This window comes from Chenopodium quinoa, unplaced genomic scaffold, assembly GCF_001683475.1.
Source record: "Chenopodium quinoa cultivar QQ74 unplaced genomic scaffold, ASM168347v1, whole genome shotgun sequence".
NCBI classification, from domain to species: domain Eukaryota; kingdom Viridiplantae; phylum Streptophyta; class Magnoliopsida; order Caryophyllales; family Amaranthaceae; genus Chenopodium; species Chenopodium quinoa.
Genome location: NW_018742309.1, coordinates 3511135 through 3583223, shown reverse-complemented (window position 1 = coordinate 3583223; position 72089 = coordinate 3511135). Strand labels below are relative to the sequence as shown.

The window sequence follows — 72089 nt, the reverse complement described above, 5'->3', positions numbered from 1 at the left end:
GAGAGATCCCCATTTATTGCACATTCAGAGAAATTCTCACAAACCAAAGCAATATTAATTGCAGATACTCTTTCTCTCGGAATCCGAGAGAAACTCTTTACATTCTGCACTTTTAACTCCATTCGCACTCATACTAACTTGGTCGTCAAAGGCGGAACTCCACCCAACCGGAGTTTCCGTGGTTTTGTAGGTGCAGATGGTCGGCATTCATTCTTGGAATTGTAACTCTCGCGAGGGACTCCAAAAACCCCGAAACATATGGCGTCTTCTGTGGGGAGAGTACTTCTAAGATGGCTTCACAGCAGTCTGTACCGCCTGCTAATGAGAACTGGCCTTTGGCCGGAGTAGAGGTTTACACGGACCAAGACAGTGGTGACGACTTCGATGTCGACACCTATATGGCCCCAGACGGGTCACTCATAACAAGGCGCACCCATTCCAAGGAAACAAGGGAGCGGGGCGAAGACAAAGCTGGTCCTAGCAGCCCAACCGTAAAGCCATCTGGGAAACCCCAGGAGGTGGAGGGTGCTACCCCCGTAAGAGACAAACTCATGAAATTCATGACGAGTTTCAAAGGGGAAATCAAGGACCTGATAAACAAGAAAACGACTGGCACCAACAAGGGTCGGTCGGCAAAGAAGCCTTCTCCCTCAGGGAAGAAGCATGTGAAGGATCGTGTGCCTGCTTCTCACCCTAAACCAAAGGGGACGGATGGGCCCATGATTGATTTATCAAAACTCTGTTTCCCTGAAGCAGGGAAAAGGAAAGCCATCCGGCAAGTTCAGCCGGATGGATCAAAGAAAACTTGGATGCTCGGATGTTAATCCAGCAGAAGAGAAGTCAACAATTATCTGATCAGTTGGCTTCAAGTCGACCTACCCAGACAGTTTCCCAAATACTTCAATGAGGTATTCAGAAACAAACTGAGAGAGTCAGTCACGCGGCATGTCTGCACGAACTGACCCTCAGATTATCCGGCCGGCTCCGTATGTGCCCCAACAGCCATACATGCCCTATGGATCACCATGCATGCAGCCGACCCTCCTTTGGGGGTCTGGCAGCACTGAATTTCCAACCAATGGACTGGCAGCTCCGGCTGCTAAACCTTGGGGAATAGCCGTCGGCGTTCTCTAGGGAGATAACTGAGGCGGCTCAGCCGGCCAAGGTTAAGAATGTATTGGTTGGTACCTATGACGGTACCACCAACTCGGAAGACCATCTAATGGCATACACCAACCTCATGTATCTATAGGGGCTGGATGACGCCGCCTGGTGCCGATGCTTTCTAGAGACATTGAAGGGTATAGCCCAACGATGGTTTGGCAATCTGCCAGCCGAATGCATCAACAATTTCAAGACACTTGCATACTTGTTCGCATCCAACTTCTCTATGAATATCCCCGCCAAAAAGACCAGTCTCGACTTAGGAGCTATTCAGCAGGGAGATAGAGAGGGGCTAAGGTCCTATGTTAGGCGGTTCCATCTAATGAGAATTCAGATTCAAGGGCTGTCTGACGAAGTTGCCTACAAAGACTTCTTCAAGGGTCTGAAGGACGGGTCAACCTTTAAGTTCGACCTGGTCAGAAAGAGGGTTGCTACCCTTTAAGAAGCTTTGATGGAAGCCGAAGCCTATATACAGGTGACGGAGCTCTGTTCCATTAAGCAGCCGTCGGATCCTATAATGTCTGACAGAAAAAGAAAGCCCGTCAGGTCAGCCGGCTAAAAAATAAGAGAGGAAGAAAAGGAAAGAGGTCTGGGTGGCGTACAATTCTGGTCAGCCATCCCAGAAGAAGAAGAAAGAGTTGAAATAGTACGTCCCCAAGTACGAGTTTAACAAGGATTGTTACTCCATCCTCATGGAGATCAAAGACCAAGTGACTATTGAGAAACCGGCTGCAATGAAAAGTCCTGTCAAGAGTCGAGACAAGGACAAATATTGTCACTTCCATGAGGATATAGGCCATGACACCAACGATAGCTATAGCCTCAGGCGGTCGTTGGACCGTTTGGCTGACAAAGGGGTACTAAAGTCCTACATTCTGAAGTCCAAGGTGACCCTCAAAACAAACAATGGACAACCGTCCAAGAAATCAGACCAGCTTGCTATTGGCTCTGACACTGATGAAGATCAGATCTATACTATAGCAGGCGGTTTTGCAAGAGGGGGTCCTACCATCCGGGGCACCAAGGACTACATCAGAAGGCTGGAGGTCAACTTATTGGATAAGGGCCAGGCGTCGAAAGACACCTTCCTTGAGGTCATCATCTCTGAGAAGGACCGTGGCAAGGTCAGGCGGCCACATGATGACCCCATAGTCATCGAGTGCAAGGTCGCCAATCAACGGGTGGGTCGGATCCTTATTAATACCGAGAGCTTGTTTGATCTTATCAGCTGCAGGTGCTTGGCAAAGCTCAAGTACAAGACTAGCAGCATGCACAACGTCTCTCACCCCTTAGTCGGTTTTGGGGGTGAAGTAGTGCATCCGGCGGGGAGGATTGACCTCCCCATCCGGCTAGGAGAAAAGGGGGAAGGACGCCACATGGTCGTAAAATTCTTAGTGGTTAAGGAATTGATCGTCTACAATCTGATTTTGGGCTGTCCAACCCTCAATGAGTCCAAGGCAGTCATCATCCCATCCCTCATGCTCGTGAAATTTGAGAGGGATGATAGGTCAGTGGGTTCCCTTAATGGGGATCAGAAGACGGCAAGGGAGTGTTATCTCTCAAACGTCAAGCATACTGTGGCCACAGCCGACCAAGGCGAAGAACCCATTGACCTTGATAACTTCAAGGAAGCCACGCCTGCCCGTAAAGCAGCCGGTAAAAAGAGGAAGGCGGACCAGTTGGTGGCCGTCAAGAAAGAAAAGCAATAGCAATCACTGATCTGGGAACGATCAGATGATCTCCGTCCCCATCCGGCGGGTGAGCATATAGACATCCCTCTGGACAATGCACGTCCGGAGTGAACTGTTAAGATGGGGACGACTGCTTTTGCAAAGTTAGGTGCCGACTTGCACCAACTGCTGAAAGACTTCAAAGACATCTTTGCCTTTGAAGTGGAGGAGATGCTGGGCATAAGCCCGGATCTTGATATCCACAAACTCGCCGTGGATCCAAAAACGAAGCCGGTTAGGCAAAAGAAGAGAAATCACGACGAGGAGATATCTCAAGCGGCTGCCGCCAAGGTCAAGAAGTTGATGGATGGCGGGTTCATTCGGCAATGTTACTACCCGGATTGGGTAGCAAACGTTGTTCTTGTTAAAAAGCCAAATGGTACCTGGCGTATGTGTGTTGATTACACAGATCTCAACAAGGCATGCCTAAAGGATATCTATCCACTCCCAAAGATTGATAGTCTGGTCGACTCTACAACCGGTCATGCCTTGATGAGTTTCATGGACGCCTACTCAGGCTTTCATCAGATACCCTTGTGGAAAAAAGATCAAGAGAAGACGGCATTCGTCACTGATCAAGGGTTATTCTGTTACACGGTGGTGCCGTTTGGGCTGAAGAATGCGCCTGCTACCTTCCAACAAATTATTAATACAATCTTCATTAATCAAATTGGGAGGAATGTAGAGGCGTACATTGATGACATGATAGTCAAATCTAAGCTACAGCCGGATCACCTTGCTGACCTCCGAGAAACATTCACCACCCTTAGATGGCATAAGGTCATGCTTAATCTCAAGAAGTGTGTCTTTAGTGTTGAGTCTGGGAAGTTCCTCGGAAATTTGATTGATCAAAGGGGGATAGAGGCCAATCCAGAAAAGGTGCAGCGCGGTAATTGAAATGAAGTCACCCCGCACTATCAAGGAGGTTAAAAAATTAACCGGTTGCTTGGCGGCATTGGGGAGATTCCTCAGCCGGTCAGGTGACAAGTGCTTCTATTTCTTCCAAGCAATTAAGAAGAAGACTAGATTCGAAGGGGGGGGGGGGGAAATGCTGAGGCAGCATTTCAGAAGTTGAAAGAGCACTTGCACTCGTTGCCAAGGCTGGTTAGCCCCTTAGCCGGGGAGGTCCTGTACATGTACTTGGTAGTCTCAGACCATGCCCTCAGTGCCGTTCTCCTAGCTGAGAGAGACGGCATTCAGCTCCCGGTCTATTTCATTAGCCATGTTCTTTGAAATGCTGAACTGCGGTACCCCTTGGTTGAAAATTTTGGCCTTGCCCTTTGGCAATCAAGAAGTTGAAACCCTACTTCTGGGCTCATCCGGTGGTGGTCTACACAGATCAACCCCTCAAGCGGCTAATGACAAATTTGGAGTCATCCGGTAGAATGCTCAAGTGGGCTATTGAAATGCAAAGCCTTGAAATCACCTTCGAACCTCAAAAGGTAGTGAAGGGTCAGGCTTTTCCCGACTTCATTGTCGAAATGACAAGGCCGACCCAGCCAGAAAATCCTGATCAGGTTTGGAAAGTGTATGTAGACGGGAGCTCTACTATGAACGGCTGTGGTGCAGGAATAATATGCCAGTCTCCAAAAGGGGACAAATATGAATACGCACTACGGTTTAAGTTCCAAACCTCAAATAATGAGGCAGAATATGAGGCCCTGCTAGCCGATATTCGCATGTGAAGGCGGCAGGGGCAAGAAAGTTGACGCCTGCTCTGATTTTCAGTTGATTGTTAGCCAATACCATGGTGACTTCGAGGCCACCCATCCGGCTATGATCAAATATCTGTAGGCGGTCAAAGATGAGGCCGGGACACTTGACGAATTTCATCTAAGTCAAGTGCCTAGGTTAGAAAACAATCAGGTGGATGCGCTCTCTAAACTGACATCATCCGCCTCCTGTGATACGCCTAGGTTAGTCTTTTGGGATGGCATCCGGGCCTATCTGGCATACGACACTTTGCCGGATGCCTATTCGGAAGCGGCTGCATTAAAGAAGTGGGCTGCAAGTTTTGAGATCCATAATGGGGAACTCTTCAAGAAGGGTTACCTCCAGCCACTGCTGAAATGTGTCACCCCGGGAAGGGGGAAAGAAGTTCTACAAGATCTGCACTCGGGCTTTTGTGTATCACATATAGACGGCAGAACTCTAGCAAAAAGGGTCAGGCAGCAGGGCTACTTTTGGTCCACTCTTGAGGCAGATGCCATGGAAATGGTGAAGAAGTGCGATAAATGTCAAAAATTTGGCAAACTCATCCACCGTCGGATACTGATTTAACGGCTATCTACAGCCCAATGCCATTCGCCAAGTGGGCATGGACATTCTGGGTCCATATACACCTGCTATAGGTGGAAGAAGGTACATTCTAGTTTCCGTTGATTACTTCACCAAATGGGTGGAGGTAGAGGCGGTCAAGGGCATAAAGACAAAGGATGTCATCTCCTTCATTTGGAGGAACATTATCACCCGGTTTGGGGTACCTATGTCTATGGTCTTTGACATGGCCCTCAGTTTGAGATGCCTAACCTCAGAGTTGGTTGGGAGATTAAGGCCAGGGATCTCACATTGTTTTTCATCAGTTGGTCGTCCCCAAGCAAACGGCCAAGTTGAAGCCTTTAACAAGCTTATCTTAGACGACATTAAAAAAAATATTGAAAGAGCCGGTGGTCTATGTGCAGATGAGTTTCCTCATGTCCTATAGGCCATCAGAACAACTGAAAATGGGGCAATCGGTGAAACCCCGTTTCTCATGACATACGACACTGAAGCCGTCCTGCCTATTGAACATTACGAGCCAACACTTTGAATCATGCTCAATGACGAAGAGGCTAATTGGGAGGCCATGCGTCTAGTATTTGATTCACTCCCGGAGCACAAGGGCAATGTCGCCTTGCGTCACAAGATTTACCGTCCGAGTATGACGAGAACCTACAACAGAAGTGTGCACAAACGACCCTTAAAAGTGAGGCAACCGGTAGGGCTAATGAGCAAGGAAAGCTGACTCCTAATTGGGAAGGCCCCTACCGGATTTTTGAAGAAGTTAGAGGCGGCACCTACCGCCTGGAAACTCCAAACGGTAGGCAGCTAGCCAGAACTTTGAATGTAGACAACTTGAAAAAGTACTACTTCTAAAGACTTGTAAATCTTTGTAAATAGAGTATGTTAATGAAAAGATGCTTTATTTATGGCTTCTTGTACAAAGTCCCATCTATGCAATGTACAACCGGGCATACGTCTACTCTAACTTGAGCAGATATAGGCTAAGTCCCAAACTTAGCAGCTATTTACGAGGCCAACGACCGGATAGCCATCAAATCGCTTGCTCCAACATGAGCAGGCAACCGGCGACGCCCATTTAGGTGAATTCGTCGAAGAGAGCATCTCCCATTTGGGTGGTATATTATTCTATAAATCATAACTCAAGCGGCTTTAACCGACTATCTAGGTTAAAGATAACTCACAGCCGTTTGAATAACTCAACACCTAAATACAACCGGTCGTTTCTTCAAAGCAGCACAAACGGTAACTGATATCTTGGTCAAATATAACCGGTCTTTGCCAAAAGGTACTACAACCGGTTACAAATTAATATTAAGAAAGGCCAAAGCCTTAGTAGCTAAAACATAACATGGTCATGACACCTACATCCGGCCAATGGCCGCTTGCTATTATGCAACTAGAAAAGACTGATTACCCTAAGGGCTAAATCACAGCCGGTCTATAGAAGTAATCTAGGTTGGTCCCAAGGCAAAACCATCTGCTATTTTAACTTATAAAATTATGAGAAATTACTCTATAGGCGGCAAATGAGCGTCTGCTATTTGTCCGGATGCATCTTTGGACGGTTGCCTGCTTAAGGTGGGGCATATACCAAGCAAACAACCGTCCAGGGGCAGATAAAGCCATTGCACCCGGTAAACCGCATGCGTTAGGTTACTTGCAAAAATATTCGTGCATACCAGAGATTGGGAAAATTGCAAAAATTGAAGCAAAATATATTCAAGGAAAATATGGGAAAAACCGACTCAGTCGGAAAGTTCTATTAAAAAATAATAATTGTCAGCCGAAACTACGTCCGGGGAGGAAAGAGAATACATATTAAATACTCGGCACGTAGGCCGGAAATGAAAAACAAGGTTCACTACTGCTGTGGAGGTTGAGACGTATGGCCTTGGCCGAATGGAGGAGCATCTTGAGTTTGCTGGGCTGATTAGTATCAGCCGACGCTCGTTCTTCCACCTGCTCCTCCTCCTGATCTTCAATGCCCGCCCATTCCTTGAAGGGAGCCGGCTTCTCAAGGCCAAGAGCCCGAGCCTCGGTGGCATACTTGTACCTTAGCTCAAAGGACTCCCATTCGCAGTCTGGGAGGATGAGGGACCAGGCCATCTTCATATGAGCCTCGCAGTCATGCACGTTTTTAGCGACCAGCTTGTCTTGCTCGGTCGCCAGCTCAGCCTTGTGATCAGCCTGTGTCTGGGCCAACTCGTTCTTTAACCAGGAGATGTCTGCCCTTAAATGGGTGTTCTCCTTGTCAGCATCCCCGAGCGCCTTGACATCGGCCTGGAGGTTTTTCACTTGCACCTCAAAGTCAGCCGCCTTCTTGTTGGCCGTGTCCGCAGCCGCAGTGAGCTGCTTGATAAGCTCCTCCTATTTCATCTCCTGGCTTTTAGTTTTAATTTCATACATTAATGTGTTGTGCTGAGTAACATTAATGAGATCAGCCGGCCGCCTATTGGCGTCCCTTACCTCCTCCTGCTTCTTCCTCAAGGGAACCTTGAGGCCGTCTACCCTCAGCATAACCTGCAACATCAGCCGGAAAAGGGTTAGTCTCTCAATTATGGTACATCCGACAAAAAGGGAAAATTATACAAAAGTACCCCAACCGACAAATTACCTCGGCAAGTAACAAGTTGATGCGGTCGATGTTGACCTGGTGCACACCCGGCACCGCCTCCTTTTCGAACCGTGTGAGGGTCCTCAGCATCCTCTTTGCATATTGTTGGAGGTTAGGCCAACTGGAAGAGGCATCTGCACCAATAGAATCATGTGTTAAGTAACGAGCATAGGCGGCACCTATATTCTGCCGGCTGCAGGAGGAATCCCCTAATTGGGTAGCTTGGGACTTGACTCGCATAGGCCTAAGCGGCCAGGGGGGATCAAAGGTGAAAGCCATACCTTCATTTTCAGGCTGAGGGGTCACCTTACCCCCAGCGGCATTGGAGCCGGTTGCTGTAGCTGGCTACCGGCTCGAGGGCGTTTCAGGCTCCCTCGTCTCAACCTCAGCCGGACTAGTGTTTAGACCGAGGTCCTTTAGGCTCTTGCCTTCTGAGGTAGGCCTGTCAGATACAGGCGACCTTCTAGAAGAGGGAGGGGCAGCCGGAACCTTCCTTGTCTTGGAAGGAGGCTGGGAGGGCTCCTCCGAAGGTCTTTTTAACATCTTTGCAATGGAGCGAGGAACATTCTTGCTCCGCCTGAAAAAGAAACATAACACAACCAATTAATATCAAAATTGACATTAAACTACACAGATAGTAAAAAGGACTCAGCCGGAGCTTACCCCATCGTCCTTGGCCGCCATTTGGGCCCTTCTCTTTTCTAATTGATCCTTTCAGATCTGGGCAGCAGACTTAGTCGGTGTCTTCTTAGGCGACACCATCTCTAGTCCTTTTTCTGCAAAAAGAAAATCAATGTCAAATGCAACTCAGAATACTATAGAGGGCAGAAAAGAGCAGGTTACCTTCTCTACATATGTCTGCTGAAAAAGGTGCTAAGGCCGCAGGCGGAGAGGAAAGCCTCATCCTTAAGCCAGTCCGGATGGGGTACCCAATTCTTGGGTACAATAATCTCGGACCCATCATCTAGGGGCATGGTTGTTTTCTCAAACAACCCTGCCTCAATTATTAGTGTATACGCCTCCTCCGGGACGCGGAGCAGGGCACACTTCTCCCCTAGAAGAGCTGGATCCCTATTATAGTGCCGGAACTGGTGGTTCAAGCGACGGGAGGGAGAGGAGACTAAGTAAAATTTGCTCTTCGAACTACTCCATTTTGACGGCTTGTCAAGCGTCATCATATATTCCGGGTGAGTGGTCAAAGTATACCACGCCCGCCAGCCGCCTGGGGCACGACTAAGGTAGTGCATGTGTGCAGACGCCTCCCAGCTAAACGTCACATTCTGCATCTCGCAGGCGACAATATACCCTAAAATGTTCACCCAGGAATTGGGTGTTAACTGCCAGACGCCCAAATCATAGCCTCTTAAGATAGCTCTGATGGCGTTGTGAAGAGGGAACCGGAGGCCGGCTTTAAACGCCGCCTCATAACAGCCAAAATAGTTGTCGGCGTGATCAATGTCGTCCTCCCAGACGACGGTTGCCTCTGCAAGCGGCACTAATACTTCCCACCTATCCCCAACCGGGCACTTCTTAATAAAGGCGGGGAAGGTGGCATTCAGAGTAGTGATGTCCCTGGCGGACATGCTTGCTTCAGTAGGGTTATTAATGGAGGGCAATTTGTACGCCTCCTCATCCTCCCGGAAGGCATCCGATTCCAAAGATGTAGACTCTTCAGAATCTGATTGTTGGACGGTCTCATCACCACCTATGTCCTCAGACTCCTCCAAAATATCATCACTGGGTGTGCTGGGTGCACCCGGAGGGTCAAAATATCCTATATCAGCCGGCGCTTCTGCTCAGTGACAGGCTTAAGTCTTATCACCTAATCAAAAGTAATTCCTAAGTCCTATAACTAAAGTAGATAGGGAAGTAGGGTCGAATCCACAGGGAAACAAGGTTCTTCTATTCTTAATTAACAATTATAGTCTAAATTACCAAGTAACCAAATTTGTGTTTATGGGAATTAAACTAATAATGAAGCTAAACAAATAAATCTAAGGAGATAATCAATAATAAAAAGCTCTAGGGTATAGGTTCACCAATAAATAATACTCCAGGGTAAAACATACGATCAAATATCAATGCATAAATTAACCAGATTATAAAGGGTTGTCGCTACGTATTATAATCACATAATTAATCTACTGGTATTAAATCTCATCTCTCGAATCTCGACCTAACCATTAATAGATTAACATGCCTAAGCCTAAACATCAATTCGCATCTGTCGAATCTCGAATCAATATTGCTAGACTCATACAATTAAACCAGGCCTAATCTAATTGCATAGCATTAAATTAATCAATAGGAAATTAATCAATCATCAATAATAAACAATAATAATTTACCCATTCGTATTATTCACGGATCCCCACAACCCTAGAATAGAAATCTACTCTGACATAATTGAATCTAAACTAGACATGATAATCAAAGAATGCATGAAAATAACAAATTAATTAAATTGCGGAAAATAAAGTAAGTAAGAAATCGTACCAAGAATTAACGGAAAAAATGGAATTTATTGATCAAAAGGTTTAGAGAGAGAAAGTACTCAAGAACAATAAAAAGCTAAAAATCTAATCTTCGAGAAAATAATACTAGGCTAATACTAATGAAAACGTAAAAGCGTACTTAATTGCTCACTAAAAATCGTATTTATACTCCTACTAAAATAATCCAAAGATAAAAAATTACAAAAAGAATAAATAAAAAAATTCCCTTCAGAAACACGCGCCCGATCGGGCAAAGGGCCGCCCGGCCGGGCGCGCCTTTTGTGTGTCCTGAAGCTTCCTCGCGCCCGATCGGGCGCGTATCCGGGCGAAACGTGCCCGGGCCTTCTCCTCTTGCCCGGCCGGGCGCGCCTCAGGGCGAGGGCACTGTCCGGTTGGGCGGATGCTTGGGCTTACTCTTCTTCGTCCTTTGGGCCTTGTTACCTTAGCCCAATTCGTCATCCTTCTTGGATCGAATTGTCCAAGCTCCAAATCTCCTCATTGCGCCCTTAATCACCGGATTGAATCATCAATTACGGTCTTGGGCTTTGAAACACGATCATATAAATACGTTTCAACTCCAATGCTCGCGATGGCTCCACTAAATGCCGGGAAATGCACCAAATCTGCAATTTCCTGTAAAATAATGCCACAACTACGAAAACACTAGAAAACGCGTATTAGTAATAAAATTGGCTCTAAAGAGCCAAAAATACTCCTAACTATGATCACGGGATGGGGATAAAATACTATATATAATGAATACATCAAACTCCCCCAAGTCAAACTCTTGCTTGTCCCTAAGCAAAGAGCTCATCAATGAACAAATAAAACATTCTTCACCCCAAAATTCAATCAAAACCAAGCATAACCGATTCAGGGCAAATCCAACAAATATGCATCAAAATTAACCAATCAAATCCATCTTACTACTCATCCTTCCTAATAATTGTCAAATAGAGCAAACCACAAGAGCATATAGAATTCAAGACTAGTGCTCACACACTCAACTCTCATTTATGTGGCGAGTAAAAGATGTACTCGATCGCTCTCCATCCAACCCCTTTAATGTGAACAATGCCCTCCCAAACTCACAACACTCGTGTGTTTAAGAAAACAAACACTCAACCTAGTAGCCGACTCGGAATATGTCAAATCATTCTTTGCATTGATAAACAACTAATTTCACATCCATACAACTCTATGCACAAAGGTCGGAAGGTCTTCAAAGCTTGTAATGTAAGGCTAGGGTAAAAGGTAGGAAATTTTTAGGAAAATGTGAGAGTAAAGCCATGCTTAAGGGAGCCAAATCCTAATAAATAAAACCAAGGTCAAAATTAAATAATGACCAAATCATCTCCAACACAACTCAACTCTACCAAAAATTCACCAAACATCCAATTACATTAAAAATTCCCAACACTTACAATTTCACTCATAAAATATCACAATAAGGAAATAGAGTGAATAAACAATCTTTGAACTCTTTTTTTTTTCTTTCTCATTTTTTTTTTCTTCTTAGTAACCTTCCTTAGAACACTTGAAAATTGAAACAATTTTTTTCCTTTTGCTCTTTTTTTTTCTCTTTTTTATCTCATATTGGAATTTTTTCAACTTTTGAACACTTTTTCGCAATTTTTTCCAATCCACAAAAATAAGAACAAATAAACAACTTCTCAAATCCACCCAAAATTGCGCAAATTATGTGCACACTACAACTCCCTCACCTCACTCACTATTAGCTCCCCCAAGCCAAGCTTGGGACTATTAACCAATGAGGCAAAATAGGTTTGTAATGTGGCTAAATAAACAATAAAAGGGCACAAGCAACAACATGGGTAGAAAGAAGGGAACAAATGTTTCTAAAATCATCTGAAGGCCACCTAAAATAACAAATGCCTTCGTCCTCCTCAATGTGCATAATAATGAGTCATACAAACATTACTCAAAGTTATAAACCAATACTCAACTTCATTGACATACCAGGAACTAACACACATTCCTAACCAAATCAACTAGTCAAGCACTATATTCACAAGCAGTTGGACAAAATTGACTCATGTTAAGACACCAAAGCAATCAAACATCAAATCATGGCTAACCTATCCACAATACTCATCATCAAATACCAAGAATCAAAACCATTTTCATGTATGGGGCACAAGGAAGCATGATTTATCATTCATTGGTTCGTATTTTTGTATTTTTTTTTTCAAACCAGTAAATCTACCCTAGAAAGCAATAAAAACTATACTAAAGCACACACAAAAAGAAAATAAAGAAAAGAAAATATACCTACATCCAAAATCTCCCCCAAGCCAGAATCAGACAATGTCCTCATTAACTCGGGAATTAGCCCAGCGCGACTAATCATCACCATCCTCATCCATCTCGCCAGACTCACCGCCACTGCCACCTGTACCACCAGAAGAACTACCACCAAAATAGTTAGGGTGAACATCCCCCCCTAACCCCCAAAGGGAAAGTCTCAACCATAACCGGCAAATGCGGAATAATCAGTGTAAATACCATGGGAGGCGGGATCCACATATCCCTGGGGTGGTGGGCGGTACCAGTTAGGGTAAACAACATCATCGGGAATAGCACCCCGATGAGCATAATCATCGTACATAGGAAAAAGGGCTCTACCTTGGTTCCTCTCAACATACCCTAACCGTTGGTCAATAGAGACAACCATCCGCCTAAGGTCACCCTGGGACTGCTCAACCCTACCTATGGCCTGACCTATACTCTGTAAATCCCAAATAGTCTCAGAGTCTGGTGTGGGTCGGGGTCGAGGTACCTGAGGTGGAGGTGGTGGTGCCTCATAGTGAGGCTGTGGAGGTGATGGTGGACGAGGTGAGGCACGTGGTGGATGTTGGGACAAACCCTGTGCATGAGCAATTAGAATGTCGTAGGTATACGACTCTTGCCCACGGGGAAAGGCTGTCAACTCAGAGTTAGGGAGGGGGAAAACAGGGATGTACTCCCTGTCGACTCTGACTAACCATTCTGAAACTTGGTTACGACTGGTTTTAATCCAGTTTAAAAATAGCATGTATGACAGGTTTATCTGAGATTCCCCTCCACAGTTAGTAATCCCTGCATACTTACTCACTGAACCCGACTTTTTTAAGAGTTATCCTAGTGATAAGGCCGCCAATGTGAATAGGGGGTTTTAGCATTGTTGCTACAGGAATTGGCGTGCTTACTCAGGTGACGAATAATATAACGAGCGATGTTCAATCGTTCATAACCAAAAACATAATGCCCTAGGATAGCTAATTCGTTAGTTTGAGCATTGTGGTGTTCGTGACGTCCCATAAAACAGGTCCCTGAAAATCTGTGAAAAATTTTAAGGACAGGGTGATGGAATGGAAGAGTACTGGCATGCTGCGAATTAGGGCAATTTTCGCCAGTTAGAGAAAAATAAATATCATTTGCCTTATACTCTTCACTCCATTCAGTAGGGGGAGAGGAATCCAGTTCAAACAGTTCGGCAAATTCTACATAATTTAAACTAATGTTTCTGTTGTTTAATCGAAAATGTAGAATTGGACCATTCCTAGATTGTACTACATTAAGGGATGAAAGAAATTCACATGTCAACTCCCTATATGCCGGGTAGTACATATCAACAAATTTTCGCATACCTATATTTTCTTAAGAGTGTCCCGGTGTAACCACCGGGAAGAAATTACCTCACGTCCGGCGAGATTTATCAAACGGTCATGCTGATCGGATGTAGTAATCCGAATGGTTGGCCACAAATCCGGAAGTTGGAGCTCCGGATCGTACTGAACTCCTTGGCCCGAACCCGAACCCGACCTCGAACCGCGAACACTTCTTTGTCTCTTGAACATGGCGAAATTATGATTGTTGAACCCTTCAAAAGTAATAATATCAGTATAGGAATGTAGGGGATGAAGAGGGGAGTATAATGATGGGAAAAACTTGAGATTTGGATGGGGGATGAAGTAAAAAACGTAGAGAGAAGTTAGAGAAAAATGGAGTTTTAGAGAGAGAAAGCAATGGAGGAAGGAGTAAGAAGGAAGAAAGAAAGGAGGAAACAAAGTGAATCCGGAGAAAAAGAGGCGCTCCCGGTCGCGCGACCTGACAATTTTGAAATTTCTAGGTTCGCGCCCGGTCGGGCGGGATGTCGCCCGGTCGAGCGATCTTGATTCTTCATGGGAATACATTCTTGCGCCCGGTCGGGCGGATGTTTGTATCAATAAAAATTCTTTCTCTCGCGCCTGGTTGGGCGACTTTTTGCCAAAATTACATCGTACTCTCGCGCCCGGTCGGGCGAATTTTTGACGTATACGTAATTCTCCCGCGCCCAGTCGGGCGAGGTTTCGCCCGGTCGGGCCCGAGGCTGAAATTTCCGTATGTCAACTTTTCTTATTTTCTCAAATTTTTGGCTAACTATTTTTTCTCCAACCTACGTAAAAAAGACTCTAAATTACGTTAGTTCCCTTTCTCGTCCTCTCCAAAAAAAAGTAAAAAAATAAAATAAAAGATTAAAGGAAAAAAAATGGAGAAAAATACAGGTTGCCTCCCGCAAAGCGCTGGTTTATCAAGGTCTCGCACGACCGTCTTACCATATGTTAATTAAGATGAGGGATCGATTAGGTGTAGTAATTCAACTGCACCTATCGTAGCCCCGTCGTGATACAATTTCAATCGTTGACCATTTACCTTAAAGAAACCACCGCGATCATCACATTATTCAACAGAACCGAATTTATTTGTCCTTTTAACAGTGAAAGGACCTGACCACCTTGACTTTAACTTTCCTGGGAACAGTTTAAGTCTAGAATTGAATAACAAAACCTTATCACCCTCTTTGAATTCTCTCGGAAGGATCATCTTGTCATGTCATTTCTTGGTTTTCTCCTTATAGACACGTGCACTATCATAGGCCTGCAACCTAAACTCATCTAACTGGTTAAGTTGAAGTAACCTTTTCTCTCCTGCTAACTTAGAATCTAAATTAAGATCTTTGATTGCCCAATAAGCCTTGTACTCTAATTCCACTGGGAGGTGACATGCTTTCCCGTACACTAGTTTATAGGGAGAAGTACCAATAGGGGTCTTAAATGCAGTTCTATATGCCCAAAGGGTGTCATCTAACTTATCACTCCAATCTGTCCTAGACTTTGCTACCACTTTTTGTAGAATGGCTTTAATTTCACGGTTAGAAACCTCTACTTGCCCACTAGTTTGGGGATGGTAGGCTAAACCTGTCCTATGGTAGACTCCGTACTTTTTGAGAAGGGTATCTAACTTCTTTTCATGAAAGTGAGATCCTCCATCACTAATAACGGCTCTAGGGACCCCGAATCTAGGAAAGATAATTTTCTTAAATAATTTGTGAACCACTTTGGAATCATTGGTAGGAGTGGCAATGGCTTCTACCCACTTAGAAACATAATCAACGACGACAAGAATATAACGATTTCCTTTTGAAGAGGGAAAAGGACCCATATAATCAACACCCCAAACATCAAAAATTTCAACTTCTAAGATACCTGTTTGGGGCATCTCATGCCGCCGCGAGATGTTGCCAGTCCTCTGGCAGGAATCACAAGCTATGCCAAAGGCTTGAGCATCCTTGAACATGGTAGGCCAATAAAATCCTGACTCGTTTATCTTGGCGACTGTCTTAGCAGGGCCATGATGTCCACCATAGGGGGAGTTGTGGCAGCTAGCGAGTACTCCGTGGACTTCCCATTCGGGAACACACCTGCGAAACAAACCATCTGCACACTCTCTAAACAAAAAAGGATCATCCCAAAAATAATGTTTAATATCATAAAGGAATTTCTTTTTCTGTTGATAAGACAAGTCAGGAGGTAGAGTACCACCCACTAAAAAAAATTAGCATAATCTGCATACCAAGGGTGTTGCTCTACAACTGAGAACAAGTGATCATCAGGGAAGGAATCATCTATAGGGAGAGAATCTTTACCATCATCATACCTGATCCTAGACAAGTGATCTGCTACAACATTCTCTGCTCCCTTTTTATCTTTTATTTCCACATCAAAATCTTGGAGCAAGAGAACCCAACGGAGAAGCCTAGGCTTTGTTTCCGCCTTGGCAATCAGATATTTCAGAGCTGGATGATCAGTAAAAACAATTATCTTAGAACCAACTAGATATGATCTAAATTTTTCTAAAGCATATATGACAACAAGAAACTCCTTCTCTGTGGTAGCATAATTGACTTGGGCTTCATCCAAAGTTTTACTAGCATAATAAATAGCATGTAGAACTTTGTTCTTTCTCTGTCCTAGCACGACTATAACTGCAAAATCACTGGCATCACACATAATCTCAAAAGGTAAATTCCAATAGGGAGCACATGTGATAGGCGCCGATATTAGAGCCTGCTTAATCCTGTTAAAAGCCTCAAGACACTCATTAGTAAAATCAAAAGAGGCATCCTTCAACAAAATCTGAGTTAGTGGTTTAGCAATTTTAGAAAAATCTTTGATGAAACGGTGATAAAATCCCGCATGACCTAAGAAACTTCTAACCCCTTTAACATTAACTGGTGGAGGCAATTGCTCAATCACAGAAATCTTATCTTTATCAAATTGTATACCCTTATCAGATACGAAATGACCAATAACTACTCCCTCTGTCACCATAAAGTGACACTTTTCCCAATTCAAAACCAAATTGCATTCTTCACATCTTTTCAATATTTTAGTGAGATTAATTAAGCATACATCAAATGAAGAACCATACACACTAAAATCATCCATAAAAACTTCCATGATAGACTCTATGAATTCAGAAAAGATGCTCATCATACAACGTTGAAAAGTAGCTGGGGCATTACATAGGCTAAATGGCATTCTACGATAAGCAAAAGTACCATAGGGACAAGTAAATGCAGTCTTTTCCTGATCATCACGGTGAATTGGAATTTGGAAAAATCCAGAGTACCCATCTAAATAGCAAAAGAACTTATGATTGGCTAACCTTTCAAGCATTTGGTCAATGAAGGGTAAGGGAAAATGATCCTTCTTAGTGGCTATATTTAATCTACGATAATCAATACACATACGCCACCCTGTCACAGTTCTAGTGGGAATTAATTCATTCTTATCATTTTTTATTACTGTCATCCCACCCTTCTTAGGTATTACCTGCACAGGACTAACCCACTTTGAATCAAAAATAGGATAAATAATACCTGCATCAAGTAATTTCATCACCTCTTTCTTGACTACTTCTTGCATATTAGGATTCAACCTTCTCTGGGGTTGAATACATGGCTTGTGGTTCTCCTCTAAGTGTATCTTGTGCATACAAAAGTCAGGGCTAATACCCTTCAGATCATCAATACTGTACCCGATTGCCCTTTTGTGAGTTCTAAGAACCGTTAAGAGTTGAGAAATCTGTGGGTCATCAAGTGCAGTACTAATGATCACTGGGTGTAATTCCTGCTCATCAAGAAAAACATATTTTAAATGAGAAGGAAGAGGTTTTAATTCAGGTTTCTTTACCTCTGCAGGTTTTGATTCCTGAACCAATTTTTCTACCTTCAAATTTTCTTTAGGGCCAAGCTCTTCAAGGGAGAGAGCTGCCTCTATAGCATCCATCTCTTTGCTCCATATGCCAGCATCACCTGTAGTAAAATCACCACAAAGTACTTCCTCCAAGGGATCTCTTGCAAGAACATGTGGTAAGCTATCTTCACAAATAATGTCAATCACATCAATAACTTCAATACTACAGCAATCTTCCTTAATCATAGGACCTTTTAAAACCTTCCCTAAATTAAAAGTAATATTATCATCTCCTACAGAAAGGGTTAGTTTTCCATTTTTCACATCAATAATGGCTCCTACAGTGTGGAGAAAAGGTCTCCCTAAAATTATAGGAATTTGTGTATCCTCAGCCATGTCCAAAACTACAAAATCAACAGGGATATAAAATTTTCCCACTCTAACAGGAACATCCTCTCAAATACCTAAGGGATATTTAACAGAACAATCTGCCATTTGTAGGGTAATGTTAGTCACTTTCAAATCACCCATATTAAGTTTTGCACAAATAGACGATGGCATGACACTAACACCACCCAAATCACATAAAGCTTTATCTATGAAGACATTACCAATATGACAAGGTATAGAAAAACTTCCAGGGTCCTTTAATTTTGGTGGAGATTTATTTTGTAGTAAAGCACTACATTCTTCTGTGAAAGCTACAGTCTCTACCTCATTAAAAGCCCTTTTCCTAGTCCAAATATCTTTCATAAATTTAGCATATGTAGGAACTTGTGTAATTAATTCTGTGAAAGGGACAGTTACCTGCAAATTTTTCACTACCTCCAAAAACTTACCAAACTGCTTGTCCAACTTTGTCTTTAAATGTCTATTGGGGAATGGTAGTTTGATAACATGTTTCCCTTCATCTCTAGCTTTGAGTTTAGTATTATCTTGCAATGCATTATCAAGAGAAGGGTTAGTTTTTCCCTGCAAGGTATTATCAGTTGAAGTACTAGATTTACCTTGCAACCCTGCAGGGCTAGTAACAAAGTTATTTAACCCTGCAGAATCAAAGCTAACATTATTAGATATGACAATTTCATCATCAGGGGGCATAGGAGGCCCATCATAATGTGCACCACTCCTCAGAGTAATTGTATTAGCATGATATGTGGGTTTTACTGGCTGTGATGGCAGGGTTCCTTGTTGGCGATTTTGTAGAGTAGTAGAAAGTTGCGCAATTTGATTGTCAATGATTTTATTATGGGCTACAAGGAATCAATTTGTGCATCTCTACTCTGCATGTGCTTTTGCATACTAGCCAACATGGTTTTAATTTCTGATAATGCAGGATCAGAAGATAGAGGAGGCGTTTGAGGTGAGGCTCTTTGGTTAGGTGGTTGGTAGTATTTTTGTTGTGGTTGCTGTGATGGTTGGGGTTGTGGTTGTGGTTGTGGTTGTTGTGGAGGTGGAGGGTTTTGGACATTTGTACTTCGGTAGGAAAGATATGGATGATTCCTGAAGCCAGGATTGTAGGTGTTGGAGTATGGGTTATTTTGCCTATAGGTCTGAAAGGCATTAACTTGCTCCATGGAACTCCTGCAATCTTGTGCCCAATGACCTACAATACCACAATTATCACAAAAAGTTTCATTAGAATTATTCACAGCAGAAACATTAGCTATGGGAGCAGGAATAATAGTACTAAGATTATCAAGTTTCTGACAAATAGAGGTTAATTGAGCCTGAACAATGGATACTGAATCAACAGTATGCTTCCCTTTGTTGGCAAAACCTCTAGGATTCCCATATTGGGAGTTGTGTATTGCCATCTCTTCAATAACCGTTCCTGCTATATCTTCATTCAGATTCATAAATCTCCCATTAGCTGCCGAATCAAGGATTGATCTGGAAGAATTTCCAAGCCCGTTGTAGAAGGCTTGAATAAGCTGCCATTGTTGCATCCCATGGTGTGGGCACTCTCTCTGCAGATCCTTGAATCTTTCCCAAGCCTCATATAAACTTTCATCAACCTCTTGGGAAAAATTTGTGATTGAACTCCGTAGTAGAGCTGTTCTCTCTACAGGGTAATATTTATTATAGAAATTCAAAGCAAGAGTATCCCAGTTAGTAATACCAAGAGCAACTCTATTCAATCCATTATACCACAATTTTGCTTTACCACACAAAGAAAAGGGAAAAAGAATCTCCCTGATTTGGTCCTGCGTGACCCCATTTTGCCTAATAGTATTGCAATACTGGCAATAATCTAAAATATGAAGATTTGGATCTTCACCCTTAGCTCCGCTAAATTGCTTCCTTTCAATCATAGTAATAAACTGGGGCTTGATTTCAAATTGTACTCCTTCGAGGGCAGGTGGAGGAGTAAGATGTGGGAAATCTGCTAGGGACGACTGCGAATAATTGCTGAGCTTGCAAGGTGGTTGGTGCGTCATCTCTACTTCTAATTCTGAATAAACTTCTGTATCACCAGAAACAGATGGTGGTTCCAAAGGTATAGTACCCTCGGAAGTAGCTCGTACCTGTCTAAAAAGGTTCTTCTGTCTATGAAAGGAACGTTCAATCTCAAGGTCAAACGGAATGTAACCTAATCTAGAACTCCTGGGCATAAACACAGAACTAAACAAACAAGTATGAGAAACTGTCCCAAAGAACTTGCGTTCTCTGAGACAAAAGAAAATAATTTAGACTACAAAAATAATCAGAAATAAAAATAAAACCGTTTCCCCGGCAACGGCGCCAAATTTTGACAGGCTTAAGTCGTATCACCTAATCAAAAGTAATTCCTAAGTCCTCTAACTAAAGTAGATAGGGAAATAGGGTCGAATCTACAGGGAAACAAGGTTCTTATATTCCTAATTAACAATTATAGTCTAAATTACCAAGTAACCAAATTTGTGTTTATGGAAATTAAACTAATAATGAAGCTAAACAAATAAATCTAAGGAGATAATCAATAATAAAAAGCTCTAGGGTATAGGTTCACCAATAAATAATACTACAGGGTAAAACATATGATCAAATATCAATGCATAAATTAACCAGATTATAAGGGGCTGTCGATGCGTATTATAATCACATAATTAATCTACTGGTATTAAATCTCATCTCTCGAATCTCGACCTAACCATTAATAGATTAACATGCCTGATTAGGGGATTTTTATCCACCAATCACCGTCTGACAAGTGGACCAACCAGGTTCCGCCACGTGTCCTTCACGAAGGCCAACAGGAGCCTGCCACGTGTCGGTCACAGATACGTCCTCCACGGACCACTTAAGACACGCCACGTGTCCACCCATGCCAAATGGGACAACCGGCCATCAAGGCCCATTTCAGTCTAGAGGCCCGATCAGCCCTAGGTTTACCTTAAACCTAGAGAGTTGCACGCTTCCCAAGGCTATAAATACTTGATTAATCCTCATTAATCACACAACAAAAAAAGGACCGAATAATTAAGAGATCAAGCAGAGAAGAACAGACTTATTAACACCCGGCTAATCTCGCTAACAAGGCAGATTACCAACACTAAGCACTCTCACCTAGAGAGATCGGATTACTTTAATTTCTGTATTGATTACTCCTTAATCAGGTACTAACTTGACCGTTGGAGGCGGAGCTCTCAGGAGTCTCCGTTATTTTGCAGGTACAGGCGTCCGGTTCCAGTCTCGGAATTGTAACTCTCCCGCAGGACATCAGAAAACCCCGAAACATTTGGCGCCGTCTGTGGGGAGAGTACTTCAGAGATGGCATCCAAGTCTGTACCGACTCCAGAAGAGAGGCGTCCCCTAGACGACCCTCAAGTTCAGTCGGACCATGATACCGAAAGTAAATTTGAAGTTGAAACTCATACAGCTCCAGACGGGACCCTAAGGGCCCGACGTACCCGTCATACCGAAATGAGGGAACGGGAGTATCTTCGAACAGGAAGCGAGCCAGCAGGCGCACCGCTTGCTCGGCAACAGCCGACTGATGGGTCTGCTCCCATCACAAGGAACGAACTCATGACCTTCATGAGGGATTTCAAGGGAGAGATCCAAGAGTTGATCAACAAAAAACCGCCTGCTTCAGTCAAAGAGCAGTCGGCCAAGAAACCTTCCACTTCACTGAAGAGGAAGTCAGTTCAAGGGCGAGAGGCGACTCCCCATCCCAAATACAAGAAGCGGGGGCCGTCTGCTCTTGATTTCACAAAACTCTGTTATCCTACTGGAAATAGAAAACCGGTTCGTCATATTCAGGCGGACGGGTCAAAGCAAACGTTCACAGATGCTCGGCACCTGCTAGAGCAGAAGAAGAGTGACCGATTATCAGAGTCGGCTTCTACTTCAAATTTTCAGGACAGTTTGCGAAATGCCTCGATGAGGCCAACTCAGTCGTACCATGAGAGTCAGTCAGGCGGCACCTCCCGTCAGTCCGGCTTTCATAGTGCCCAGGCGGTACCAAACTTACCATTTGTGCCGCAACAACAGTATTTTATGCAGCCACCTCCATTTGGTGGACCTGCAGCAAAAAACGTCCAACCTATGGACTGGCAGCTACGGCTGCTTAGACTTGGTGAACAGCCGACGGCCTTCTCCAAGGAAATTACTGAAGCCGCTCAGCCGGCCAAAGTAAAAAATATTCTAGTAGGCGCCTATGACGGCACTACTAACCCAGAAGACCATCTGATGGCATTCACCAACCTGATGTACCTTCAAGGGTTGGATGATCCCACTTGGTGCAAGTGTTTCCCAGCGACTCTCAAGGGAATTGCACAGCAATGGTTCGGCAACCTGCCGACTGGTTGTGTAAACAGCTTCAGGACACTTGCTTACTTATTTGCCTCCAATTTCGCTATGAACATCCCTGCGAAGAAAACGACCCTTGATTTGGGAACAATTCAGCAGGGTGAGAAAGAGGGGCTTCGTTCCTACATCAGGCGGTTCAACCTGATGAGAATACAGATTCAAGGGTTACCGGATGAGGTAGCTTATACTGACTTTTTTAGAGGTCTCAAAGACGGGTCTACCTTCAAATTTGATTTAGTTCGAAAAAGGGTGGCGACTCTTCAAGAGGCCTTGATTGAAGCAGAAGCCTATATACAGGCGACTGATCTGTGTACGATGAAACAGTCGGACGGAAAGAGGTTCGACAATAGAGAGGGACGACAGAAACAGTCGTCCAACAAAGATGAAAAAAGAAAAGAGGTCTGGGCGGCTGATTCCTCTAAACAGCCGGCCCAGAAAAAGAAAAAAGAATTCAAACCATACTCCCCAAAGTATGTGTTTAACAAGGATAACCAGTTTATCCTAAAAGAAATAAAGGGACGGCTCACAATTGAGAAGCCGCTCCCCATGAAGGGTTCTGCGAGCAACCGGAACCAAGACAAAATCTGTGCTTATCATGATGACATTGGTCATCACACCAATGACTGCATCAGTCTCATGCGGTACCTAGACCGCTTGGCTGATCAAGGTGATCTTGACACTTATGTCAAGAAATCTACGGGGAATACTTCCTCAAAAAAGCAGTCGGCCAAAAAGAATCAACAGGCCGACAGTTCCGATACAGATGATGCAGTCGTCTACACCATTGCAGGCGGCTTCTCAGGAGATGGCCCCACTATTAGGGGCAACAAAGATAATATAAGGCGGTTAGATGTAAATTCCGTTCACCAAGAACGGCCGTCTAAATATACATTTCCTGAGATTGCCATCACTGAAGAGGATCTAGGAGGAATAAGGGGGCCGCATGACGACCCTCTCGTTATTGAATGTAAAGTGGCCAACCAGAGAGTTGGTCGAATCCTCATAGATACCGGGAGCTCTTCAGATCTCATCAGCAGCAAATGTCTGTCAAAACTGAAATATCAGACGGACTGCATACATCCAGCCTCCCACCCTTTAATAGGTTTTGGAGGAGGAGTCGTCCACCCACTGGGACGAGTAGATCTACCCGTCCGCCTGGGCGAAAAAGGGGAAGGACGACACATGGTAGTCCGGTTCCTAGTGGTAGAGGAACTCTCGGCCTACAACATGATTTTGGGTCGACCAACCCTGAATAATTCCAAGGCTGTTATAATCCCGTCACTTATGCTGCTTAAGTTTGAAAGGGACAATGGAACAGTCGGCTCCCTAAGGGGAGATCAGAGGATGGCCCGAGAGTGCTATCTCTCGGATGTCAAACCCACTGTTATGGCCACTGGGTCAAGTGGAGAAAAAACAGACCTTGACAATGTCAAGGAAAGTGCGCCTGTTCAAGAAACAGGCGACAAGAAGAGAAAGGCACCCCAGACTGAGTCCGCAAAAAAAGCAAGAAAATAGCAATCATTGACAGAGGACCGGCCGGATGAGTTTCGCCCTCAGCCAGCTGGTGAGCATGCGGACCTGATATTAGACGACTCCCATCCTGACCGAACAGTCAAAGTAGGGACGGCTGCTCTAAGAAACCTTGGTGCCGACTTTCACAACTTGTTGAAAGAATACAAGGACATCTTTGCATTTGAAGTCCATGAAATGCCAGGCATTAGTCCTGATCTGGCAGTACACAAACTCGCTGTGGATCCGAAAAAGAAGCCGGTACGACAAAAGAAGCGGAACCATGGTGAAGAAAGAGGTCAGGCGGCAGCCGCCGAAGTCAAAAAATTACTTGATGCAGGGTTCATTCGGCAATGTTACTTCCCAGATTGGGTTGCAAATGTGGTACTTGTTAAAAAGCCGAATGGCACCTGGCGAATGTGTGTAGACTACACAGACTTGAACAAGGCGTGCCCCAAAGACAGTTACCCTCTGCCTAAAATTGATAACCTGGTCGACTCAACAGCCGGCCATGCCTTGATGAGCTTTATGGACGCCTATTCTGGTTTTCATCAAATTCCTTTATGGAAGAAAGATCAGGAGAAGACGGCCTTCGTCACTGATCAGGGTTTATACTGTTACACGGTCATGCCGTTTGGTCTTAAGAATGCCCCGGCTACCTTCCAACGAATGATAAACACAGTGTTCTTTGATCAGATTGGGAGAAACGTCGAGGCATACATTGATGATATGATTGTCAAGACTAAACTTCAGGAAGATCATCTGACGGACCTCCGAGAAACTTTCGCCACACTCAGGCGGCACCATGTCATGCTCAATCCCAAGAAATGTGTATTTGGAGTTGAGTCTGGGAAATTTCTCGGATTTCTTATCAACCAGAGAGGAATAGAGGCGAACCCTGAGAAGGTACAGGCGGTCATTGACATGCAGTCGCCCCGTACCGTCCGAGAGGTTCAGAAGTTAACAGGTTGTCTGGCGGCCTTGGGAAGATTCCTAAGCCGATCAGGCGACAAATGCCTATACTTTTTCCAGGCAATTAAGAAGAAGGCAAGGTTTGAATGGGGGCCGGATGCTGAGGCCGCCTTCCAGAAATTAAAGGTTCACTTGCATTCCTTGCCGAGGCTGGTCAGCCCTTTGCCCAAAGAAAATCTCTACATGTACCTGGCCGTCTCTGATCATGCGTTAAGCGCGGTGCTCCTTGCTGAAAGGGACGGCTGTCAACTCCCGGTCTACTTTGTCAGTCACGTACTGAAAAATGCCGAGTTGAGGTATCCCCTAGTGGAGAAATTTGGTCTTGCACTCTTCATGGCTGTTAAAAAATTGAAGCCCTACTTTCTGGCACATGCAGTCGTCGTGTATACCGACCAACCGATCAAGCGGCCCCTTACCACCATGGAGTCCTCCGGACGAATGATCAAATGGGCCATAGAAATGCAGAGTCTCGAAGTTGCTTTCGAGCCTAGAAAAGCAGTGAAGGGGCAAGCCTTTGCTGACTTTATTGTAGAGATGACTCGTCCTCCAGACTCTCAAGTTCCAGACCAAGTCTGGAAGGTATATGTGGACGGAAGCTCTACTTCAAACGGTTGTGGAGCAGGCGTCGTATGTCAATCTCCAGAGGGCGACAGGTTCGAGTATGCTCTACGCTTCAGTTTCCAGGCTTCAAACAATGAGGCAGAATATGAAGCTTTACTAGCCGGGATCCGCATGTGTAAGGCGGCCGGAGCAAGGAAAATAGACGCCTGTTCTGATTCACAACTGATAGTGAGTCAGTACAATGGCGAATACGAAGCAACACATCCGGCCATGATCAAGTATTTACAGGCGGTCCGACAAGCAGTCGGCTCCCTTGAGGATTTCCATCTGATCCAAGTGCCGAGATCCGAAAACAACCAGGCAGATGCACTTTCGAAATTAGCATCGTCCGCCTCCTCCGATACTCCTCGAACTGTGTTTTGGGAAGTAATGGAGAAGAGAAGCATCGAGGAAAATCCTATTGGAATTCTAGACAGAAGCTCAACCTGGATGGATTCAATCAGGGCATATCTAACAAACGGTACACTGCCGGATGATCCTCAACAGGCGGCAGCATTGAAAAAACGAGCCTCCTGTTTTGAAATGATACAAGGAGAACTTCACAAGAGGGGGCACCTTCAACCCTTCTTAAAGTGTGTTACTCCTGAAAAGGGACGAGAGATACTAGATGATCTTCACTCTGGTTTCTGTGCTTCCCATATAGGTGGAAGGATGCTTGCTCAAAGGGCAAGACGGCAGGGCTACTTTTGGCCTACTCTGGAAGCAGATGCAATGGAGATGGTGAAAAAATGTGACAAGTGCCAAAGGTTTGGCAAATTAATTCACCGTCCGGCTACTGACCTCACTACCATTCACAGCCCCCTACCGTTTGCTAAGTGGGGCATGGACATTCTGGGTCCATATACGCCTGCTACAGGCGGCAGAAGGTATATACTTGTTGCCGTTGACTACTTCACTAAATGGGTAGAGGCGGAGGCTGTAAAGGGAATCAAGACGAAAGATGTAATTTCATTCATTTGGAAAAACGTCATCACTCGGTTCGGGGTTCCCATGTCTATGGTTTTTGATAATGGTCCCCAATTTGAGACGCCTGTTCTCAAAAGCTGGTTGGGAGACCAAGGAATTGCACATTACTTTGCATCTGTCGGCCGTCCACAAGCAAACGGCCAGGTAGAAGCCTTTAATAAAATCATCTCAGACGGTCTCAAGAAAAAAATTGAACGAGCAGGCGGCCTATGGGCAGATGAACTACCACATGTTCTTTGGGCCATTAGGACGACTGAAAAAGGGGCGACTGGAGAAACTCCATTCCTCCTAACTTATGGTGCAGAAGCTGTTCTTCCAATAGAACACTACGAGCCGACTCTTCGAGTAATGCTATATGACGAAGAAGCAAACTGGGAAGCTATGCGCCTGGCATTAGACTCACTTCCTGAAAAGAGGGGCAATGCTGTTTTGCGCCATGAGATCTACCGCCTGAGAATGACTAGATCATACAACAAAAAAGTACACAGGCGTCCACTCAAAGTAGGGGACTTTGTACTTAGAAAAATGGAAGCAGTTGGTAGGGCTAATGAGTCTGGCAAACTAACTCCCAACTGGGAAGGACCCTACCGAATCTATGCGGAAGTCAGGGACGGTACCTACCGTCTGGAAACACCAGACGGCCAACCGTTGCCTCGAACTTGGAATGTAGATAACCTTAAAAAATATTTTTTCTGAATGATGTAAAGTAAAGAGCTACTTAATAAAGTTTGCACTTACTATTCAATTTTGTATTACGAGGGGCATGCCGTCTGTACCTTTACAGTCGGCTACTCTCCATTGAGTTTTCACTCTTTATCTTTAGAGGGGCATGCCGTCTGTTCCTCTACAGTCGGCTACTCTCCATCGAGTATTTTACTCACAATACTTAGCTAAAAAGATTAGGGCCTGGCCGATCCTGTAACTAACAGGCGGCTACCCTTCTTTTACTTAGCACCTATGTTCACCAAGAACTTACCAAGGCCACTGGCCGAATGATCAGACCAGGCGCCTAGTCAACTAATCCAACTTTTAAAAACTAATCCGACCTGTCCCAACATTATAGCAGGCGTCCGGCGGCATCCATTAGGATGAAATTCGTCGCAGAGAGCAGCTCCCTTTTGGGTGGAACATTGTTCTATAAACTAATTACACGGCACCTATACGACTGTCCCAAAGGGCAACCACGTAGCCGTTTTTGAGACAAGGATAACTCTATCACTAACCAAACCAGTGGTAGCAGTTGACATCTGAGTCAGATGACCGCCTGTATTACTTGGGATAAATGCAGGGGGTACCTATTGAGTTAATAGCCAACAAACATTGGCGAATCAAGGGGTCCAGCCGGCCTACGCCGCCTGGTACCTCTACTTCTCAAACAAAAGTGACGGCGACTGAGTAACTCCAAAGTTAACTCATAGTCACTCCTTCAAATTTGGTATGGAACCTAAAAGGTTTGAGTCGTCCGCCTGTTTTAAACAAACAAGGGCACTCGAACCCCTATTCCTACTGGATAACTGATAGGCTTATCGCGTACCTAACAAAAATAACCTAACTATTCCTTCTAACTGTGTAGTAGGGCAAGTAAGGATCGAATCCCAAGAGACTATGGTTCATTCAATTAATCAGACTCAATTAATCACTAAGCACGTCACCAATCAATAATGGATGATAATAATCAACTAATATATTAAATAACACAATTAACTAGAGGAAATATTAATCAATAAACTAAAGCATCCAAGATCAAGCATTACCACGATTATGATTGATAAACTAATAAATCTACCCCCAATATATAAATCAATTGACAAGAAGAAAAGCAATCCCTAATAATAATACCAAAGGTCTCTTCCAAGTTATCAATGGCTTCCCAAATTAACTATCAAGCCTACTTCCGTGGAATCAAGCGAATAAGGGACATTAAACACCATGCCTAGATTCCTAATTATTCAATCATCTACTTCCGTGATGATCTTCAAACCCTTAATTGGAATAACCTAATCCCGTTAATACCCAACTTCCGTTGCAATAAGAACAAAGGGATGATAACAATACTAATTATTCCTAATCTAGTATTGGCATAAACACAATCAATTAAGCATGTCAATTGGGATTATTATTGGGGAATTTAAAGATCTACTTTATACATCAATCATAATCGAGCTTAGCAAGATCCCGGATTAAGGAAACTACTCACACATCATAATAAAATCAAAATCAAGTTCAAAAACAAGAAACAGTAAAGAAAACATATTTAGAGAACAGTGAATATCAGAAAAGAGTGAAGTAAGATAAATACCAATTACTCCAATTGAAAGAACTCAAATTGTTGATGAACAATTGATTAATCTGGGATTAAAAGATTGAAATTGCTTAAAGGAAATAAAACTAGGGTTCTTGAGAGTTTTCTAGGGCTTAAGGAGAAAAACTAATGAAAAACTCCCCTTAAAAGTTAATTACAAAAGGGTATTTATACCCTCAAAAGATAGAAATTCGGAAATAGCTGAAATCGCGCAATCTTGAACATCGCCCGGTCAGACCGGGCAAACCTCGCCCGATCGGGCGGAGGAAAGCTGCGTAAAATACGACAGTTTTCCTTCTTTGCCCGGTCAGACCGGGCGAGCCTCGCCCGGTCGGGCGCGCGTAACACGTTTCCAGAATTGCATCTTCATAACTTGACTTCTTCATCGCCCGGTCTGACCGGGCGAAGCCTGCCCGATCGGGCGCGCGTTGCACCGTTCAGAATTGGGCTTCTTCCTGTGAACTCTTCATTGCCCGGTCTGCCCGGGCAAGCCATGCCCGGTCGGGCACTCCACATAAATTGCAGTTCTTGGCTATCAACTCTTCCGAATCTACTAAAAACACGTCCAATCGCCTAGAAACGCTTCATATTCCTGAAAAGCTTACTAAAACAATCGAATACACTAAAGAAGAGATTGTTAGCAAGAAATGGCTCCGTAGAGCTCAAAACCATATAAAATTACTAAGTAAAACCGGGGAAAACCATTGTATAAAACACGTATATCAATAACCTATTGAGTAAATAGCCAACAAACATTGGTGAATCAAGGGGTCTAGCCGGCCTACGCCGCCTGATACCTTTACTACTCAATCAAGATTGTGACAAAGACTAAGTAACTCCTATGTTAACTTAATAGTCACTCAAACTTAGTATGGAGCCTAAAAGGTATGACTCGTCCACTTGTTTTTAAACAAAGGCTCTCAACCAATACTCTTGCTAGGTTAACAAATAACAAATTAAAGGCCAACATTGGCAATAAAGGGAAACAACCGGTACCCGCCGCTTGTTTTCCTACTTAAATTCCTTGGCTACTAGGTAATTCAATTTACTTGGTCAAATTGAATAAAGAGTTCGAATACCGATTGATTAAATGGCCGACTGATCATCTATCCTGGAAACAGACAACCAGTCGTCCAGGGGCATAGGCGGCATACTTACTATTTGTACCTATCTTAACGTTCGGCCATACACAACAGTCGGTCAAGTGAGCAAATTTCAAATACTTAGACAAATTTGAACAAAAACAAAAAATTTGATTAAAATGAGCCGGCCATAAAAGACCAGCAGAATATTCAAAACCCCGGCCCCCTGGTCGGGTAATTACAAAGCAAACGGCACGCAGGCCGTGAAAAGAAAAAAAAAAATAAATACTTAAAGCTTAAGAAGGGGGCAGTTCAGTATCAGCAGCAGCCGCCTGGTCAGCACTCTTCTTGCTGGACTCGGCCTTAGCTGCATCATCTTTTGATGCCTTACCCCCAAGTGGCACAAGCGCCACAACCGGCTCTTCCTCCTCCAACGCAACGTCCAACGCCTCTTCTTCAGCAGCCGCCAGGATCTGTTGATTATATATTTCCGAACACTGGCGGTACGTTCTTTCCCATGAGGCAAAGTCGGCACTGGGGAACAGTCGTTCCCAGGTCATGCGTTGGATTTGGGCGGAGTCTTCCACCATCTCCCGGACGAGCTCTTGTTTCTCTTGCTCGGCCTTGTCCGAGAGCTCTTGGGTAAGACTCTTCTCCTGGTTCACCAGGCGTTCTTTTACGTTAGCCAAAGATTTCTCCATGGCTTCGTAAGAGTGCATTTTTTGGCGAAGGGGTTTCAGCTCGGCTTTAAGTTTGGTGACGGTCCCCTCCAGCTCGTCAACCTTCTTTTGGGACGTCTCTAGCTGAGCCCGAATAGCGGCGGTCGCCTGCGCCTGATAATAAAGAAGATCAAGGGTCAGTACTTCATTTTGGGCAATTTGAAACATTGCCTTATCACAGCTGGAGGCGGCCATAGCCTTTGCGGCCTTTACCTCTTTGTTTTTCCGATCAATCGGCTTGCGAAGGCTGTTGACTCGGAGCAGGGCCTAAGTACAAAGAAAAACAGGCGTCAGTTTCCAATCAAAAGAGTTAACAGGCGTCCTGAACTCAAAAGTTCAAAAAGGTGCTAAGTATACCTCAGCTAGGATCCCCGAAATTCCATCGAGGTCAAGGGTGCCGGCACCCTTGACCGCCTCCCTGTCAGATGGAGGAACTACTTTAACCATTGACTTGGCTACCTCAACCAAGTCAAGTCCCTGGGGGCCGGCTGCATTAAGCGAAAGGAAAAAACAAGTTAGACCTAATCAAGAAGGAAGCAAGGGTGAGTTTTTACAAGCAAATTTCCATACATCTAGGCGGCCCTGCCTGGGTTTTTGAAGAAGTGGCCGGCTGCTTCTCAGCCGCCACTGTTTTCCTGGAAGACCCAGGAGAGCTTGCAACAGTCGTCCTCCGGGCCTTGGGGTCCGGCTGTTGCGAGGAAGAAGCCCTTGGAGTGCCAGACTGAAAACAAAAAAGAGTTAGTATATGCATAATACAACTAAAAGGAGAAGAGTTTTCAAAGCTTACCAAGGGTGCCTCCTTGCTGGGGGAGTCGGCATACGACTGCTTCATTAGCGAGACCCGCAGCATGGCCGCCGCAGTCTTAGATGCTGTTATTTTACTCATGGCGTCGGCTGAAAGAAATAAACAGCAAAGTTAGTAAAAATCCCAAGTAAACAAGGCGTGAAAAAACAGAGTATTCATCAGGCCGGCTACCTCTAGAGCACCGACTGCCGAGGCCACAGGCGGCCAAGAAGTACTCATCATAGAGCCACTTGAAGTTCGGGACGCAGTTTAGGGGTACTTGCTCTCGTACCCCTGAAGTAGAGTTCACCCTAGTCTCTACTTTGAAGAGTCCTTTGTCTAGGATCTCTCTTTTAGCCTTTGGGGGAACAGGCGGCATGCTGCGGCCGCCTGCGAGAAGAGGCGGATCCCTGTTCCACTTGTTAAAACGTTTGTTCAGCTCCGTGTCTGAACTCTCGATAATAAGGAAGGTGTTCCGCCAATCCTTCCATTTGTTTGCCTTACCTCTCGTCATGAGGTAACCCCTATGGCTTGTTAATTGATACCAGCCGGTACCTCCCGACTTAGGGGTCCGGCTGAGATAGTTCATGTGGGCGAAAGCCTCAAAACTTGGCTCCACCCCGTTCAGTTCGCACCCGGCCACATAGCCGAGTACGTTAACCCAAGAGTTGGGGGCTAACTGCCATAACCCCAGATCATACCCATCTAAAATCCGCTGAACAGCCGGATGTAATGGGAAGCGCAGTCCAGCTTTGATGGCCGCCACATAGCAGCCAAAGCAGCCGTCACCATAGCTGGTACCAGCCGGCCAGACGACAGTATCTTCTGGATCCGGCACAAACAGTAAATACTCTGAGCCCATTTTGTGGTTAGCAATAAAGCTCGCCACGTTGTCTCGCATGGTTGCGATCCGGCCCCGGGGCACCCTGCAGTAATAGGGGGCGTTTTCCTCTCTGTAAGAGGCGGACGGCTCTGCCCAATTATCCCCCTTCTCCACTGCATGGGAACTTCTCGCCTCTTGTAGGCGGCTATGTTTTTCTTCTGAGCCAGAAGAACTATGGTCAGAAGAGCTGGATTCGGACTCGTCCCCTGACGAGTCCGAAGAGGACGACTCCTCCCCTCTCCTAGAGGGGCCCGCCTCCTCTCCCTTAGAAGGAGCAGAAGGAAAATTAGTCATGTCCACGGTTAGATGGGAAGGGAACACCTTGGTCCCTCTCTCAGAACTGTCAGCTTGACAGTCGCCTCGTTCTACATCTGGCGCCTGGTCAGATGTTTCGCTAAGGAGCACCCTTTGGGAGGAGCCGTCTGAGTTTGATATCATAGCAGTCTTTTTTGTTCTGGCCATCACGTTCTGCATAGACACAGATTCAGTCGGACTTTGTATAAAGGGCAAAGATGGGTCCAGAAAAGGGCAGGCGGCACTCCTAGTCCTAGATTCAGCCGTCCCCGGTGACCGGCTGATCACTAACTTAGGGCGTGTCGTGTGCTTCCATGGTGCCATTTCAAAAAATAAAAAGAAAATTAAGAGTAAGAGAACTGAGTTACCTGAACGGATGACGGTTGATGAAGTCCTGAAAGTTCGGGTCAGTCGGCTTGTCAGAACAGGCGGTAGGCAGAAAAAGTCCGAAATGTCAGAGCAAGTTCAGGGGTCCGAATGTTCTCGCAAAAGTTCTCAAATGTGAAAATGACCGAAGTCAGCACTTCCTTTTATAGGCAAAATGAGAAGGCGAATGGTCGCTTCCGAATTCAAATTTGGGCGGGAAAATCTCTCGGCCGTCTGCAAGGGGACACCTGCAACGGGCCGTCGCCTGTCACCGTGCGACACCTGTCACAGGCGACACGTGACCAGTCGCGTGCCACCTGTGAGGGGCAAATGATTAGGGGATTTTTATCCACCAATCACCGTCTGACAAGTGGACCAACCAGGTTCCGCCACGTGTCCTTCACGAAGGCCAACAGGAGCCTGCCACGTGTCGGTCACAGATACGTCCTCCACGGACCACTTAAGACACGCCACGTGTCCACCCATGCCAAATGGGACAACCGGCCATCAAGGCCCATTTCAGTCTAGAGGCCCGATCAGCCCTAGGTTTACCTTAAAACCTAGAGAGTTGCACGCTTCCCAAGGCTATAAATACTTGATTAATCCTCATTAATCACACAACAAAAAAAGGACCGAATAATTAAGAGATCAAGCAGAGAAGAACAGACTTATTAACACCCGGCTAATCTCGCTAACAAGGCAGATTACCAACACTAAGCACGCTCACCTAGAGAGATCGGATTACTTTAATTTCTGTATTGATTACTCCTTAATCAGGTACTAACTTGACCGTTGGAGGCGGAGCTCTCAGGAGTCTCCGTTATTTTGCAGGTACAGGCGTCCGGTTCCAGTCTCGGAATTGTAACTCTCCCGCAGGACATCAGAAAACCCCGAAACAATGCCTAAGCCTAAACATCAATTCTCATCTGTCGAATCTCGAATCAATATTGCTAGACTCATACAATTAAACCAGGCCTAATCTAATTGCATAGCATTAAATTAATCAATAGGAAATTAATCAATCATCAATAATAAACAATAATAATTTACCCCTTCGTATTATTCATGGATCCCCACAACCCTAGGATAGAAATCTACTCTGACATAATTGAATCTAAACTAGACATGATAATCAAAGAATGCATGAAAATTACAAATTAATTAAATTGCGGAAAATAAAGTAAGTAAGAAATCGTACCAAGAATTAACAGAAAAAATGGAATTTATTGATCAAAAGGTTTAGAGAGAGAAAGTACTCAAGAACAATAAAAAGCTAAAAATCTAATCTTCGAGAAAATAATACTAGGCTAATACTAATGAAAACGTAAAAGCGTACTTAATTGCTCACTAAAAATCGTATTTATACTCCTACTAAAATAATCCAAAGATAAAAAATTACAAAAAGAATAAATAAAAAAATTCCCTTCAGAAACACGCGCCCGGTCGGGAAAAGGGCCGCCCGGCCGGGCGCGCCTTTTGTGTGTCCTGAAGCTTCCTCGCGCCCGGTCGGGCGCGAATCCGGGCGAAACGTGCCCGCGCCTTCTCCTCTCGCCCGGCCGGGCGCGCCTCAGGGCGAGGGCACTGTCCGGTCGGGCGGATGCTTGGGCTTACTCTTCTTCGTCCTTTGGGCCTTGTTACCTTAGCCCAATTCGTCATCCTTCTTGGATCGAATTGTCCAAGCTCCAAATCTCCTCATTGCGCCCTTAATCACCGGATTGAATCATCAATTACGGTCTTGGGCTTTGAAACACGATCATATAAATACGTTTCAACTCCAATGCTCGCGGTGGCTCCACTAAATGCCGGGAAATGCACCAAATCTGCAATTTCCTGTAAAATAATGCCACAACTACGAAAACACTAGAAAACGTGTATTAGTAATAAAATTGGCTCTAAAGAGCCAAAAATACTCCTAACTATGATCACGGGACGGGGATAAAATACTACATATAATGAATACATCACTCAGTCGTCTAATCTGTATCCGGGGTCAATAGCCGTTTGCTTCGTCCGAGCCATCCTGTCCTGCACATGCATAGAGACGGTCGGATTCGTGGAAGAGAAAGGGTGGTCCAAACACCCCTAGACGGCATTCCCAGTCCTAGAATCAGCCGTATCAGGAGATCAACTGAAAACTATCCTAGGTTTTGCCGTGTGTGTGTTGGGTGAGTCCATTATTCTTTACAAAGCATATAACCGGAAAAGGCTCAAAAGAGTTGCAAGTGGTAGAGACGGTACCTTGAAGAAGCTTTAGAAGCGGAGAAGGTTGACTAGCTGAATCGCAGCCGGAAATTAGAATTGTTGCTTGCTAGATACCAGAGGGTTGCCCGGATGTACCCCCTTTGAAAGCAATCAACAATCGTTAAGGAACCCAGGCGTTTCTCTGAAGCCTTGCTTGATGATACCCCAGACGGTTGACCGGCTGTGGGTGTATTGAAAGCAGAGGGAATCAATCAAAGAGTGCTTAGACGGTTCTAATGAGCTGTGAATGATGGGTACCCAGATGGTAGCCGGTTGAGTCAAGATGAGGCAGACGGTTACGTATAAAATAGTAGCCGGTCTCAAAGCTCTCTTTTCTCTCTCTCAGAAAATTTTCTCAAAATGTGAAAGTGAGGAAAATGAGGGGGGGGGGGGGCTTCTACTTATAGAAGGAAATCTCCCTGAAGGCAAACCGTCACCTTCAAAAAAAAAAAGAAAGAAGAGAGAGAAGGAGGCGAATCGTCGCCTTCTCAGATTGACACACCTTTCACAGGTGCCACGTGGCAAGCCACATCACACTTATGAGGGGCATCTGTTTAGGGTAAAAATATTCCGGTCCACGTGGACCAATAGCATGCTAACACGTGTCAGCCTCAGAGAGGTTCTGAAAGAAGCAACCCTCTGATGACACGTGGCAGTCCAAGTCATGAAAGGGGGAGTAGATCCTCAAACCCTATAAATAGGGAGAGATCCCCATTTATTGCACATTCAGAGAAATTATCACAAACTAGAAATATTAATTGCAGATACTTTTTCTCTCGGAATCCGAGAGAAACTCTTTACATTCTGCACTTTTAACTCCGTCCGCACTCATACTAACTTGGTCGTCAGAGGCGGAACTCCACCCAACCGGAGTTTCCGTGGTTTTGCAGGTGAAGACGGTCGATATCCGTTTTTGGAATTGTAACTCTCCCGAGGGATTCCAAAAACCCCGAAACAGCTATCATATAATTCAATAAACTTTGTATAAAAAAATCCTATAGTGAATGTTAATATGTTAATAAAAAACTATTATTTGAATGTCAGAATGTGTAAACTATAGCAACATTATGGCCCAATAAAGTTAATATGTTAATAAAAAAAACTACTATTAACATATTAATTGTATTGGGTCAGAATGTGTTTAACTGTCATTTGATTCAATAGGTTTTTTGAATGCATTTGACTTTTATTTGATTTAATTAACTTTGTATAATTGATATTTTAATTAAAGTTAAATAATTTTATCCCACTTATAACTTTATTTATTAAAAAGTTAATTAAAGTTAACTATGGTTAGGTTTGTTTTAAAAAAAAAGTCAACCTACCCAAACACCAACCTAGCCACCCCCACCACCTCCACCTCCATCGAAACCCTAACCCCAGCAAGTGACCCATCCTTGACTTTTCCCTCCAAGTTTGAACCCTATTGGACTCAAAATCAATGTAATTGGTTCTTCAAAAGAATTTCCCTCTTGATTCACATCATTCTCCCCTTCTTCAAAAGAATTTTTCCTCAAATTCACCATCTAAATAAGGAGACAAATCACCAACATTGAAAGTAGCACTTACATTACCATACTCACTTGGCAAGTCAAGTTTATAGGCACTCTCACCATATGCTTCTAATACCTCAAAGGGACCGTCGGCTCTAGGCATGAGTTTGTTTTTCATTTTGCTTGGAAATCTTCCTTTCCTCAAGTGTAACCAAACAAGATCTCTCGACTTGAATGTAGGCTGCTTGCGCTTCTTATTGGTCCGAGCTTTGTACAAGTTATTCATCTTCATCTTCTCAATTTTTGTACAAGTTGTTCACATGTCTTATTGAAAACTTCAAGCCGCTTCTTAGTATCAACATGAATATATATCCAAGTGAAAAGGCGCAGGCGGAGCTTACCCCATCATTTTTGGCCACCAGGCCAGCTGGGCCTTTTTCTTTTCAAGCTGAGCCTTCCTGATGTGGGTTGCAGGCCTGGCAGGCGTCTTCTCAGCATCAACCATTGTAAGAGCTTTTTCTGCAAAAACACCGGCTGGTTAGACAACTTCAAATAAATTACACAAAACAATAGAAGCGGCATTAAGGTGTCGGCTGGGGGGCCAACGTACGTTTCTCAAACATGGTACTTAGGCCACAGGCGGAGAGAAACGTTGCGTCCTTAGCCAGTCCAAATGGGGTACCCAATTTCTAGGTACGATTATCTGCGTGTCATCATCCAAGGGCATGGTGGTTGTCTTAAAAAACTCCGGCTCTAGTATTTGAGACCAACCCTTGTCAGGGACAGGCAGCAGGGCGCACTTCTTCCCCAATAAATCCGGTTTTTTGTTATACCGACGGAGTAAATGATTTTGACGTCTGCTGGGAGAGGAGACCAGATAGAACTTGCTCTTCTAGTTGCTCCATTTAGATGGCTTGTCAAGCGTCATCAAATACTCCGGATGTGTGGTTAACGTATACTACGCCCTAAAGCCGCCTAGGGCACGGCTTAGATAATGCATGTGAGCAAACGCCTCCAAGGCTATGTTTTGCAGCTCATAGGCGGCAATATAACTAAGGATGTTCACCCACAAATTAGGGGTGAGCTGCCATACGCCTAAGTCATAGCCCCTTAATATGCCTTTTATTCCTTTATGGAAGGGGAACTAGAGGCCGACTCTGAATGCCGCCTCATAGCAACAGAAATAGTTATCGGCATGGTCAATGTCATCCTCCCAAGAGACTGTAGCTTCTGTAGGCGGCACAATTATCTCCTAGCCATCCCCTACGGGACGTCTATCTAAAAAGGCTTGAAAGCCCGTCTCTAGGGCAACCCTATCCCTGGTAGACATATGGGTCTTAAGAGGGTTGCCCCTATCTGGCCACAAGGCCGCCTCGTCTTTCTCACTTTTGTCATCTGCCTACAGTGAGCTCGACTCAGAGCTAGATTGAATGGCCTCTTCGCCGTCTCTCTGGTCAGACTCCTCCAAGATGTTGTCACTCGGAGTGCTGGGAGCACCTGGAGGATGGTCTTGTCCCTCCTCAGCCGGCGCGTTAGATGCGCCGCCTAACCTATGCCGTCCGCATCGTCCGAGCCATAGTGTCCAACACAGACACAAAGACATTCGGATTCGGGGAAGAGTAGGGGTGGACCAAACACCTAGAGACAGCAGTCACAACACCCCCAATCCTAGACTCAGCTGTACCTGAAGACCGGCTAACTGCTGTCCTAGGTTGTGCTGTGTGTGTAGTTGGTGAATCCATTTATCAATACAATATACACAAACGGTAAAAAGCTTGAAAGAGCTAAGAGGGGGAGAGACGGTTACCTTGATGAAGATTGCTGGAACAAAGAGGTCTTAAACGGAAGTAGCAGATGGAAATTTTGTGAAAGCAAATACAGACGGTTATCAGAGTCTCTCTCTCTAAAGACTTCTCTTTCTCTCTCTAGACTTTATAGAAGGGTCAAAGATGAGAGAGGAGGGGGGGTAAAACCCTATTTATAGAAGGGTAAAAATCAGGGGCATCCCTGTAATTTCTCCCAGAATGCCTTAGTGACAAGTGTCATAGGTGCCACGTGGCACGCCATGTCAACCCTGTGATGGGTAAATATCTTGGGTAAAAATACCCAAGCCACGTGGCCTAATCAAAAGGTGACATGTGTCACCCTAGGAGAGGTTCTAAATGAACCAATCCCCCTAGCTGACACGTGGCACTCCTAATCAAGAAGGAAAAAGACGGCCTTCAGGACCCAATTCCAGAGGAAAGCCACAAAACGGCGCAACCCCTCAAATATAGGTCAGAATGACCTAGATAGAGGCACATTTACCAACGACCCTATAAATAGGGAGATTTCCCCCATTTTGGGACAGGTTCATTTATTACAATACAATCAATTCTCTCACATTAGAGAAAACCCCTGATCTCGGAATCCGAGAAGATCTCACTTTACTTTCTGCACCTTTTCACTTTCTCCGTACACGTTCTAACTTGATCGTCGGAGGCAGAACTCCACCCAACCGGAGTCTCCGTTGTTTTGCAGGTACAGACGCTCGGAATCCAGTCTTGGTGACGTAACTCTCCCGAGGGACACAGAAAACCCCGAAATAATAAATATTTTTAATGTTCATAAAATGTTCTCATTTTGTCTATTTTGTCAGTTTATGCTTGTGTTCATATTTTGAATGCTTATGTTCACTTTCTGAAATGCATATGTTTATATTTTTTATGCATAGTTCACTTTCGTTCTTAAATGCTTATGTTCATATTTTGAATCCTTTTGTAAACTTTCTGAAATGCATTTGTTCACTTTTTGAAATCCATATGTTCATATTTTTTTTATGTATATGTTCACCTTCTAAAATACTTAATTATGTTCATACGCATTCAAAAAATGAACCAATGCATATGTTCATATTTTGAATGCGTATGTTCATTTTCTAAAATGCGTATATTCATATTTTTAGTGCATATGTTCATATTTTTAATACTTATAATGCGTATGTTTCATAATCATTTTATTTTTAATTTCTTCAATTTTCTTATGTTCATAATTAAAGGCCGTAAATTCAATTCATATGAATTGCATGTTCACGAACCTAATCAAATTGATCAAAATTCATTACAAAATCACCACAAAAAAAATCAAAACATCCATAGATCAAATTGATAGAAATTAAACAAAATACAATTACAGAGGAGAGAGAAAATGAAGAACGAAAGAGGAAAAAACAGAGGAGAATAAAATTTTGATGAAAATTATAATCGCATTTTGATGAAAATTTTGATTAAAATTATTATAGGAAAGAAAAGTGAAGAGAAAAGTACTACAATCAATTTGTGTTCATCACCTATTACAAATTGGCAAATTACCCAAAAATTATATATGCAATATCAATCACAAATTTAGAAAATATAACCAATTAAACCAAATTACAAATCAATAACATAAACTAACTTATATCAACAATCTCTTCAACATTCCAATCAAATCCATCACGAATCAACGAAAATACAAAAAATTGGAGGAGAGAGAAAATCTTAAAAGAAGAAGATAATGCCAAACACAGTGGAGAGAGAAAATTTCAATCAAAATTAAGAATTAAGTAAAGAATTTGGAAAAAAGAGAAAAATTTATGTAAAAATTAAGGAATAAGGAAAGAAATAAAATAGGAAGAAGATTGAAGGAAGGAGATGAAGTAATATATACCAGTATTCCAGTAGTACATACTCCCTCCGTTTCGCATTAGTTGTAACAGTAGGCTTGACTCATAGTTTAAGAAAATTATAGACTAGGCTTATAGGCTTATAATATTAAGTATTGTTAGTAAGAGATATAATAATAATAAAAAAAAGTAGTGTGGGTGGGGTTGGTAGGAAAGAGAAATAATAAAATATTTGTGAAAGTGGGGTTAATGGGAGAGAAAAATTATAAAATAATAGTGGGTCATTTCCAAATATAGTAGTGTTGCAATTAATATGAAACGACCAAAAATAAAAAGCGTTGTAACTAATGCTAAACGGAGGAAGTAGTATATATGTATGTTTGGTGCATAAAAGGGGGTATTTGATGAGTGGTATAACCAGGTTAGATGCATAATATGCCACGAACCTATTATTCTCACCGGATCTTTAATGGGCTCCAAGTCCTCCAACTTTCCCACCCATTGAATTGCTTTAATTGTGAATGACTCAGTAAGTAAACTTTCTCTCAGTTCTCTTTTGAAGCGCACTAGACGTTCTCCATTGAGGCGCCCTCTAAATACCTCACCCATTGAAGCCGCTTCTGAGGTAAGTTATTGTTTCTTTTTGTAATCATCATATCAATTTCGCAATATACGGTTTAATTTGATTGTCAGTGTAGTAAGTTTAGGGTTCGAATATCTGAACTATTGATTCTAATTACTAAGATTATGAAATATCATAACCAGCGATTGTGGGGTTAGAAAAGAAAATTACGAGCCTATTTGATAATTGAACTAAATATCCCTAATTATTTGGTAATTGAATCAATCCCTAATTTATTTAATTTTGTTGCTAATGTATTGCAGAATCCTTTAATGTTTGGATTGAACTATGAAATTAGACCTCTTCTCCCTGGGCTCAGGGCGGCCGCCCCTCCTGCCCTGGCTCGGGGACGGGCCTGGCCTTCTCGACGTCTGCACACTGCTGCTCCTCTTGCTCAAGGTAGTCATTCTTTCTTAAGCTGATTCTTGCTTAATTGTGTAATTGATGTTAGAACAAATTAGTTATTGTGTTTGGTCTCATTTATCGAATTTTACATTGATTAAATTGTAGTTAAGCTGTTTGCCCGCAATGATGAACTTATTACCTAAACATCATCAACTGTATAGTTTACAATGACTCTCGGAAATGGATATTGTTATGGATACTTAGTGTCTTGGACATGTCATATTGGACTTGAAACATGCTGGGAAATTGACAAGTTAATACTAAGACTAGGAGTGAGTCGGAAAATAGTTCATGTTGGGCTGGATTTGTCTGCCTAATGTTAAAATTATTATGGCTACCTTCGGTATTGATGCACAATATTAGGAGGGAAATCTTAGTTCACCATCAAATAAGAGGATTCAAAGGTGATTGCTGGTGCAGGTTGGCAAAGGGTCCAGTGTTCAATTTAGCTGTGACATTCTCCAGAACCAATACCGAAACCTACAAACACAGCTAGCTCTCCTTAAGATTCATATATGCAAACCTGAAAGCCTTCTGTCAGATGGTAAGATGCTAATTAAAACTACCAATGTGCTTGAAGTTTTAGACCTTACTGAACTAATACCTTGAGAAGAAGATGTAAAAGTAAGCCGGATTTCCTGAAACATGCTGTGCTGCTATTAGGAGATATGTCCGTGGGCCCATCACCTTACCAAATAATACTTCACTAGTGTGTTTCTTATGATTTGAGAGCTTGCAAAGCCCATTTATTGGTGTTAGTGTACCAAAATCTTGTTTAGTTAAGCTAGTCTATTGTCAAGCAAAGTGTGATGAAACTATTATTGTTATCTTACAAGTTTATTACATCACCGTAGTCCATTTTAGTTCTAATGGTAATAATGTTATGTTGACCCAGAATTAGGTGCACTGCGTACAGATAGTGCTGTGAGTTTAAGAGGAGTGCCTCTTGCTTTATTAGCTGCAGAGAAGGAAGAAGCCAAGGCTGTTTTGATGCTATTTCTGAAAAAACAGGGTTTGAACAAAACTGCTGCATCAAAAGCTATAAACAAGTCAGATCTTTTCATTGACCACCTCGTATCCCAGCTTCACTCCATTCACAAATCTCGGTATCTCGTAGGTTTGACTTCAGTAGAACTATCACATTTATATTAATATATTATTGCATATCAATGACTCAAAGAGGGAGATGCTTAATTGGAATTATTTAATTTGCAGGTAGGGAGCTGACAACCCTAGAAATCAGAGATGCTCTTATTCCTTACCTTGATAACTTGCAACTAGAGCATGGAAGCAATCTGGTTGATGTCGTGGAGAACTTTCCAAATATGCCTGTTAACGAAAATGTGACAGCAGAAGTTGTCTCCCCAAGTGTAATTTTGGAATCTAAAAAGCTGCCTGATGAGACTTCAGAATCCCGGAAGCTTAAGGCCATTGCACGGGTTAGTGGGTCTGTCCCTATAGATAAGCTTCCTCAGCATGTTATTTATCTCATTGAACTTGGAATGGATCTTGAGGATATCCAGCAGATTACTCGAAAGTTCCCAGCTTTTGCTTACTACAGTTTGGATGGAAAAGTCAGACCTGTGGTTGAGTTTCTTCTTGAACTTGGAATTCCGAAAACCGAATTACCCATTATTCTTCGTAAGAGACCACAATTATGTGGAATCAGTCTTTCTGAAAATCTAATACCCACCATGAAGTTCTTGGAGGGCTTGGGTTTGGACAAGGGAAAATGGGCAAAAGTAATATACCGATTTCCCCCCCTTCTTACATATAGCAGGCAAAAGTTAATGTCAACAGTTGATTTCCTATATGAAATGGGTCTCACAGCACAGGATGTTGGCAAGATTCTGACCCGTTGTCCCAACATAATAAGCTATAGTATTGAGGAAAACTTGCGGCCAACAGCAGAGTATTTTTCTTTACTAGGTATAGATGCGGCTGTTGTTCTGCAACGATCACCGCAGACTTTTGGACTAAGCATCGAAAGAAATCTCAAGCCTATCACAGCATTTTTCTTGGAGAAGGGCTATAGTTTGGAGGATCTTAGGACCATGATCCAAAGGTATGGGGCCTTGTATACTTTTAGTTTGGTAGAGAACATGATACCAAAATGGAATTTCTTTTTAACCATGGGCTATCCGCAATCAGATCTTGTCAAGTTTCCCCAATTCTTTGGCTACAGTTTGGAAGAGAGGATTAAGCCAAGGTTTGCTCTAGTCAAGCAGTATGGGGTGAAGTTGATACTGAACCAAGTGCTGTCTTTATCAAGTGATGAACTTGAAAAGGTTCTGAAAAGGAAGTTGAAACGAAATGATGGGAAGGTTCTAATGGAATAGCCCTATAAGTGTTGTCTTTATCAACTAATGAACTTGAAAAGGTTCCGAAATGGTGGGAAGGTTCTAGTGGTATAGCATTTATTGGATGCTATATCATTTGACATGTTCAACACGATGAAGCTGCTCATATAGGTGATTTTGTTAGGGGTTCGTTAGTTGACTGGAAAAAATAGTTGATTAGAAGAATGTACAGTTACTAGAATGACTTCTTCAAAAACGTACTCTGATTGATTGAGTACTCTTTGTCAGCTGTAGTGTTAAGGAAAACTCGTTACATGATGCATGTATTGCTTAGTCCAGCCATTTCACTACATGCTACATTGTGAAATTTTGACTGTTGAGAATAGTTGTGTAAATGATAGTCATGTCAAATGGGGTGAGGTGTGTACAATTAATCCATGTTGGTCCATTTGATATATCCTTTGGCCAGCTATTGGTGTACCTATGAAGTATGAATTTGATTAAGCAATGCAGAGCTGATTCAAACAATTTTCCAAATTATGTCAAAAGGACAGTGTTGTCCATGTACATCCTCCTGTCTTTGCTGCAGTGAATGATCTCTGCATCCCACTTTTATTGCTCACCAATTTCATACCACTCCCTAGCACCAAGGAGTCCTGACTCCTGACATTAAAAAACAACCGTAGAATTCAGCTTCCCTTTCCTGTTGATATTCTCTGTTAGTCTTTGCTTTTCCACTTCTGTGATGTTTAGATATTATCTGATTTCCACTTATTCATCTGTAGCTGTCATTTGGTGTTACTTTTTTTTTCTTCATTTTGGTACTTACATCGGTATCATGCTGTAGAAAGTGCCAATCATTTGATGCTTATAATTCTATCATCAGTATTACTGCTGTAGGAAGGGCCTTATACATGATTACTCTGCAGTATTCTTGATGGCATTATGTAGTGATATTATGCAACTAAAATGAAGTGAAAAGTGTTTATTGTTCTGGCTGTCTGATTTTATATCAGCTTGCATATTCTGGTTATCATTAGTATCCATCCAAGTGTCAGGCTTGGTAATGTATATATTTTTTTTTCTTCTTATTGCTCAAGTATCCATACCGAATCGGTGTGTCAAGGATGTCACATGGACACTAGAGATAAAATGAGGAGTCTATTTAACATAGGTTATCACCACCTCTATTAGGAACAAGAATGAGCTACTGAGTTTTTGTGATATGATTTATTTTGGCAGAATGTTATCTGTGGTATTTACTCAGAGTTTGAGGGCCAATGATGCTCCTTGATTTAGGCTTTACTCCTAAACGAGAGCCTAGTCTGTGCCAAGATGTATGCTTGTTTAAAATTTACATGTTTACTCACCTTATTTCCTGCTATTTGGATGCAGACTGGTTTAGTGATTTCTGAACTAATCAACCAAATGATTCAGCAAGTAGAACTGTATATTATTGGTTTGGCTTCTTGCTTAGAATTGTAAAGGTGCATCAAGTTCAAGTATGCCTGAGCTTGCCACAGTCGTAGTCTGTGTTTTTCTGCTGTTCGGATCAATTCACTAACAAATAAACTCATCAACTGCTCTGTCGCTTCTCGGCCAGACTTTGCTGCTGTAATAAGCAGCACTAGTAGAAAAAAAGCAAAAATGCTCCAAGTAAAAGGCACCTATTTAATGTAAACCTGTGCCTAAACCAGTTTTCAAAAGTGGTGCCCTTAATTTGTAAGTTAGCCCCATAAATTAGAACTATCAGTTCCCCAGAATTTAGATCTACTTCCTTCCCTCTCACCTCACTCGACACTCTCACTCTCACTATCATTCTCAACTACCACCACAGCCGTCCTCCATTACTGATGCTCTCTCCGCATCAACTGCTCACCTCCGAAAATCGCCGTCGATTCTGCTGCTTCTATAGCGCGGGTGGCAACTTTATCAAATCTGTGGCGTCGCTAATGAAGATATTAAAGCAAACCCTAAATAAACCAAGGAGAACAATGCTGATGGTGAGGTCTCTATTGGCGATGCTGCTCCTCACCAGGTTTCTTTCTCTCTTTTTGTTCTTCGTTGCTTTTATATGATTTGGGTTAAGGTTTTGATTTCGTTGAGTTCAGGGTTTTGATTTTCTATGATGTTTTTCAGATACCTACAACAAATTCTGGTTCTTCTAGTGGAGGTGGGGTTGGAGGATTTGGTTTTGATGTCAGATCCATGCTCAAAGTTTCATTGAATTTGAACTCGAGCTCGAATTTGAAGCCTTCTGGAAATGGGAATGGGAACACTAATGCCTCTAATTTTGTGGTTGAAACTGATGGTTTTCTGTTATCTGATCGTGTTGATGATTTATTTGGCAAATTTGGAAAATCTGGTCCGGTTTGAAGCGGGTCTCTAAAGATGGGATCGGACGATTTGGTACTGGAGTTTTAGAGAAGCAATGCTGCCAATGATAGGTATGCAATGCTTGTATAGCCTAAATTTTATCGTATGCTGATAATATCCATGTTATTGTATAATTAATGAGCTATATTGGATATTGTTTTTTGTGTTTTAATCTATGTTAATCGGACACGGCTAAAATCACGAAGTGTCCATGTCGACACGGGCACGAACACGGGACACGTGTCCGACCCTTCACTGTGCACTCGGACACTTCCATTAAGAGTAGAGAGGAAAAAGGAGGAGAAACATGAAAGAAAAATACATCTTGTTCGAAGATCACCATTGATATAGAGAAGATGGAGAGAAGAAGATTGCCCGTTATTAGGATAATTTTCCGAGGAAAGATTTAAAATAAAAAAAAAATATAGGGGTGGACGTAATGAAAAATTTAAAGCATTTGTAAGATATAATATATTTATATAAATTTAAGTGATGTATAGATGTGTCCCCGTACCCGTGTCCAAAAATCAGACAGAGTCCCCGTGTCCTAAAATTTTGAAACTTGCCGGATCGGACACATGGACATGTGTCCGTGTCCGACACCCGTTCCCGAGTCCATGTAACATAGGTTTTAATGTTATGATTGATATATGGTCAACTAAAGATATATAAGCTGCATGCAATAGTGTTTAATGGCCCTTCCTGCTTATTGGATTGGTTGAACTTTAACCTGAGCAGGAAACCAAAATGCCAAAATTTATTGCTTTGTATTATGCTGTTTCACTGTTTGTAGCTCATGCTATGTGTAATTGTTCCTTGTAAGAGTGTCCAATCATCTTGTCGGCCATCCTGTGAATATCTTTGTGACTGAAATTTCTAATAGATGTGTATGACTGATGGGTAAGGAATTATAATTCTCTTTAAGAGCCTATAAAGAGTTTCAACTTGCCTTATCTTTTATTCTGGTATAAAGTCTATTTTTATATCAATGGATTGATAGCTTGAATGGACTTGTAATGTGACTGTATTTCCCATCAAGTGTTATTGGTTGAGTAGTTGTGTATTTGTTTAGTGCTCTGTTCTATATGCTCATATAAGTGATACAACTATTTTTTTTGCAGAATCATGGTAATTTAACCAGTCATTGGCCTGAGTTAATGCTAAATAACTTCACAAGGCTTGGGTGTCGTGTTGGAAGGTCTCCTTTATTTCCTCTTTAATAATAGCATGCTGATTCTAGTTTTGAGATTGAAATTTGATTTATCTTTTGGGTTTGGTGGTAAAATAGTTGGAATTAATTGTAATTTTTGGTTGATTTGGACTGGTGTTGACTTTAAAAGGTGGATTTTTGTGATGTTGCTGTGTTAAATGAAGAAATGAATGCTGATATGACTAATGGGAATGAATGTTATACTCTGGGATTAGCTCCTTGTAGGATTTTAGTGTTGGTTTTAAGCTCACATCGTTGCATGTTGTAACACAAGATAAATAATGTATCGGATGAGGCTAGAGAGACATGGGTGTGAAGGCTTGGGCGGTGTCTGAAGTTCAGTCTAATATCTGTTTGTGGTCTTGGTGTTATGAAGCTATTTATTACCAAAATTTTGATTCTTACTGACTTAATTATGTGCTTCTTGGTCTTTATAGTTTAATATCTGTGTGATATTGTGGAGGACTGGTGGTGACAGATCTTTGTCGGGAAACAAAGTGAACAGTGCTGGAGAGAGACGGTGGTGGACCTTCGGCAGCGGTGGGGGACTTACAGCGGCGGTGAGGAACAGGTAATGTGGTGTCTGGTAGTGGCAGTAACCAAAAAATTAAAAAATCCACAAAATGGCATCAACAACCTCAACCTTCTCTGTCATGGAGCAATTCTTTCCGGAGCTTTGCAAGCGCCATTAATGAGCCGTAAAATTTCCAGAATGGAAGAGTGATTATCCCAATTGTGGCGCAAAAGTAAACCAAGAAAATTTGCAAGGTGATTCGACTTCATCTTCAATAGTATTTCCTTTTCAATTATTTTTGTGTTATTTGATTATTTCATAGTTTTTGATTTCTGGGTATAATATTTTTGGAATAGGGTGTGAATAAAGTTGATTAGTAAATTTTGAAGGAGGATATACAGGAATTTCTTGCTGCCTTCGGGAAAGGCCCAGGTTGTCATCTCATCGCTGCTTAAGTAGTTTACTCTGAATTTCTTATCGTTTGAATTACTGGCATTTTCCTTCACATTTTATCATTCTGACATAAAAAAAGTATTCCATGCTACCTCAATACTTAGATGATTAGTTGTGCTACTGGGCCTTGAATGATGAGGTATTTTATACATAGGGAGAAGATATAGTTCATCCCTGTATTTGTCGGTGATGACTTCTGGGAGCAGATTGGGCAAGGGTTAAATTGTTACTGTAGTACTCCTTGGGATTTGATCTTACGTAGTAGTCACTAGTCAGTAACTCTACCCTAAGTCTTAGAACCCGCAGAAGGATAGAAGTCAATGGTAGTGGATACAAACACACCTTCACTGTTCAAGATCCTCAAAACTTGCTTTATATTGACATACGAAGTATATTTTTTTTTTCCTTTCTGGAACTAATTAGTAGGTGTTCCTCTGTTTTGAGTTTTTGTTTTTAAGTATCTGTTCTCGTTCTTTTTTAAACAGTTTGCTGGACTTCAGTGGACTACGATGTGTTATACCATCAATTATGCATGACATAAGGTAAACAAAAGCTTCATAACATGAGTATACTGCATGATGTTACCGCCTCTGCTGCTCCATACTGCTGCCTCTACTGCTCCCTCTGCTGCCCGCTGATGCTGCTGCATGATCCTGCTATGCTCTTACTGCTGTCTGTTCCTTAACCTGCTGTGGTTACGTTCCTGTTGTAATTTTAAAATTTTTTTTTTATTATATTCAAGTGTAATATTACAGGCATTTATAAGTGGAAATATCTAGCTCTAATTAGCTAGCACCAAGCAATTAGGCTTTAAGCTATTATAAACTGGTGCCTTTTTGCTTTTTCCTACTAGTGCAGAATGTTATTCATTTGATACATATCCTAAACCTTTTCCTTGAACCAGTGCCTAAAAGCGATTTTGAACCGGTACCTTCTTGCTTTTTTCTACTAGTGCAGATTGTTTTTCATTTGATACGTATCCTAAACTTTCGACAATTGATATGGCTAAGTGCTTGGCCTAGGTGGGATGGTTTTACTAACAAGGTTCATAGCTTTCATTTGTACCACGAATATTCTGACTTCTTCATTAACGAGTGAAATAACACATAAGGAACCTTGTCGCTTAGTGTGCCTTGAGCTTTTTCATAAATTGTTCATTGAAACCGTCTTTACTATTGGACGTTGGATCGATTGTTATATTACTAAAGCGTGTACCCATGTTCAATACGGGTACGTGTTCAAGTGTCTGACTTAGCTGTTTTGTGAAAAAATTTCAAGGTTTTGAACTAAAGATAAAGTTTTTAAGTGCCCTACTCGTGTTCGACTGTCGAGTATCCGATGTGGGTATTTGAGATAAAATGAAGAGTTCGAGTAATATGGCTCAAGGTGATGATCCAAATCCACATAAATGTTACCTAAGCAATTCAACTTTTCCTCGTATGATTTTCAGCTTACTATGTTTTCTTTTTCTCCATATCTATGGTAACAAGTATTAAAACCATCCCCAAGTGAAAAAAGAGTAAAAAGTAAATTATGTGATTGGGTAATAAAATTACTTTTTGGGAATCATGGTTAACCACATCATTCCCATAATCAATCAATAAACTTATACTAAAGGCGAAACCTTTTATGACACATGTCATTCTCTAATAAAAAGTTTTCCGTCCAACTTTTTGTTTTCCAATTACTTTTATTGTTACTAAATCTAACATATCTAAATTACCATTCTTATCGTTGAATCTAATAATATATTTTATTTTAGTAAATAAAAGAAAATATGTCCATGTCTAATTTATAAATTATCAACAATAAGGAACTCAATTATATTAAAACAAATCTAAAGTTATGGAAAATTTCCTACAAATAAACATTTATAAAAAGTCTTAATCAACGTAACAAAAAAAAAATGTATAAACTAAGTACCATTTTCTCTCAAAAAAGCCTAAGTATCATTTTGAGAACTATAATTTTTTATGTGTGTACAATTACTTATTCAATTAATTTTATTTTTTCAAGTACAAAATGTGAGACATAATCATATGCCAATTGTTTTGATTGCATTTCTTTAATTATAATAAAATATTTTGAATTAGTTGTAGAAATAGATCTTAGTAATATCCGTGCATGCACGGGATCTAAACTAGTTTATACAATAAGGCTTTGTTTACTTCAACTTATTTTTACTTATTTCGGAAAAAATAAGTTCAGATAAAAAAAAATAAGTTTAGATCAGATCATCGTTTTATGTGCAATTTTTTATCACTAAATATCTTTAATTTCGTAATGAAAAAAATTATAAAAATTACATATTAATAAAATACACATTATTACGAATTTAACAAGATCCCACTTGATATATTTTTTCCTTACAGATTATCGTACACTTAAGGTCAAAGTTTGGTCAAATAAGATCAGATCAGACCAGATCAGATCAAATCAGACCACATCAGATCAGATCAGATCAGATCAGATCAAATTAGACCAGATCAAATAAGTTCAGATAAGCAAAAATATGATCAACTAAACAGGGCCTAACATATGTATCGTTTGTTAGTAGAAAGGTTTATACCAATATTAGATACATTATGGCAGTACTAATGATTGAGAATTTATTCAATAAAGTAATTAATGAATCATTTGGGGTGGGGTAATCAAATTCAAGTCAAAGATGTTTCTTTGTATGTAAATATTTGCTGTCATAATTAGATGACACATGTTGACTTTCAACACTATTTGTTAACTTTATTTTGACTAACATTATGATTTATAGGTTTAAAAAACATAATCATGTAGGTACTTGTTAGATTTATTTCAATATGTACTTAATTAAAATTCAATTTTTAGTATTTTTTACAATAATTTAATTAAAGATATAATCAATTGAACTTTTACATTGACAAATGTGATAAAAGAAACGTGTCATCTATTTTGGAATGAATGAAGTATAGGCTAAGGCTTGCTAGAGGAAAAGGGAAGTTTTTTGGTTTCTTATCAAGGGGGTGGGGGTAATTTGTCTAATGATGTTAGACCTATTATGTGCTATATTGCAACAAGTAAACCTATATTTTTTATGTAGTCATTTTGTAATTAGTAATCTGGTTGTAGAGGTATATCTTTAAAAAATTCTATTCATAGGGCGGGTTGTGGCCTAGGTAGGCCCGCCCCTACATCTATCTATGGATATATGTTCTATAATGAATAAATAGTTACCAAACTTATTAAAATCATGATAATTTTGAAAATTAACAACATAAAAGTGGAAACAACTTATTCTAGTTTCCTATTTCTGGTTTTTTGTTTTCAAAAAAAAAAAAACCCCCTAACATTACTGTTTTTTTTTTTTTTTTTTTAATTTTATTTTTTAACTAATTCCCTATTACTCCATACATTTGCGAAAAAAAAACCAAACTTATTTTTACTAACCTTGAATTGTTTTCTTAAAGATTATTTGAACTAAGTTAGTACTCATGCAATGCGTAATTTTGAAATAAAAAATCATCAATTAAATTTGTGGAGTATAAATCGTGAGAATATTTGATTTAGCAACAAATTAAACAACTCATATATAAGAGAGATTTTGGGAAGAGAGAAAGTCATTGATCCATTTTTAGTTATTTGTTTTCTCACACTTATAATTATTTTATTTCAAAAAATTTATTTCATAATCTTTGAATTTGAAAGGACAAAAAAAATGAAATCATAAGCAGTTTTGGGGTGATTTTTTCATAAAAATATAACATTGCACAAAAATGTGAGCGGATTTTACTTTAATTATACACGAATAGTTATAGCCTTATAGGTTGATATGGTGAAAATAAAAACTTTTGTGGACACTTGGTTTACAATAATATCAATTATATTGAATAATTTTAGGGTGTTATGAAATATAGTTATGAATGTCCATTATGCATAGCTTTGTAACCCCCTTAACATTATTACATTCCTTAGTAACCCCTTGTAACTCCCTTTGCCTTTTTGTTGTTTCTCATTGTAACTCCTACATTATTGTGATTCTTCATTGTTCTTAGGCAGTTACTATATTCACTTGTACATGTATAAATAGTAGTCATTGCCTAATGAAAGAGATGAACAATATGATATTCTCTCTATATCTTCCACTTTTCTTCTTCCTTTCCTTTATTTTATAACACGTTATCAGCACCAAACTCTAATTTGCTAATCAATTTATAAGTATCAATTCACAATATGATATATCATGCTAGGTCAAGATACATATGATATTATTATTACTTTTAACATGTTTTGAAAGTTTATTTTACTAATTGTTTTGCTCTTAGTGTTGCATTTTAGTTTATATCAACTTAAAATATATCAATCCATTTATTATCATTCTATAGGACTTTGTTTATTGGATTACATACCTTATTGCTATTTTTTTTTTATTACAAAGTTTTCTCTTTTATTATTATTATTATTATTATTATTATTATTATTATTATTATTATTATTATTATTATTATTATTATTATTATTATTATTATTATTATTATTATTATTATTATTATTATTATTATTATTATCTTGAATTCATAAGTGAATTGTTGGTTATTTTAACATGACAATTATTAAAAAAAAAGGGTCGCTTGTGATTTGGGGATTTTTACCCCGCCACGTGGCCCAATGAGAGTGTGACACGTGTCACCCTAAAAGAAGTCCAAATGGAGTCACCTGGATTTGACACGTGGCATATAGATACTCATCAGGGAATGACGGCTTTTGGGACCCAATTCTCGAGAAAGCATCAAAGCGGCGCAGCCCACCAAATCTAGGTCAAAATGACCTAGGTAAGGGCACATTTACTAGGCCAAATGACCCTATAAATAGGGAGATTTATCCAATTTTGGGGACACATTCATTTATTTACATCGCAATCAATTCTCTTACAACAGAGAAAACACCTGAGCTTGGGATCCGGAAAGATCTACTTTTACTTTCTGCTTTTTACTCCGAAACTTGATCGTCGGAGGCCGGGAACTCCGACCAATCGGAGCTTTCGTTTGTTTGCGGGTATAGCTAGCGAGGATCCACTCTTGGTGACATAACTCTCCTGCAGGACACATAAAAAAAACCCGAAACATTTGGCTCCGTCTGTGGGGAAAGTACCACTAAGATAGTTTCTCAAGAGACTGTACCGCCTCCTGAGGACAAATGTCCAGAAGCAAAGGTCCATTCGGACCATGATATAGATTCTGATCTAGAGGTCGAACTATACACGACCAAAGATGGATCCCTTAAAACCATACGCATCCGTTCCAACGATAACAGGGAACAGGGCGTTGATCAGGCGGGTCCGAGTAAGTCAACCGGCCAGCCCTAGGCGGCAGGACAGACTGCTCACATCACCCGAGAAGAGTTCATGAAAATCATGATGAACTTCAAGGGAGAGATGAAGGACCTGATCACTAAGAAGACGGCTGGTCCCAGCAAAGGTCAGTCGACAAAGAAGCCCTCTCACTCTAAGAAGGCTAAGTCAATCAAAGACAGGCAGCCTACTCTGCAGCCTAATACAAAGGAGGGGGGGGGCAGGCCTTTTATCGATTGGTCCAAGTTCTGCTTCCCAGACTAGGGAAAGAGGAAGCCCATCCAGTATACTGAGTAGGATGACAACAAGAAGACTTACTCTAATGCTCGACTTATCATTAAGAAAAAGAGAAACAAACAACTGTTTGACTCGGCTTCAACGTCGACTATGCCAGACAGCTTCAAGAATACCTTGATGAGGTATTCCCAATCTGTACAGGAGAACCTGTCAGGCAGCCCGTCTGTCCATACAAGTCCTCAGATGATAGGCTCAGTCCCATATGTGCCCCAACAACCATACAGGCCGTTTGCCCAACCATATCTGCAACCTGCCCTCTTCGGGGGTCAGGCGACATATTAAGTCCAGCCACTGGACTGGCAGCTTCGTCTGCTAAAACTTGGTGAACAACCTTATGTGTTCTCCAAGGAAGTAACCGAGGCGGCATAGTCAACCAAGGTTAAAAATGTCATGGTTGGTACCTATGATGGTACCACCTACCTTGAAGATCACCTGATGGCATACACCTACCTCATATACTTGTAGGGGTTGGATGATTTCGCATGGTGCAGATGCTTTCCAGCTACACTGAAGGGCATTGCCCAACAGTGGTTCGACAACCTGCCGGCTGGGTGCATAAATAACTTCAAGACGCTTGCATTCTTGTTTGCCTCTAACTTCTCCATGAACATACCCGCCAAGAAGACAAGTCTTGACTTGGGTGTGGTACAACAGGGAGACAAGGAGGGGCTCCGTTCTTATGTTAGGTGGTTCAATCTGGTGAGAATCTAGATCTAAGGATTGTCTGACGATGTTGCTTATACAGACTTCTTCAAGGGTCTGAAAGACGGGTCAACTTTCAAGTTCGACCTCGTCCGGAAGAGAATCTTTCACTCTTCAAGAAGCACTAATGGAGGCGGAAGCTTATATACAAGCGATCGAGCTCTGCTCCACCAGCAAGCAGTCGGACTCAAAGAAGGCCGACAAACAAAAAGGGAGTCGATAAGATCAGTCGGCTTAAAAAGTTGAAGAGGGAAAGAAAAGTAAAGAAGTTTGGGCGGTTGAGGACTCAACCGTCCAAAAAGAAAAATAAAGAGTTTAAACCGTACGTCCCCAAGTACGAGTTTAACAAGGAATGCTACTCCATCCTCATGGAGATAAAAGACTAGGTGACTATTGAGAAGCCCCCAGCTATGAAGGGTCCGGCCAAAAACCGGAACAAAAACAACTACTGCCATTTCTATGAGAATATTGGCCATGACACCAACGACTGCTATAGCCTCAAGCGGTTGATGAACAGATTGGCTGATAAGGGGGTGCTGAAATCCTACATCCTCAAGTCCAAGGTGACCCTGAAGACGGACCCCAGGAAGCCGTAAAAAAAGTCAGCAAAGGCTGATAGTGGTTCGGACATTGATCCGGACATGATATGCACCATTGCAAGCGGCTTTGCCTGTGGGGGCCCAACTATCAGAGGCACCAAGGACCATGTCAAACAGATGGACGTCAGCTCGGTCGATGAAGGCTAGAAATCTGTCGATACCTTTCTTGAGGTCATCATTTCTAAAAAGGATGGCGGCGAAGTCCGCCAGCCGCATGATGACCCCATTGTCAATGAATGTAAGGTGGCTAATCAAAAGGTTGGTCGGATCCTTATTAATACAGGCAGCTCATTTGACATTATCAGCTGGCGTTGTCTGTCCAAGCCAGGCAGCATGCACAAGGTCTCTCACCCCTTAGTTGGTTTTGGGGGTGGATTTGTGCACCCAATCGGCAACATTGATCTGCCGATCCGGCTGGGAGAGAGGGGGCAAGGGTGCAATATGTTCGTCCGATTCTTGGTTGTAGAGGAGCTGACCACCTATAACATGATAATAGGTCGTCCGACTATGAACGAATCCAAGACCGTCATTATTCCATCCCTCATGTTGCTAAAATTTGAGAAGGATGATGGTTCCGTTGGCTCCCTAAATGGGGACTAGATGATGGCTTAAGAGTGCTATCTCTCGGACGTCAAACGCACGGTAGTTGGCCAGGGAGTGGAGCCAATAGTAGTCTGCCCCACCAGCAGGCGGCAATAAGAGAAAGGCCGACCAGTTGGTGACTGTCAAGAAAGAGAACTAATAGCAATTACTGACCGGGGAACGATCAGATGACCTCCGTCCCCAGCCGACTGGTGAACACATTGACATCGCTTTAGATGACACACGTCCGGAGCGAACTGTAAAGGTTAAGACAATTGCTTTGGCGAAGTTGGGGGCAGACTTACGCAATCTGCTGAAAGAATTCAAGGACATTTTTGCCTTTGAAGTGGAAGAGATGCCGGGCATCAAACCAGATCTCGCTATCCACATACTCGCCATGGATCCAAAAAAAGAAGCCTGTTAGGCAAAATAAAAGAAATCACGGCGAGGAGAGGAGTCAGGCGGCAGTCGCCGGGTTCATTAGGAAATGTTACTTCCCTAATTGGGTGGGAAATGTTGTCCTTGTGAAAAAGCTGAATGGGACCTGGAGCATGTGTGTTGATTACACGGATCTGAACAAGGCATATCCGAAGGACAGTTATCTGCTTCCAAAGATCGACAGTCTGGTCGACTTTACAGCTAGACATGGTTTGATGAGTTTCATGGACGCCTACTCTGGCTTTCATCAGATACCCCTGTGGAAAAAAGATCAAGAAAAGACGGCCTTTGTCACGAATCAAGGGTTATTTTGTTATACTATGATGCCGTTCATGGCAGTCAAGAAGTTGAAACCATATTTCTTGGCACATCCGGTGGTAGTCTATACAGACCAACCTCTCAAGCGGCCAATGACAACCTTGGAGTCATCCGGTAGGATGCTCAAATAGGATATTGAAATTCAAAGTCTTGAAATCTCTTTTGAACCAAGGAAGGCAGTGAAGGGTCATGCGTTCGCTGACTTCATTGTTGAAATGACAAGGCCGGTTGAATCGGAAAATCTTGATCAGGCTTGGAAGGTGTATGTAGACGGGAGCTCTACTATGAACAGCTATGGTGTAGGGATAATATGTCAGTCTCCTGAGAGAGACATATATGAATATGCACTACGGTTCAAGTTCTAAGCCTCAAACAATGAGGCTAAATATGAAGCTTTGGTAACCAGTATACGCATGTGTAAGGCGGTAGGGGCAAGGAAGATTGACACTTGCTCTGATTCACAACTAGTTGTTAGCCAATACCATGGTGACTACGAGGCCACCCATCCGGATATGATCAAATACTTGCAGGTGGTCAGAACAGAGGCTGGGACACTTGACGAATTTCACCTAAGTAAGGTGTCTAGGTCAGAAAACGACCAGGCGGATGCTCTGTCAAAATTGGAATCATCCGCCTCCTGTGATACACCTCGGTCAGTCTTCTGGGAAGTGATGGAAAAAAAAGTATTGAAGAAGATCCCGTTGGAGTACTTGACCGAAGTTCAACCTGGATGGATGGCATCCGGACCTATCTTTTAGAAGGCACTCTGCTAGATACATATCCAGAAATGGTTGCAATAAAAAAGCCTACGGCCAACTTTGAGATCCGCAATGGAGAACTCTTTAAAAAGGGTTTTATGTTGCCTCTTTTGAAGTGTATCACCCCAGAAAGGGGCATGAGGTTATGGAAGATATACACTTGGGCTTTTGCGTGCGTCTCACACATAGGCGGTAGAGTCTTAGTAGAACGGGCCAGGCGGCAAGGGTACTTCTGGCCCACTCTTGAGGCAGACGCCATGGAATTGGTGAAGAAGTGTGACAAATGTCAAAGGTTCAGCAAGCTCATCCACCGTCCGACCACTGATCTGACGGTCATTCATAGCCCAGTGCCATTCGCCAAATGAGGCATGAATATCTTGGGTCCGTATACAACCGTGCAAGCGGAAGGCGGTACATTCTAGTTGTTGTTGACTACTTCACCAAGTGGGTAGAGGCTGAGGCTATTAAAGGCATAAAGACAAAGGATGCCATCTCTTTCATCTAGAAGAACATCATCACCCGGTTTGGGGTACCTATGTCTATGGTCTTTGATAATGGCCCTCAATTTGAGATGCCTACCCTCAAGAATTAGCTGGGAGACCAAGGGATCTCTCACTGATTTGCATTAATCGGCCGACCCTAAGCAAACAACTAGGTTGAAGCCTTCAACAAGCTTATCTCAGACGAAATTAAAAAGAAAATTGAAAGAGCTGGCGGTCTATGGGCAGAAGAGTTAACTCATGTCCTATGGCCCATTGGAACCACGGCAACAGGGGAAACCGGCGAAACCCCATTCCTCATGGTATACGGTGTTGAAGCTGTTTTACCTATCGAGCTTTTATGAGCCGACTCTTCGAGTCATGTTGTATGATGAAGAGGCAAACTGGGAGGCCATGCGGCTTGCATTGGACTCACTTCCTGAACGCTGGGGCAATGCCTCCTTACGCCATGAGATCTACCATTTGCGAATGAATAGAGCCTACAAAAAACGAGTACACAAACGCCCTTGAAAGTTGGGGACTTTGTGTTACGGAAAATGGAGGCAACCAGTAGGGCCAATGAGCAAGGAAAACTGACACCCGATTGGGAAGGCCCCTACCGGATCTATGAGGAAGTAAGAGGCGGTACCTACCGCTTGGAAACATCAGACGGCAGGAAGTTAGCCAGAACTTGGAATGCAGACAACTTAAAGAAATACTACTTCTAAGACTTGTAAATTTTTGTAAATAAAAAGCCTATCAATGAAAAGTTGCTTTTTATTTTCACTTTGATTGTTTTTTGCATTATTAGAAATGTCTCCCTATGGGAACACTGCCTATGCAATGTGCAGGTGGAAAATTCTAAACTAGCCGTCTGCTCTGACAAGAGTAAGACAACCGGCGACGCCCATCCACAAACGGCCCAATCGACTGTCTGGATAATGACTAGTTCGTAGCTGTTTGACTTGGATAATCTAATATGGAACCTAAATGGCTAAACTTACCGCCTAATCTATAACAACCGGTAGCCGGCTATTATTTCGTTTAGATTAAAATACTATCATTCTGATGGTTACACTTTTGAACGCCTGCTATTGCTCAGAGGCATTGCAGACGCCCTGAATTAAAATTTTAAGCTAAGTCCAAACTTAGCGTCCAAGTCGACTTAATATGGCCAATGGCCGTCTGCCACTAAAGCTTACCCGTCTGCTCGATGGACGACTGACCGCTTGGTTTGGGGCAATCACCATAATGATTAATTGACTTAGAAATCAGTCATACTTTTTTAAGTATAAGAAATTCCTAAGTCAATCAACCCACTTTTTGAAACCAAGCGAACATCCGTCCATGGACAAGAACATCCGGTACAATGGCAAAGCCACATGCATAGAACAAAGAGGCTACATACTTAGTTTAATTCATGCATAACAAAAATTTCAGAACAAAAATTTCAGAAAAAAAAACCGACCTAATGGTCGACTGATTCAAATTAAAAACCGACCCCATGTGAAAGGAATGGTGTCCTTCCAACAAGAGTATTATTCTGATAGAGGGTTCGGAATTATTAGAAAGCTAATTCTTCAGTGAGGTCAAGTGATCGGAATGCCTAGGTGGAGGCCGCTTCCGATCAGTAATATTAATGGGTAATTAATATTACGGCTTAATCTTGACTGAACCCTTTAGGTCGCACCCCAATCAAATAACCAATCCGAGACGACGAATCAATCCGAAGGATTAGATGAGTCATTAGAGGATTACGAAAAAAGACGTCGGATATCGAGCTTGGAGCGTCGAAACCGAGCGTCATAAGTCGAGTCGAATTTAGAATTCGACGAGATGAGAAATCAAGCAAGCGACAAGTACGAGCTAGGTCGTAGCCTTGCATTGGCCTAGCCATGCGAGTATTAGGCTAACCTAAGCTGCCAACTCCATCGCAAGGCATGGCACATGCCTAGCATGCATTGCGTGCTAGGGTGAGCATGCTTGCAGGGTTGGTGCTCATGGCCGCAAGCAAGCTAGCAGCTGGCGTGCTAGCGTGCGTGCTAGTGTGCTAGCATGATAGGCCTAGCACCGATCCTCTCACAGCAGCATCGCACTCGCACAGCACAAGCATCGCAGGTTGCGTGCTATGTGTGCGTGTTCTGTGGCTGTGCGTGCTTGCTAGCATAGCAGCACCAACCACAAGCAGCCACTGGGCATTGCTAGCCATCGCAACGCAGCAGCAGCAGCAGCCCGCATTGCGTGGCTTGCTTGCTGCTCGCATGCGAGTGCAAGCTGGCCTTCTAGCCCAGCCAAGGTGCTAGGCGCTAGCTGGGCGGCCATGGTAGCCATGGCGAGCTGGCAGCCAGCTGTGCGTGGCTAGCTCATGGGCTTTGGAGGGGACCGGTTTTAAGGGGATTGCTAAGGGAGCAAGGGGGCTTTGGTCCCCCTCCCCCCTTTGGTGGTCCTCAACTACCCTTGCTCCCCATGTGCCACTTGGAGCTTGTTGATTGATTTGCTTTTTATTTTGTTATTGGATTAAAATAAATTGAGCAAAAATGCAATGTTCCCACATTGATGGGGAATGGGAAATCAAGGCTCCCTTCCCTTTAAATACCCAAGTTTTGGGTTTGGGAAAAAGCACTTGAGTTGATCTCAATAAGGCATCTCCTTGAAAGTAAGAAAACCTTTAAGTTCGTAATACTCTAGTTTTTCTTTGGTTTAGCCTCGACTAACCTTCGGGGTAGAGACCGCTTGGGTTGGGTCGAGGGTGCGAGCCGTCGGAGGCCTATGCATTGCGAGGCTAGAGCTTTTAAGTAAGAGCTCGTAAGCGAGCGAAGCACGCGTCGAGGGTAAGAATGTCTTTTCTATTTCTTTCTCTTTGTTGTTTAAATTATATAATTGCATGTTTAGTTACCTTAATTAGTGTGCGGGTCTTGGGCGGGTTTCATTCCGCGTAGTGTTGGACGCTACAAAACCTAACACCATGGTCGGTCAAAAGAAAGTTTTAACCGATAATACAATCGATAAAGAAAAAAATTGTTGATTAAACCCGACTCCCCAGTCGGTAAAGAGATAAAGTTACTCGGCACGCAGGTCGAAAAAATGATTATCAGGCCATCAGGCCAAAGAAAAGAGCATAAGCTTAATCTGCTTGAGGGGAAGGCTCCTCTTCATTATCATCCGGTTGTCCGTCTGCATTAGCCGGATGCTCCTCATGATGCTCGAGCCCGTCATTCTTAGCCACATTCTTATCCCCGGACGCATCCTCCATTTCCTACTGCAGCTGCTACTCGTAAGCGCATCGGTGGCCTCGTCAAAAAGATACTCCCAGACAGAGTAGCTAGGGGAAGGCTCCTCTTCATTATCATCCGATTGTCCGTCTGCATTATACGGATGCTCCTCATGATGCTCGAGCCCCTCATTCTCAGCCACATCCTCATCCCCGGACGCATCCTCCATTTCCTACTGTAGCTGCTACTTTTAAGCGCATTGGTGGCCTCGTCAAAACGATACTCACAGACAGAGTAGTCGTCTTGAGGAAAAAAAACCTTCCAGGCCATCTTCATCCGAGTGACACAATCGGCCTCATTGTCAGAGACCAACTGCTTCTTTTCTTCCTCGGCCCTAGCCTCAAACTTTTTCTTCAGCTGCGCCTCTTGGTTAGACAACTTCCGCTTTAAGTTCTCATTTTGACGGAAAAGGTTGTTGGTCTCTCTGCCCACATCAACACGCGTCTCAAGCTCGGACTTAACAGTCTGTAGTTGGGCCTCAAGCTAAGTCACCCTCTTTTGGGCCGCTTCTAACTTCTGCTTGACTTGTAGGCTGGCCTTTGCCTGTGAATGCAGGATATCATGGGTCAGTGCTTCATTTTTACATATGTCATACATGGCTCGGTCTAGAGCAGAGGCGACCCTTTCTTTGGCACTCTTTACCTCTTTTTGTTTGTCTGAGAACAGTTTCTTGAGCCCATCCACCCGCAACATGGTCTGCATCAGGCAAATAAAATCATTAATAAACAGTCGGCATGAGAAGAGTTAGAAAATTTTCCAACTTAAATCCAGGTTACCTCAATAAGCAAAGCTAATATGGCATCAAAGTTGAGAGTGCCAACCCCCCTTACAGACTCCTATTCCTTAGCAGAGACGGCCTTGAGCATGTTGTTAGAAAACTGCTGTATATCTGGCCTCTGAACAACATCTGCACATTCAAAACTTGGTGAGAAGTTGACATAAGCCCGGCCTATAGAACCGGTGTCTTCAGAGCTGCTGGGCGACTGCTGATAAGACTTTACCCTATCAGGGTAAGGTAATGGATTGAAGGCACTAGTACCTAGGAGGTCAACCTCCAAGTCTTGAGGACGCATGTCTTTGCGTCCAACTGAGGCAAGTCCGCCTGTTGTTGCTGAGCCGACAGCAGTGGTGAGTGGCTTGCCACCCTTTGACGTTTTAGAAACGTCCGACTTTTTTAGGGCTTCGAGGGAAGCAGGCGACTTATCACCAGTGGTGGGATGAGTATCTTCCCCAGACTTGGCTGCAGAAGGATTCTTCTACGCCACATACTTTCTTGACTTGGAAGGCGTCCGATCCTTCCCAGCAAGCAGACGTTTTGGCGGCCTCTCCCCAAAGTTGGGGGGTACAGGCGACTTGGTTGATCCCTCTTGAAAATTAAAAGAATAAGCTGTTATTACAAGGAAAAATAGTTCGCCTGTCATCTGGCGGTAGGCGGCGGCTGAGCTAGTAGGTTTCCTGGTTGGAAAGTGCTGCTTCATTTCTTCTTTTGCAAAAAAGGCCGGATGTCAGTTAGGAAAAAAAAAAGCAGACAATTTTCTAAACAGACACATTCGGCCAACTACCTCTGGATTTTTTTGTACTAAAGCCGCAGGCGGCAAGATAAGTGTCGTCTCTCAGCCACTCAAATATATCTCTCTTTCGTTCCCTCCCTCAACGGTTTTAGTGGTGACCTTAAACAGACCAGGCGTCAATATTTGATCCCTACCTTCCTCAAGTACAGGCGGGAGGACAACTTTCTGGCCCAAGAGGTATGGGTTTTGGTTCTAGGAGTTGTATTTCCGGTTCCTCCAGGTGTCTGGTGAGGAAATAATGTAAAATCTGTTCCGCAAATATTTTTACTTTAATTCCTTGCCTAGGGTCATCATAAACCCTTTATTACAAGTCAGGGTGTACCATCTAGGGCCGGCTGCCTTAGGAGCCTTGATCAGGTAATGTATTGAAGCAAAGGCTTTGAAGCCCGGCTCTACCCCTAGCATTTTACAGGCGGCGACATACCCAAGTATGTTCACCCACGAATTGGGGGCAAGCTGCCAAACCCCCAGGCGGTACCCATCCAGGATTTTTTCTACATCTGAATCTAGAGGGAACCTTAAGCCTGCCTGCATTGTTGCCACGTAACATCCAAAGCATTTATCTCCATAACTTTGTTGAAACGGCTAGACGATCGTATAATTTAAGTCGGGAACATGGATTTCATATTTGGTCCCCATAACATGGGCGGCCCAGAAGTCATTTAGCTTCTTGAGCTTATTTCTCTGAGTTCCAGCAGAGATGTGGGTGAAGTAGGGGGTGAACTCGTCTTGAGCAGAGGAAGAAGCCTCCCCTTGTCCTCTTTCAGTAGAGGCAGCCTCCTCCTCAGAATCGAAAGCGGACTCAGAGCTCTCTGGCCCTTCATGGGCCACAAGCGGCTTTGTTTTAGCATTAGAACCGCTTGAGGCAACATCTGATTAGGATGACCCTTGTTCAGAGCCGGATACATTATTGTCAGATTCATCATCTAACTCGTTCAAGATGGAGTCACTCGGCGTACTTGGAGGGCCGGGTGGGTAATAAAAAACTTCATTTCTAGGCACCCTAATAGTGTCGTCGCCCTCATCACCATCTACAGGGCCCTAGGCCGTCCTTTTAGTTATGGCCATAGTGTCTTGCACAGACACAGAGACAGTCGGATTCGAGGATGTTTGCAGAGGGAAGTCCAAGTGGGGGCAGACGACCCTCTTAGTCCTAGATTCGGCCGTCCCGGGTGACCGGCTGACAGCTATCCTAGGCCGTGCCGTGTGTGTTTGTGAAACCATTTTGAAAACAAGGAATACCAAACACAGACGGTAATTAAAAAATAAGACGAAAGAGTGGGAAAGCAGGCAGTTACCTTGTAATGAAGGTACTGTTAAAATTGCTTGGGACGGTTGCTATGAAGGCGGTTCGAACACAAGCGACAATAATCAGATTATCTCGAAAGTCAAAGATTCTCTCTCAAAGATTTTTTGCGAATATGCAAAAATGGGGGGGGGGGGGGTGAAAACTATTTATAGAGGGGTAAAAGTTTCAGGGGCAATTATGAAATTTACTCCAAAAGGTAAACAGTAAAAAACATTGTTCACCCATGCATGCGTGACACTTGTCACAGGCGTCACGTGGCATGCTACGTCACCCCTGTGAGGGGCAAATGATTTGGGGATTTTTACCCCACCACGTGTCGCAATGATAGTATGACACGTGTCACCCTAAAAGGAGTCCAAATTGACTCACCTGGATTTGACACGTGGCTTACAGATACTCATCAGGGAATGACGGCTTTCGAGGCCCAATTCCCGAGAAAGCCGCAAAGCGGCACAGCTCACCAAATCTAGGTCAGAATGACCTAGGTAAGGGCACATTTACCAATGACCCTATAAATAGGGATATTTACCCCATTTTGGGGACACATTCATTTATTACATCGCAATCAATTCTCTTACAACAAAGAAAACACCTGATCTCGGGATCTGAGAAGATCTACTTTTACTTTCCGCTTTTTACTCCGAACACGTACTAACTTGATCATTGGAGGAAGAACTCTGACCAATTGGAGCTTCCGTTTGTTTGCAGGTATAGCCAGTGAGGACCCAGTCTTGATGACGTAACTCCCCCGCAAGACACATAAAAAACCCCGAAACAACTTGTGTGATGTTTTAAACTTTGGAATTAATTAAGTAATCTTAAAGATGTAGTCACTATTCAGGTTCACATGTGATTTTTGCGGATATGTTATACGAATCTATAACCCATATAAACATTAAAACTTCCATCAACTTGCTCTCTACTGTGCTTATGAACAGTGATTCTTGGTGCTATTACTTTACTGCCCCCAACAATAATGAATTGCTTAATTTGCCCCTTTTTTTTTGGATGAGATAGTATATGTGCTGCCAACTGCTTTTGTGGGTCACATTCCATGTTAGGTCAGTGCCAGCTGCTTTTTCTGATGAATGAATATTAAAAAATTTATTATTACGCAACGATTTTTTTTGCACAACCAAATTGTCTGGGTTAGTTAGGGAGTTGTCTTTAGAAGAATGGAGATTGTTGTTGCCATGGCGATGGTACCGCTCATTGGTTGCCAGAAATTGCTATAGGAATGGTGGCGGAGGCTCAGGAATGGAGGTACCGCGTAAGTCACGAGGTTTGTGTACATGGATTTCATTGTTGTATTTGTTATTTGGGTATAGTTCATGTTTTGGTTTAATTATAGATTAATTTACAATTTGGGCCTTTATTAGTCTTGTTAATTTAGCTAGCATTGTGTTTGTTGTCGGTGGTCCCAAGTTGAAAATTCCATATTTTCTTGCTTTGTTTTAGTGTTACCTATTATTAGGGTAGGTGACTTAGGTAGTAGAACTGTTGTACGATTACTTTGACTGAATTAGATTTTTTTTTAAAAATTAAGGCGGTGTTGTTATGTTGGAATTTACTCTTTATATATATATATATATATATATATATATATATATATATATATATTCTTGGTGTTGGATGAGCTTGTGCATGTTTCTATTGTGGTTTCTGGTAGATCAGGATTTAGTTTCAAATAGTGTTTCATTTGTAAGTACTTGTACTTTTGCACCGAACTAGAAGCTGGTTCAATTCTATGTCATATGCTTTGATTTCTTGGATAACAATTGCAAATTCAGACATTAAACATCACTTACTTCAAATCTCTACTTTTATTATCTTGACCAGTGCATTATCCGAATTGGACAAACCTGGAAGTACAAATCACTTAAATAAATACAAAATCCATACATTCAACAAAAAATATTGTTAGATTGTGCTGTTGTTGCAATTCTGATTAATAAGTAGCTGATTATTGTTTCTTCTTTACATGGCAGGGATTTGTGCAGAAGTTGTTGTTCTATCATTGTAGTGTGATTCTTATTTGGTATGTGTTCTTTTTACAGTTCTAAAAGGCTTCAATTGTGAGTATTTTGATTGATTCCGAGTTTCTTTTATTTATGATTGGTCTGTTCCCTGTACAAATTCCCATTTACTTTTGTTTTAGTAGACTGTGTTGTATGTTCACTGTTATGCTGCATGGGTAAATTCACTTAGATTGTTATCATGAATGATGCTAAGGTTGGAATTATGTAATTACTGGTCTTATTATCTACCTATTTTGTATATTTATGTATATAACAACAAATGGTTTGAATAGAAATTTTGATAAACATTCTTTTCTGCTTATTTTGTTTTCTGCTTTTTTGTGGTTTAGTTTTTTTTTTAATTATTTTTTTTTAGAGGGAGGGGGTTAAGGTTTTGTTTTTACTTTTCTTTTGTATAAGTTTCTTTGTGTAGTTTATGCTTTTGAAAAAGCCATGATGAAAAGGGCCATTCATCGTTTACTCATAGCCCTTAACGTGGTTATTCCCATTACAGGTTATGGCTGTAGCACCACGGAAAGTTTTTATTCCATTCCAGCCTCTTCTGGAAAAGATAACTGCTTGGTTGAAATTGTCGAAACCAGTTTATGGCTTCATAGATGTAGCTAAGCACAATGCTTGTGTGCGAGTGAATCGACCAGATAGTCGGTTTGGGTTTTTGTTTTATGGTGGAGAGGCTGATTCAGCTGATGAATCTCGTGAGAGGGCAGCGCATAAAGCTGTGCGTAGATTGATTTCTAGGTTTGGAGTTCAAGTAGCTGATTTCACTTACGATAGAATCAAAATGTATTAGCTCTGTGCTAGGCTTTACAAGCACAAATGTGCTGAATTAGTACAAGAGAAGAGGGGGTCATGTAGGCCTGCTGGAAGAGTAGACTCTGGAACACATTCAACATTGGACTATGCTGATGTTTCACTTGACTGTACACAATTCTCCTAGGTGTTGTTGTCAGGAAAACTGGTGCTTGTGCAACTGCTATTGAAAATACTTGGGTTGATGGCCATGGTTACATAGCCTGGGTTGTGGTGACTTGTCCACCTACTAACATGAGGAATGAGTGTATTTTCAGTGAACCTTGTCTGACATCAGCCATTGCTCAACAAAAGGTGGCAAAGATAGCAGCGTTTTTACATTGCCTGCCAATATAATTTAGAGATAGTTGATGCTAAGTATGGTACTGCAGCAAAAGTAAGTGAAGAATGCTCTTTGGTTCAAAAGAAGTATTTCATTTTAAGAGAACATCTTGCTTGTCTAGGAAAGAAATCCAAACAATATGAGCCTTTAGGTGTTGCTGAAAATGCTGAGTGTGTCACTCCAACAGATGATGCAACAAAGATCCCTATTAGTGAAGTACCTCTTCCTTGTCCAATCAAGCGCACCAATGTTGACAATGTTTATCGCCCAACAACCTTGAGGATTGGAACATTTGAAGGCCTGGTGGCTGATATTCCTGAATTAGAAACACTTTTTAAAAAGCCTAAGTTAAATTAGATTTATGTTGTTGTATTATGTCATTGATGTACTTTAATGGCTTTAGAATAAGCTTTAGCTCTTATTAGCTTCCTCTTTGAAATTAGATGTATTGCTGTACTTCAATGGCTTTAGAATATATTTTGGTTTTTTTAAGGTTAGGGTACTTAATGTAGTGTTACCTTTTGCAAAAGGAAGCCTATTTTGCTTAGGAAGTTGTACGCAGAGCATGCTCTGAAATCATGTAATCATTTCCTTAATTATATTAAAAAGTATTTATTCACTGTGTTTCGTACTTGTGCCCTTGATGTTTAATGGTGTTTGTTTATTGTTTGAAATTATATTCTTTGATGTCCGCAGATGATAAAGTACTGAAATCATTTATGGTTGTTAGGTTACTGCATATAGCTTAATTGCCTTTTCAGTAATCACTTTGCAGAGTTACATTATAATTAATGGGTAGTTCTTTCTGTCCTTTACATGTTTTGCACTCATTATATCAAGAATTTTATACTTAAGGACAATACTGATATGAATAATGTAAACCTTTTATTGAAACTTCCTTTTGTATGGTAGATTGTCATTCTGGAATACCACGGTTATCTTGTAAGAGTTGTCAGCGATTAAATTAGGCTGCATAATAGTCATCTGAATCATCATCTGTTAGGTACTGAAACAATTATTAGTATTTACATTACAATTAGTTCTATATTTCATACTGACTACGACAATTTAACTTCTACATATAGTCCATCAGTACATGATTCAACTCAGCTTATTCGAAGAGTGTCTAAAAGAAGACGTTCAATTGAAGAATCATCTGAATTTTACAGATATAGGTATACTATTGTTGTTACTTAAAGTTCTGTGTCTAATATTTACTTATAACTTAAAGGTTAATCATAACTCAGAGAAGTACTTGTATTCAAAATCTGTCAATATTTGCCTATAGACTTAACCAGATTACTGTGCAGGATGTTTATTTTGCATTTGCAAATTCTGCATACCATTGTCCATTTGTAATTTACTACAGCTACTTTATGCACTGATTAGAATTAGAATCATAGCCTTCAGCTTCATTTCCTTTCCTCTCCTTTCGACATTTGAGAGATGAAGGAAGAGCAGAAGAAGGGATATTTTTAAATTGGTTTTAAAATTTATTGTTCTTATTGCCTTTGCAAATATACAGTGAACAAGAAATTGGTAGCACATCTCAGACGCAGTTGACTAAACGTAGTCGATGCACTAAAAAAAATGGAAGCGTACATGCAAAGAGGTATGTGTATATAAATATCAAATGTAATGATATTTTGACTAATTACATATAGGTGTCTTTGATTACCTTGCAGGGGAAAAGGTATTACTGTGGCTAAGAAGGTGGTAAAAAAAGCTCCAAAACAGAAAGAAAAGTGTATGTTTTAAAATTAAAGCTACTTTGTCTTGTTTTATATCTTAGAAGCTTTTATGTACTTCCATTTATATCTTGTATTGTACATAGGTATACCTGCAGCAATGATTGGTCAGCCGCTACCCAAAAAGTCATATACTTTGTGTGCACCTCATTATTGTTTAAAATGTTATGCTAAAATATTTGAAAGTGAGACTGTCCATTTCCGCTGTGGTGATGGAGATATCCAACTAGCTGTAAATGAGTACCCTCCCGAACTTATTCCCTTATTCACATCACTGGAAGAAGATGTTGTACACTTTCGAAAGTATGCTCGGTTGTATAATAATCTATTTGCATTTAGATCTATCGGTGGAAATTTTGATACAAGTACATACAAGGGCATTTATGTGTTCAAGTTGCATGGCCAACTATATCATTTTGTACCTGATTTATTACCTGATGATGGGCCACCTAAATACCTGCAAATGTATTTCTGTGATGGCCAACATGAAGCTGAGAATAGGGTTGGGTCTTTTCTAGAATTAAGGCAAGATATAATTGATATTCTTATGAGTGTTTCTCAGTAGAGTCCATTCGCTGCATTTTTCCGTTCTTTAAAAGAAAGAGATGTAGCTGAAGACACACGTATTGTATTGAATAAAAATACAGTATATGATCAACGTGTGTACAATGCCCCAGCTGTTGATGATGTTGCTGTGATTTGGCTAGACAGTGCTTCATCAAGTGATATTTAAGCCTTCACATACTTGTATCTAGTAAATCTTGTGAATCTCATCAAATCTATCACACTTATGGGTGTTATGACCCATACAATATCCATTGTTATTTCCTCGTGGAGAATGTGGTTAGATGCAAGGGATAAAGAAAGCATCTCATGCTGATAGAAGGCAAGCAAGTTTGTACCCGGATTCAATAATGTCATGTGCTATCCACAATGTTGAAGACTTGTTGAGTTAGGAAGAAATACGTAAGTACACGATTATATTTATGTTCAAGTGTATTATTATATTCTGATACTTAAAAACATGCATTTACAATTTACAGGGGCAAAGAAGAAGCATACGCGTGCTGATAAATTCATTTCTCCAAGAGAATATTATACATATAGATTGCAAATACGGCCTAACAATTTCTTGCTGAGAGCTGGTAGATGTTTACAATAATACATTGTTGACATGTATGTCAAGATAGAGAATACAAGGCTTGACTATCTACGCAATAACCAGTCAACCATTAGAGCTGATTTATGTCAAGGAATCCTTGATTCTTTAGATAGTGGAGAAACTAAAGTGCACAATGTTGGTCAAAGAGTAATCCTGCCTCCAAGTTTCATAGGAGATCCTCGGGATATGAAAAAACGGTATCTTAATGCCATGGCTTTGGTGCAGAGATTTGGTAAGCCTGATTTGTTTGTCACGATGAAATGTAATGCTAACTAGCTAGAAAAAAATTCTGAATTAGCACCTAGTGAAGCAGCCCAAGATCGTCCTGATTTAGTAGCACGGATCTTTAGAATAAAACTACTTGCATTGAAAAGAGAAATTATGGAGAAAAAGGTATTTGGTACGGTTGCAGCTATGGTGTATGTTGTAGAGTTTTAAAAATGAGGCCTTCCACATGCTCATTTCTTGATAATCTTAAAACCAGAATTCAAGCTGAAGTGTCTTGCTGATTATGATAAATTTGTATGTGTTGAAATTCCAGATACTTCTAACCCTATTCTTTGCAGGATTGTTCTAGCACACATGATGCATGGTCCATGTGGCTCATTAAATCCGCATTGTCCATGTATGAGGAAAGAAGGGAAAAAGCTAAGCTGTAAGAATAAATTCCCTAGACCATATGCATCTGAAACAAGTACAAATAAGGATGTTAATTCTATATACCGAAGAAGAAACACTGGGGAAAATGTCATTGTTCGTGGTGCACAGCTAAACAACCAATGGGTGATTCCTTACAATCCTTATTTGTCTATGTTGTTTGATTGTCATATTAATGTCGAAGCTTGCTCTACAATCAAGGCAGTAAAATATCTCTATAAATATGTTTACAAGGGACATGACAGGATTTCTTATAATGTTCACCTTGCTGATGATGATTCTGTAGATGAAATTGAACAATATCAGCCAGGAAGATAGGTTTCTCCATGTGAAGCTGCTTGGCGAATATTTAGTTTTGATTTGTTTGAGATGTCTCCATCAGTATTACCTCTAAAAGTTCATCTTCCCAATATGCAAACAGTTCATCTTTGGCCACATGAGAGGTTAAACACTGTTATTTCTGACTCTAGCATTCAAGGACTCTGCTAACCGAATTCTTTGCAACGAATGCTGCAGTAGAAGGTGGTACTGGTTATTTATACAGTGAATCCTGTGAACATTTCAAATGGGATGCAAAGGCTAAATAATGGACTGACAGGGCTACAAACAGATTTGCAATAGGAAGATTGGCTTTTGTATACCCTGCAGAAGGTGAACATTTTTTTTTTGCGCCTTTTATTGTTGAACGTTAGAAGTCCTACATCTTTTGAGAATTTACAAACTATAAATGGTTATGTCTGTCCTACTTTTCAAGAGGCTGCTCATAAATTAGGCTTGATAGAAGAAGATGATGTAGCAGATTTAGCTTTAATTTGACTGAAGCTTCTGAAGTTCAACACCTAGTAGCCTTGCACCGTTTGTTTGCAACAGTGCTCATATTTTGTCAAATGAGTGATCCATCTGGTTTATGGAACAAATTTTTCCCTTCCTTATCTGAGGATTTCTATTACAGATATCCAGATGATATGCAAAAAGTCCATCAGTTGACTGTTAGGTCTCTTGAACAACATCTTGAAGCAATGGGAAAATCATTAGCTACATTTGGCTTAGATCATTTAAATAGCCAAGTTGATGATGGTTTTAGAAGAACAAAGGATATTATAGATGCTCTTGATGCGCCTATTCCAGAGGAGTGCCTTACATGCCGATCTAGATTAAATTCTGCACAGAATGCTGCTTTCAGATGTACCATGGAATTTGTCACAAAAGGGAAATCAGGTGCTTTTTTCATAAATGGTCCTGGAGGTACAAGCAAAACTTTCTTATATAATGCCTTTTATGTAGAGATTCGCTTGATGAATAAAATTGTATTGCCCACAGCAACCTCAGATATTACTGCAGCAAATAT

At 42.0% G+C, this 72089-nt stretch overlaps 2 protein-coding genes across 5 annotated transcripts; both read left to right on the top strand.

Annotated features, from left to right (window-relative positions):
* The first annotated feature begins 40812 nt into the window (after nt 1–40812).
* LOC110688194 (transcription termination factor MTERF5, chloroplastic-like) lies at nt 40813–49233 on the top strand. Of its 4 annotated transcripts, none has more exons than XM_021864924.1 (9): nt 40813–41100; nt 41361–41496; nt 42398–42619; nt 42718–45840; nt 45942–46249; nt 47300–47376; nt 47867–48156; nt 48259–48334; nt 48841–49233. In XM_021864924.1, the coding sequence occupies exons 2-4, from the start codon at nt 41370–41372 to the stop codon at nt 43839–43841; spliced, it is 1473 nt and encodes a 490-aa protein (XP_021720616.1). In that variant the 5' UTR covers nt 40813–41100; nt 41361–41369; the 3' UTR covers nt 43842–45840; nt 45942–46249; nt 47300–47376; nt 47867–48156; nt 48259–48334; nt 48841–49233. The 4 variants fall into 4 exon arrangements, with proteins under 4 accessions (XP_021720616.1, XP_021720608.1, XP_021720600.1 ...); XM_021864916.1 differs by having other exon boundaries at nt 47826–48156; XM_021864908.1 differs by having other exon boundaries at nt 47300–48156.
* Nucleotides 49234–70096: 20863 nt separating this feature from the next.
* Nucleotides 70097–71059, top strand: LOC110687829. Its single transcript, XM_021864474.1, has 2 exons — nt 70097–70346; nt 70626–71059. Exons 1-2 carry the CDS (start codon nt 70097–70099, stop codon nt 71057–71059), a joined length of 684 nt encoding a protein of 227 aa, XP_021720166.1.
* Nucleotides 71060–72089: the final 1030 nt, after the last annotated feature.

Bases quoted from the DNA above. Each gene is read 5' to 3' on its own strand.
- LOC110688194 (XM_021864924.1), top strand. From the start codon at position 41,370: ATGTTTGGATTGAACTATGAAATTAGACCTCTTCTCCCTGGGCTCAGG. The intron at 41,497-42,397 runs GTAGTCATTCTT...ATGTTGACCCAG, and splicing joins TGCTGCTCCTCTTGCTCAAG to AATTAGGTGCACTGCGTACA. The intron at 42,620-42,717 runs GTTTGACTTCAG...TTTAATTTGCAG, and splicing joins CAAATCTCGGTATCTCGTAG to GTAGGGAGCTGACAACCCTA.
- LOC110687829 (XM_021864474.1), top strand. From the start codon at position 70,097: ATGTATGTCAAGATAGAGAATACAAGGCTTGACTATCTACGCAATAAC. The intron at 70,347-70,625 runs GTAATGCTAACT...TTGAAATTCCAG, and splicing joins TTTGTTTGTCACGATGAAAT to ATACTTCTAACCCTATTCTT.